Source organism: Arvicanthis niloticus, chromosome X (genome assembly GCF_011762505.2).
Source record: "Arvicanthis niloticus isolate mArvNil1 chromosome X, mArvNil1.pat.X, whole genome shotgun sequence".
Classification (NCBI taxonomy): Eukaryota; Metazoa; Chordata; class Mammalia; order Rodentia; family Muridae; genus Arvicanthis; species Arvicanthis niloticus.
In genome coordinates, this window is record NC_047679.1 from 88,322,886 (window position 1) to 88,394,974 (window position 72,089).

At 39.9% G+C, this 72,089-nt stretch overlaps 2 protein-coding genes and 2 pseudogenes across 3 annotated transcripts in view; 3 read left to right on the forward strand and 1 right to left on the reverse strand.

Moving 5' to 3' along the window:
• Window positions 1-14,044: 14,044 nt before the first annotated feature.
• Nxt2 (nuclear transport factor 2 like export factor 2) lies at window positions 14,045-21,483 on the forward strand. 2 transcript variants are annotated; one of them, XM_076918156.1, is made up of 5 exons: window positions 14,045-14,192; window positions 15,140-15,230; window positions 16,211-16,297; window positions 18,650-18,794; window positions 19,516-21,483. In XM_076918156.1, the coding sequence occupies exons 1-5, from the start codon at window positions 14,086-14,088 to the stop codon at window positions 19,695-19,697; spliced, it is 612 nt and encodes a 203-aa protein (XP_076774271.1). In that variant the 5' UTR covers window positions 14,045-14,085; the 3' UTR covers window positions 19,698-21,483. The 2 variants fall into 2 exon arrangements, with proteins under 2 accessions (XP_076774271.1, XP_034340596.1); XM_034484705.2 differs by lacking the exons at window positions 14,045-14,192; window positions 15,140-15,230 and adding an exon at window positions 15,415-15,668.
• A 3,424-nt stretch (window positions 21,484-24,907) lies between these two features.
• On the forward strand, window positions 24,908-26,155 carry LOC117695065 (pescadillo homolog; annotated as a pseudogene).
• A 17,516-nt stretch (window positions 26,156-43,671) lies between these two features.
• On the forward strand, window positions 43,672-44,614 carry LOC117695066 (serine/threonine-protein kinase 38 pseudogene; annotated as a pseudogene).
• A 25,883-nt stretch (window positions 44,615-70,497) lies between these two features.
• Window positions 70,498-72,089, reverse strand: part of Kcne5 (potassium voltage-gated channel subfamily E regulatory subunit 5) — a 2,170-nt gene continuing 578 nt past the window's right edge. The window contains exon 1 of the mRNA XM_034485577.2: window positions 70,498-72,089. This exon is cut by the window's right edge and continues 578 nt beyond it. Within this exon, the coding sequence (XP_034341468.1) occupies window positions 71,733-72,089 (357 nt within the window). The 3' untranslated portion in view covers window positions 70,498-71,732.

Here is a 72,089-nt window from a genome sequence, read left to right on the forward strand (position 1 = left end):
CTGGGACCTATTCCTCCCACTGTACTGACAGCTCATAGGCTCTGTCTTCCCTCCAACTCTGGCTGTAGTCACTGTCTATCTGCTGGCAATCAGCAATGTTCCTTAGGCTACTGTGTGCTCTTGTTATCATCCACCACCTGCCCTTGGCCCACATTCACTCTGTGGGCTGGGCTGCTGTGTGTGTGCTCTCCTGTGAGAGACAAGTCTCATGGCAGCACACCAGGGAGGACCAGCAGCTCTGAGAAGTTCCTCACTTGTAGGCAGTGCACTGACTCTTGTCTCTGCTCTTTCTTAAAGGGACATAGTCTTCTGCCAGTTCAGAGCAGCCTCTGGCTGCTAGGGAAATGTTTTCCCTGACCTCTACCTGGAACTTTTCTCAGGCTCTAGATTTTGAAATATGTGCTCTCATGTTGGACACCATTTATTGCCAGAATGTCTCAACATTCCAGCTTCCCAATAATTAATAACTTTTTATTAATTATAAAATTTTTATTAATTATAATAAAAACTTTTTATTAATTATAAAAGCTTAGGCCTTATTGCTCAGGCTTTTGCCCAGCCATCTATATTAACCAGTTTATACTAATCTATGTTCTGCCATGTGGCTCGTTAGCTCTCCTCAGTCCTGGCACCTGTTTCTTCCTCTGCATCTGGCTGGATCTCTCATGCCTGATTTTTTTCCAATCTTTACACAATGCACAAGAGATTATTTCAACATATATATCTACAAATCCAGACCTACAGAAGGACTGTAATGAAAACTCCAATCAACAAGAAACAGAAGGAATAATCTCAGACAAGCAAAATCAAAAAGAGAGACACACCCACACACATACACAAACACAAATACCACCACAACAGCAACAAAATAACAAGAACCAACAAATACTGCTCATTGTTACCTCTCAACACCAATGGTTTCAATTCCCCAATAGAAAAGACACAGACTAGTAGAATGGATTCAAAACAGGAACCATCCTTCTCTTGCACCCAAGGAACGCACCTTAATATCAAGAATAGATATCATCTCAAGGTAAAAAGGATGAAAAAGATAGTCCAAACAAATGGACCTAAGAAGCAAGCTGGTATAAATATTTTAATATCTGACAAAATGACTTCAAACCAAAACTAATCAGAAGAACTAGGGAAAGGCAATACATGCTCACTATGGGAAAAATCCTTCAGATGGCATTTCAATTCTTAACATGTATCCCCAAACATAAGAGCACCCAAGTTTGTAAAAGAAACACTACTACAACTTAAATCACATATTGAACCTTACACATAATATACCATTCTCCACAATTAACAGATCGCCAAGAAAAAAAAAAAAAAACTAAACAGAGATGGACCTAAAAGACATAAACCAAATAGACGTAACAGATACTTACTGAGCATTTCACCTAAACACAGAAGAATATACCTTTTCCTCAGCACTTTACGGAACTTTATATTTGCGTTGTTGGACAAAGGGTCCTTATGGGAACTGGCAAATATCCCAGGATGTGGACAAGGCCATAGATTGCTCTAAAAAAAACTGACAGGAAGGCCCCATTGCTGAACACAATACCTATACAAATCATTAAATAATGAAGAAGTAGAGCTTGTGCCTACATAGAGTTTTCACTCCTATATGCTAGCATCTTTGGTACAGGAAAGTACTCATTATACTACCAAAGGGGAAACATAAACACCATCCCAGCCACAACCCTTTTGGTCTACAATGGTGTCTTGCCTGTAAAGATAGGCTAGTGCAATGGTGGCAAAAAGTTTGCGGGAGTAACCAACCAATGTCTGATTTAACTTAAGGCCCACTCCACAAGACGGAATTCATATCCAATACTGCTTGGATGATCAAGAATCTAAGTCTAGATATCCCAGGGTCCTAGGATAAAACTAAATACTACTGTTTTTAAAAGTAGCACTGAAATGAGTCCTAATAACATTTTGTTATGCTTGTTCTTCAGTTATCATCAGAGAAGCTTCCTTGAGCAGATGAGAACAAATACAGAGACCCACAGCCAGACATTACAGAGAAAAAGAGATCTCCTAAACAAGATGTCTCCATGAAATCTGTTTCTGCAGTATCCAGAGAACTGCTCAGAAGAGGATGCAGAAAGATTCTAAGAGCCAGAGGGGATGGAGAACATGAAGAAAATGAAGTCCTTTAAATCAATATGGTCATTAACATATAAATTCACGGAGGCTGATGGAGCATGCAAAGTACCTGCATGGGTCGGTAACAGATGGGGACCTAGAGCTGAAACAAGTGGACACATGCTCCATCCCTAACTCAGAAGTAATCTCCAATTGATAACCATTTGCAAATGAAATTTTCATTTCTTCCAGTTTGGAGGAAGCTACGCTTAAGGGTAGGCTACATGTCCAGCAGTGGATGGCCAACAGAAAGTGAACTCAGTGGGATCTTTGGAGCTTCCTTGCCTCATAATGTCAGAGCTCTTCCTTTTTTAAGCTTTATTTTTTAAATTTTTTATTTTATTTAATTTGTATATTTTTCTATCATTTTAGCCTACAGGTCTTTTGCAGTTTAGTGTTTTTATGGAACCCCTGAGTGTGTGAACAAATGGGCTTCTTTCTTGATTGTTTGTTTTGCCCAATTCTGATGCATTAGTTTTTGTTTTGTCTTATAATAGTAAATAAAATTTTATGTTATTATCATCCTATAGAAGCCTGTTTGTTTTCTAATGAGAGATAGAAAGGCAATGAATCCAAATAGGAGGGGAGTTAAGGAGTAGCTAGGGGGAGTATAGGGATAGAAAATCATAATCATGATATATTCCGTGATTTAAAAAAATCTATGTTCAATAAAGGGGAAAAATTAAATGTTTCACCTGTCCCTCCCACCAAAAACAAAACAAAACCCAAGTCCTTTGAAAAAAGTAAGCAGTGCTATAGAAAAAAAGGTCCAATAGACCAGGGCCTCTTCCTCTCATTTAATGCTGTGTAGAATGTATAGACTGAAGATCAGAAAAAAGAAAGGAGTACAACATCATAACCCAAACAAATCAAATACAAATTCAACACTTGACAGCCTCAGTACAGAGACTCATCTCAAGCCCACACTGACCATTCTCTGTAATAGATCATATGTTAAGTCACCCCAAATACTCTTAATACATTGAGAAAGAATCCTCATACAATGGATTTCCTCTGAATACCACAGAGTAGAGCCAGAAAAATTTGCTAGAAAAAAAACCTGACAACCCATAAATGTGTGGAAATTAAACATTGTGGTTTTAAACAGTCAATAAATCAAAGTAATCACAAGGAAAATTAAAAATATTTTGGAAGATTCTGTTTTTTTTTAATAACTTAGCATACCAAGATACTTAGTATATGATTAAATCAGTGGTCAAAGGGCCATTTTGCAGTAACTGTTAATGTTTAAGAAAGAAGAAGCATCAGAAATCAATAACTTTACACAGAAGGAATTGGGGGTAGTAAAAGAAGCTACAGTCACCAAGCAGCAGGAAATAATGAAGATTATCATATCATGCATGGCAACAGGGAATAAAGGTAACTGAGAGCATTACCAGATCCAAACTTAATTTTGCAAAATGGTTAACAAACTGGCAAACATTGACTAATATTAACAAGGAAAACAGAGAAAAGGTGAATCGCTAAAATGAAAAATAAAGTGAAGACACAGCTTACAGATATAAAAATGCAGAATAGCGGAGCATAAAAAGGCACCTGACACCAAGCCTGGGGACCTAAGTTCAATCTGAGATCCACATAAAATAAAAGGAAAATAATGGAATCCACATGGTAGAAGGAGAGAAGTAATTCCTGCAAATTGTCCTCTGACATCCACACATGCTCTTTCGCACAATTTGTGTGCTTCTGTGTGTGTGTGTGTGTGTGTGTGTGAGAGAGAGAGAGAGAGAGAGAGAGAGAGAGAGAGAGAGAGAGAGAGAGAAGCAGAGAGAGAGAGAGAGAAGCTAAGAAGGGGAGAGGGAGAGAGGGAGATAATGCCACAAATAAATTAATTTTAATAAAAATTATATAAGAATACAATGAACAAGGATAAAGTAACAAATTATGTAGCCAAGTTAAAACATACTCATTTTTATCTTTTTGCCAAGATGGTGCCAAAAGCAAAAAAAGGATACTCTTTCCCCTCCCAAAGCTGAAGCCAAATCAAAGGCCTTGAAAGCTAAGAAGGCAGTGCTGGAAGATCAACACAGCTACAAAAAGAAGAACCATATGTCACCCACCTTTGTGTGGCTCAAGACCTTGAAGAACAGGAGATAGCACAAACACTCTCAAAACAGCACGTCCAGCAGATAGAAGCTTGAGCACTATGCCATCATCAAAGTCCCTGTCCACTGGGTCAGCCATGAAGAAGACAGAGGACAAACAACTCATTGTGGATGTCAAGGCCAGGAAGCACCAGATCAAAAAGACTGTGAAGAAACTCGGTGACACTGACACTGATGTGGCCAAAGTTGATACCCTGATGATGACAAATAGAAAGAAGAAGGTCTATGTTAGGATGGCTCCTGGTCATGATGTTCTAGATGTTGTAAACAAGATTGGGATGATCTAAACAAACTTCAGCCAGTTAATTCTAAGTATACATATTTTTCACCATAAAAATTATACTCATTCACACACACACACACACACACACACACACACACACACTTATACAACACACATATTACCAAAACTAACAAAAACAACCCAAAAAACCAGCTAAAATTAAATATAGGCCATTAAGATACCTCAGTGGGTAAAATGATTGTTAAACAAGTCCTATGACCTGAGTTCAATCCCTAGAACACACAAAGGTAGAAAGAGAAAAATCTCCACAAAATGCCCTACCTATGTAAGTTATGGCTCCCCCATATATTTCATACACAAAATAGCAATAAATAAGATTTTAAAGGATGTGCAAGAAAAACATTAAAAAGAAAATTTTAAACAGATATAGAAATGAAGTGATTGGATAAGTAATTAAATTTTTTTCTATTTAAGAATGCCTGGAGCAAATGACTTCAACTGGTGAAAGCCATTAAATATTGAAGGAAGAATTTTTTATTGGATATTTTATTTATTTACCTTTCAGATACCATCCCCTTTCCCCATTTCCCCTCCCTAAAAACCTCCTCCCCACCCCCCTCCTCCTTTGTGCTTTTATACCATTTTAATTACATACAAGTATTAAGGTCAGTTCTAGGTTGAGGAACTAGCAATACAATAGATGCAAATTGTTTAAATTCATAAGCTCCCTATGTTTCATTAAAACATCCAGAGATGTGTTAGAATTATGCCAAATACACTGCAAGTGTCTTTAAACTTTTTTCTAATTATAATGACTACCACTGTAAATTTTAGAACTAACATGAATCCAATGGTATTTGGCATGACACTTGAGATGGCTCCTTACTCTTGAACTATGAATCTCCTTCTAGTAATTTGAATAGGATAAAGAGCATCAGTCCATTGTTCCAAATGCCTACCTAAAATCTCTTGTATATTCAACACATTAGTGGGTAACTTGGTCAGGGAGGAAATAAAGAAAAAAATTAAAGACTTTATAGAATTTAATGAAAATGAGACAGATCATACCAAAACTTGTGGGACACAATGAAAGCCGTGCTAAGAGGAAAACTCATAGCTCTAAGTGCCCACAAAAAGAAACTGGAGAGAGCATACACTAGCAGCTTGATAACACACCTGAGAGCTCTAGAACAAAAAGAAGCAAATACACCCAAGAGGAGTAGACAGCAGGAAATAATCAAACTCAGGGATGAAATCAATGAAGTAGAAACAAAAAGAACTATACAAAGTATCAAAAAAATAAAAAAACCAGGAGATGGTTCTTTGAGAAAATCAACAAGATAGGTAAACCCTTAGCCAGACTAACCAGAGGGCACGGAGACAGTATTCAAATTAATAAAATCAGAACTGAAAATAGAGACATAACAACAGAAACTGAGGAAAGTAAAAAAATCATCAGATCCTACTACAAAAGGCTATACTCAACAAAACTGGAAAATCTGGATGAAATGGAAAGTTTCATAGACAAATACCAGGCTCCAAAGTTAAGTCAGTATCAGATAAACCATCTAAATAGTCCTATAACCCCTACAGATTATTTAAAATATTTAAGTGAACACGACAAACTGCTTCATAAAATTAAACAGACACAATCATTGTATGTGTATATACTCACTGTCAAACAACTAGGAATAATTTTTTAAAAATCTGTTTAAAATATAAAGTCTATTTCTACATGCCTGTAATCCCAGCACTTGGGAAGTTGAGGCGAAAGAATTACTGTTTAGTGGGGCAAAGGTTGATCCAAGCTTCAAATCACACCATGTAATAAAGAGCACAAACTTAAGTTTAGAAGAATACTTTAAAGACCTCCAAGGTAGTCAAACATTTCTAAACTGGAACACAATCAGAATAAATATTGAAAGAGAAAAGTAACAAATTCTACTTCATCAAAATTAAAATCATCTGCATATCAAAACGTCAGTAGTTTCATGTTAAATATATAAAATTATGTATTATAATTACATAATTCCTGAAACACTAAATCCACTAGAAAATATAAGTATATAAATTAAAAGGGAGGAATACTACAGTAGTATGTATTTCTATAGTCAACCCTAGGCCAGACAGTAAAACCTTCTCTCACAAAACAAAACAAAACACACTAAAAATTTTCAACTTTGCTAGGTGGTGTTGTACATGCTAATAATCCCAGCACTCTGGAGGCAGAGGCAAAAGGATGTCTGTGATTTGGAATCTGACCTACAGAGTGAGTTTCAGCACAGCCAAAGGTTATACAGAGAAACCCTGTCTTAAAGAACCAAAAACTAGTAATAAATAATAATAATAATAAATCATTATTATATTATTTATATTATATTTACATATAGTAATAATATATTAATATATATTAATAATAGTATATTATATTATACTATAATATAATATATAATATAATGTTATAATATATTAATAATAATATGCTCTGTATATAATATAACATATTGTTAATAATTTTTAATAATATAATATATAATAATATATTATTATGTATTATTACTAGTATTATTAGTATTATTCAACATCCCAAAGAGATATTCCTTGACCAAAGCCTTGAAATATGACTAGAGATATTTCTTTCAAAGTGTGTCACAATTTCAAATTTTACATACATGTAAAAGGTTCCAATAAATTCATCATAAGTTGAAAAAATATTTCATATTAAAATGCATTCACCATGCATCTTAAACAACATACTCTAGCAACACTCAGTCCCCTGTAGGGTATTGCTTGTTTACCCTTGGGATCCAGCAGCACAAGAGTATACTTATATTGTACATTGGCATCCCCAGATGTATGAGCAGGGGTGGAGGGGAGCAAAGCATATCAGGAAGAATGAAAAGTGTGGTGGCACATGCCTATAGCTCCAGAACTAAGGGGACTGGAGCAGGAGGATGGAAAGTTTCAGGTAAACATGGACTACATCATAGCAAGTTCCAGGCAGCTAGGGCAATGGTGAAACCCTGTTTCATAAAAAGAAAGAAAGAAAAAAAAAACCCCTCCAGTTTAGGAATGCCATTGAGGATAGTGATTAAAAAAAAATCAGGGTTCATCAGGCCAGATAACATCTGAGTACCATAGTTACAATAACATTTGCAAATTATAATGGCAAATTGCCACCCTTCACTTGACTGTAAAATATAAAAACAGAAACCATCTTGCCAATTCTTTTGCATTGAGAATTAAGTTTACTGCACATTCAGACCATAGTGTTCTCTCTCTCTCTCTCTCTCTCTCTCTCTCTCTCTCTCTCTCTCTCTCTCTCTCTCTCTCTCTGTCTTCCCCTCCTCTCACACATTCACACATACAGAATCACACATGGTGCCTGGCATATGATGGTTCATGTTACCATTTTTCACGTATTTCATGGTGCTTAAGTTATATTCAGTTAGCAGAAACCACTTCAAGACGGGGTCTCGCTGTATAGCTCTAGCTGCCCTGGAAGTTGCTTTCTAGACCAGGCTAATGTCAAACTCAGAGATCCTCCTGCCTATATTACAGGCTTGTACCACCAGGCCTGCCACCATTGCCCAGCTAGAATGCAGATTTTTTAAATGAGTAAAATATGTAAATAGGCTTTTCACTATAAAGAGCAAATACATAGCCAGTAAGAATAAAGATCTTAACTCATTACATACTATTGTGAAATACCAGCACAGAGCCTCCAAAATAGTTCAAAATGAAATTTATTGACAATACCAATCGGAAAAGAATGTAGAGTAAGCGGAATTAAAAAAAAAAAAAATCACTAAACTGAGTAGCAGTGACTCTTGCCTTTAATACCAGTACTCAGGAGGCAGAATCAGGCGGATCTCTGTGAGTTTGAGACTAGCCTGGCTTGTGTTCCACTACAGCTAGGGCTACACATCAATACTGCTATGTGTGTTCTCCTTGCCGGGTAATAAGGAGCAATATAGACACTGAGCTAAGACATACACAGTCTCCCAGCCACTCTTTACCCTAGATAATGATTATGGAAAACAAGTAAATCGTGTGCCCCTGTTCTTGTGCCCCCATTCAGCTACTGATACTGTTCATCTTTAAAAAACAAAAAAGGGGGGATTGTTCCCTTCCCAGCCTTCAGCAGACCAAACAGACCTTGTTTGCCACACAGGACCTTAATACCTAGATGAAGTCATCTACTTTGTTTACACTTGCAACTTCGTACAAGAACTTAGAAGAGACTGCCTGCTGAGCCTGCTTTGCAACATTATCCAGCTGAAACAAAGGATGGGTTCAGTGGGTTTCCTCTATATAAGCACAGTGCTGAATATTAAACTTTGAGCCCTGATCAGAACCTTGTCTTGGCTTCATGCTTCTCTCACACCCCAGTCTCTTTTTCATTTCCAGCCCCCCTTTCAGATAAACCGAGTTCTTCCATGGCCTCTGGATGGCTACACTACACAAAGAAACCATACCTTGTAAAATAAAGCAACAACAAAGATTATTGGTAATTGTATCAATTTGAATGATTTCTGCCATTATCTCACAAAGCCAATCATATTTAGACACTACAATCTAGCTATTCCAACTCTTTACAGAAAGTAAATGAGCTGTATTCACAATACAAGCATGTATATCCACATCAACTTTATTTCAAACATCTCCAAACTGAAAACAATGCAAAGATCAGTTGATAGGAGAGGGGATAGGTACATTGTTGTACATTCATATAAACACCGCAAATTAATGTGAAACAACAGATTACAACACAACAACAGGGATGAATCTCACAATGATGCCCAATTTGGGGAAAAAAAAAACAAGAAGAAGAGTGTCAAGATCTGTTGTATACCTAAGTGATAGTAGCTAATAAGCCATACTATATTTCAAAATTGTGAATTAAAAATTGATATTAAATAATTTCCTGACAAATGATAATTATGTCAAACATAGATATATTTATTTGTTTGATATACATATTACATGACGTGTACAAATGACATTTTAACCACTAAGCCATCTCTCCATCCCCATTAGTCAATTAAAAAGTTTGAATTAACATTTAAGAAGCAAAGTGTCAAAAAACTATGTTATGTCATTTATACAGAGACTAATAACTGTCAAGTTTTACCTATAACCAGACAAGTCATTCTAGACAAGTAGTACATACTTAAGTATGTACTAGGGGAGGACAGAAAGGAGCTTTCTGGATCAATGCAATCACTCCATTTTGTTACCATTTTTACATGAGCATATACATAAAAATCTAGCAAGCAACACACTTGAACATTATGAAAATTACTGTAACTGTGATGGCTATCCTTAGTTGTCAATTTGACTACATCTGGAATTAATTAACACCTCAAAATAGAAGGACACACTTGTGAGAGATTTTGAAGTGAAAAGATAGCATTCTAGTCCAGATCTTTGAGGTCAGAAGACACACCTTCAATCAAGAACTTTTGAGGTGGTAAGATTCACCTCTAATGTGAGCCACACATTTTATTGGATGCCTATATAAGGATGAGGAAGAAGAAAGCTTTTGCTCTTTGCCTGCTTGCTCTGGCCTCACTAATGAGCCCATTTCTTCACTGACATTAGAATCTACTTCTTTGAGATTCCAGCATATTCTGAAAACCAGCTGAGACATCTAGCCTCATGGACTGAAAACTTACTGTTTATCTAAATATCCACCATTCCTTGTTCTCTCTCAAATTCAAGACCTCTGGCCTCTTTTTCTTTACTTGTTACATATATGAAATTTTGAAAGGACAACATATCAATACTAGAACTCAGAAATATTGAAAATAAAATGATAAATTTATGCCAAACACATACTAAAAACTCTGATTAGAGACATAACTGAGTGATGCAGCGATTATCTAGCACAGGTGAAATGCTGTGTTCAATCTTTATTTTCATAAAATACTTTGTTACTGAAAACACTGATAGATTTATGTTAATATCAGAAAATATAATCAAAGGTAACAGAAAAACTGAATCATGACGTTAAGTTCATAAGTACATATTCTTTCTGTTTAGCAGAGAAAAGTCACATATTTTCCTCAGAATTTTTTTTTATTTTGACTTGAGCTTGTGGAGGGATGAAGGTTGGATGAAGGGGAGAATAGAAAATGAATAGTATGAAGGACACTTCACTGGTTAGCAAAATAAGATAAGGAAATGTTCAGATTTTAGTTTGTCATCTTGTTAATTAAATGCGCATTTAGGCAAGAATCTTTCATTGCAATATCTTGACAATCATAATCATATTTTTCTAAGAAATTTTCAAACTGGATGAACCAGAGTCTCAGCAGGACTTCCAGAAACCAGAAGGCTCAGCCAATACAAAGGGCTTATTATATGTTTTTACTCTGAAAATAATTAATTGAAGGCCAAGTTTCCAGCAGGGAGTTGAAAGAATTGTTCTCCCTTGAAGATAAGACTTGTGAATGCCCCATAGAGGAGGCAATTGGAATGTAATGAGGTGAAAATGGATTATGCTTTCACTTCTGTGTCACAGGAAAGAAAAAATCCCTTTGCAGGGAATTAATTCACACCTTTGTTTCTTCCAGAATGGATTCAGTATTGGGATGTAGAGAGGTTTACAAAAGGAAGAAATTGTATTTGGTCACTCAGTTTCAACCACATACTCTGTAAGATTGTTTTTTTAACTCCGTGTCAGTGGTCAGGGTAGAAAATACATGAAAATTACATAATGTTATTCCGAGAAATGCCAAATCTACTAGAAAAATAATAAGTATGCAAAAAATAAGTGTTTACTATAAAATATTTTAAATATAGATCTCATTGTGTCTATTTAAGTTAAAAAAGATACTAATTATCTCACATGGTTATACATTTTCCTTTTATGACAAACTCATATGCAATCTATATATTTACAGTTCCTGACTACAATGCACTACTATTAACTAGGACTCTTGTTGTATGTTAGCTCTGTAGACTGCTACTTTTTGTCCTTTGACCTGCATCTCCCTACTCTCTTCCCCAACTTGCTCCTAATAATCACTGTTTTATTCTATGCATATGACAATAGATTCTGCATATAAAAGAAATCACAATATTTTATTCCTATAACTGGCTTATTTTACTCATCATTCATATTTTATCAAATGGCATGATCTCTTTTTTTAAAAATATACTGTTTTAAATTACAGTATAAAGTATTAGATATTGCAGCAGTTTGAATAATAATGGCCCCACAGGCTCATATATTTGAATGCTTAGTCACCAGAAAGTAGCACTATTTGAAAGGATTCAAAGGACATGGAGATGTCAAAAATATTCTAAATTAAAGATGCCAAACACAAATGATCACATTTGTACAATTCCACTTACATGAAATGTCCAAAATAAGTAGATGTCTAGAGAGAGGCAGTATATTAGTGTTTGCCAGGAGCTGGAATTAAAGAGCAAATCATAATCAACTGATAAAGGAAAACCTGTTTGTAATAACACTTGAATAACTCTTTGACTATATAAAAACTCTCAGAGCAAATGCTCTAAATGAGTAGCTCATGTGGTATATAAAGTATTTCTAAATTAAAAGGTATTGAAGAGCATTGTTCAGTATCAACAAGATGCTTGCCAATTAGAGACCCAAGAGGAAGTTACTGACTACTCAGACCCGACCCTTGCCCCCAAGTTTCTAGATTGTTCCTGCTCAAATCTGATCCAATAGAAAGATTTATGTAAGATTGCAGTAACTATCAAGAACTTTAATCCTCCTAGGTCTCAACTTTAGAAGAGCTGGTTGCACAATACAGCTATAAGGAATCCTAACACAGACAGTTGCAAGCTGACTGATCTGGGTGGTAAGAACTAAACCCAAGCCCTCTGCAGGAGAAACTCTTTTTTTAAAAAAAAATACTTTTGATGTATTTATTTGATTTATTTATTTTATGTATGAGTACACTGTCACTGTCTTCAGACACACCAGAAGAGGGCATCTGATCCCATTACAGATGGTTGTGAGCCACAATGTGGTTGCTGGGAATTGAACTCAAAACCACTGGAAGAACAGTCAGTGCTCTTAACTGCTGAGCCATCTCATCAGCCCAAACTGTCATCTCAGCAAAGGTTTTGGGTTTTTTGTTTTGTTTTTTCTCGTTTGAGTTTCATCTCAAATTCTTTTTTAAAAAATATTTATTTATTTATTTATTTACTTATTTTATGTATGTGAGTACACTGACACTCTCTTCAGATATTACATATGGTTGGGAGGCACTATGTGGTCACTGGGAATTAAACTCAGGACCTCTAGAAGAACAGTCAGTGCTCTTAACTGCTGAGTCATCTGTCCAGTCTCTCAAAATCTTAAAAATATGGATAATATTAATATTTACCTCTCTGTGTTTTGTGAGGATTGAATGAAATTACATTAAATTCCTTTCTATATCGAAAAAAAAGCCAAAAAAATTATAACAATGGACAGTAGATAATTTGAGAGAAAACGTAATTTACTAAACTTTCTTAAATTTTGAAGAGAACTCTGTAAAAAGTAAATTTAAAAAAAAACACATCAATAAAGGTTTTAAATACTAACACTGTGGCAGTGGGGATAGAGTAATTACATGTAAAAAGAAGAGGTAAGAATGGGGAGAGGAGAAGGAGTACAGGAGGGAAGAAGGAAAAGGGAAGAGGTGTTAGAAAGGCAGAGAGAGAAGATTGGGTAGAAAATGTTTTAGAGATTGGCCAAAACAAGATATTCAGAATTCATTACATGGAATTCCTTTAAACCTTATTAATACATACTTGATTGCTTGCCATTTTTTTTTTAAAAAAAAATTGGACAGACAGTTCTTTTGGGGTTTTTTTTGGGGGGGGGGGGGAGTTCTGAGACAAGGTTTCTCTGTGTAGCCCTAGCTGTCCTGGAACGCACTCTGTAGACCTCGAACTCAGAAATCCACCTGCTTCTGCCTCCCAAGTTCTGGGATTAAAGGCGTGCGCCACCACTGCTCGCTTGCCGTTTTTGTTAGTCAGTAAGCTTTTCAATGGTATTATATCGACTATGTTCACTGCTTAGCAGCTAAAGCTTTGCACAATGCCTGGACCACAGTAAATGATTATAAATGCTTGTTGATAGAATAAATAGATGACTTACAAATACTGAATCTGACTAATAGTGAAAATGAAAATGTTCTGTATGTTTCTCAGGTTTCTCAGACACTCAAATTCAAAATTTAAACTAATTTTTTTTCAGTTTATTTTTATTCTATATTTTCTCAGTCATCTGTACATGGATCTTTGGATTTTTTATTAATGTTTGGTTCTCTTATTGTTATTTCTAACACACACACACACCATCTATTGATCTCCATAAAAAATGTCGAACTGAAGATACAGAACTGTGATTCATTAGCATATGAAGAATAGCGGAGCATCACGTGGGATCAGCTGCCCGGAAGTTGTAAGAATACAGGAAGTAAGCGTCATAATAGACAAAGCGGAAGTAACTGAAGCTGAGTCACGCGCAGTCATACTCAGTCACTCACAGTCGGAGAACTGAACGGTGACGGTTGGTCGAGAGAGCTCATGGAGAATACAGACATGAAAAAACTTGCTACTAACTGGTCCAATGCGGACAAATATTATGGAAAGGCTGGCAGTTCCTATGAGGATCCACAAACCAACTACAGATAGTAAGTTTATAGAAATACTTGTTTCAAAGTTTAGAAGTCTCGCGGTCGCGGCTTTGAAACCAACCGGTTTAACCTTGAACTTAAATCCTAGGTAGTCACTGGTTAATCACTTTTTTAATAGACTGATGACAAAACATTTAACTTATAGTTGTCATAAATAATTGAATATGAGTAAAAATGTTTAGAAACGTGCTTGTGATCCCTACTAAACTGTTTCTTGTCATGCTGTTCTTGAGTAATCTGTGGAAACATACACCATAGGGTTTGGGGGATGGTGGTCCTTGTTATTTAATCCCCCCAGAGTGGAGAGAATCAGTAAAATGCTTATGTTTTAAACAGTGGGAAATTGTAGGCATCCAACTGAAGCGTTAGTGTCTGAGGCTCAGAGTTGAGAACATTCTAGAACTTTAAACAGTTTTCAACCGCTTAAGTACTTTAAACTTTCAGCCCTCGTGCAGTTGGCAGTTGGTGTCCGGGCCATAAGTTCTGCCCCCTTTTCCTATTGGCTACTGGCACAGTCTTTTCCATTTCTCATTGGCCTTCAAATTTTGGGCCGTCTCCTGGTGTAAAGACGTCCCCACCAAAAATTGGACATTTAATTTTAACTTGTGCTAGAGCAGGTAGCTGGGCAACTGAGATGCATTTTTTTCCATATTAAGATTACAAAAGCAAGGTCCTCACTGTTTGTTTTGTTGGGGGTCTGGGGGGATGGGGTAAATTGGTTAGTTTTTTCATTTGTTTGTTTCTCTTATGATAAATAGTTTGCAAGTAATTTAAAAACAGATGGGAGGGATCAGTCGGAACTGAAGGGACATGCTCCTGAAAGTTGGAACATCGGGGTGATTTTAACACCGGACTGAGCTACTTCCGGGGGACAATGGGCGTGTTGAAAATTCTGTGGCTTTGGCGGGGTTCACTTTGTTGCTAAACATTTTCTCCTTCCACAGCCAAAGGACCCAAACGAGTGATAAGGTACCGACACCTCCGGTGCGGGCGCCGGAGCAGACAATTTCAAGCTCCCCGATGGCCATGGCTGTGGTGAGTGCGTGACACCTCGGCCCGAGCAGAGGAGCGAGGGCTCAGATGGCATAGGGGAGGGGAGGCGCGGCTCGGCGCGAGTGGGGCTTGGACACGTGAGCAAGTGGCGAATCAGGGTCTGGCCCGCCAGCCCCTGGGGCGGGGCTCGCGCCCTCCGCCCGCCCCCTGGTCCTTAGAAAGAGCTGCAGGTGTGAGGGTAGCAGCCCGTGGGAGGATGAGGGATTGGTGGCCTTCGGCCTTCAGTGGCGCTTTTTCTGTTGGCACTTAAAAACAAATAGCAAAAGCTCCGGATTCCTTAAAAAGACTGGCGATTGTTTTTAATTCAAAAAAATAGAACTGCCTTGGTAAAAGGGTTACTTCATCAGGGATCGTCTTGTGAGAAGGACTCTGAGGGGGTCATTTCCTTTCTTCATTTCTGCAATTCACTTCCAAACACCAGTAAGTAGTTATATAACATAAGAAAAATTTGTAAGTGAGGCTGCTTAGATTTTTCACGTTGATTTTGACAGGGTTTTTGGAGGTTTTTTGTTTTTAACGCAGTAGCTTTTGAGCTTGGTCATAAGTTGAAACGAAGCACTTTGCTAGCCTACTCAATGATTGCCCACACATCACACCTAGGGTCCTGTCTCCCCACATCCCTGAGTTACAGTTACTATGGTGCACTTTGGTAGGCGAATGCTTTATAATACTGAGCTTTTTCTTTACTTACATGCCAAACAAAAAGCCCAGATTTAATGTGAAGAGTGGAAAAAAATGGGAGCTGAATATGTTTTAAAGACATAACACCTAAAACTAGCAGCAGGCTTTTTAAGCTGAAATGTGTGCCTTAACCTTTAAAATACTCAAATTTATATGATAGGAGTGGATTTTAAATGCAGCCTTAGAATGCTAGGGCATAAATTGACAACTTCTTTTGTGTATTTTGTGCTTGAGGGGGATTGGTGGAATTATAATTTACCTTTGTGAAAATTTTCCTGTAGGATTTCAAAACCTATGTGGATCAGGCATGTAGAGCTGCCGAGGAATTTGTCAATATTTACTATGAGACAATGGACAAAAGACGACATGTGAGTTTTATAGTCTCTATTATTCTTTGTTTAAATATTATTTTTAAAATACCATTTATCTGACTTGCATATGTGATTATGGTGCACAATTTCTTTAAGAGTTGCTTTTATTGGATTACTGTTAGGTGTATTGTTTTTCGTTGTTGTTTTTGTTTTATGTTTTGGTGTTGTTTTATTTTGTTTTCTTGTTTTGGGGAGTGGTTCGTTGTATTAAGTTTTTGTTTGCATTTTTGAAACCCAACACGTTGAAAGGCTAGGGAGAGGATATAGTGGAACTTGGGGGAGAGAAAGAATATGGTCAAAATATGTTTAAGTTTAAAAATTGTTTTACATAAAAATATGAAAAGAAAAGAAAGTTAGTTGCTTATAGAAGGTATGGTAAGGTTTTAGTGGGGGTATCAGCTCTGGAATCATATCATAAGTTTGCCTTTACCTAGTACCATGCTCTTAGGCCAAGTCCCAACTTTTCTTAACCTCGTTTTATTTTTAAATAGGAAAAAAAATTGTGGTTCTGAAAATTGAACTTAACATATTATGCAAATACTTTACCACTGTCCTATTCACCAGCTCAGGAATTAATTTAAACACTTCATATAACTGGGTCCAGCATACCTGTACATAAATGATCTTTTTTAAGTCCTTCAAATTAGCATAGTTATGGAAATGATGGTGGTGTGGAATGGTGTACCATTGCAGCGTTGTCTCTCGGTTTGCTTCTTTTATTTTTTATACTAATAGAAAATGTCTGCTGAAGGTTCACATTTGTAACTGATGTTCACAGTAAGAATCCAAGTAATGGACGTGCTTTCAGTTTTTAATAGATCAGGGTCTCACATCATTTTTGTTTTCATTGTAATTTATTCCTCAGCTCTATTTTTATAGATTTTTACATGCATTTGTGTTTTGCCTGCATGTATGAACTGAAGTTAGATGGTTGTGAACTGACATGTGAGTCCTGGGAATTGAACTGAGGTTCTCTGAAAGAACAGTCAGTGCTCTTAACCACTGAGCCATCTCGCAACTCCACCTCAATTCTATTTTAAAGGAATTAATTATTCCAGTATGTGATGAAATGAGTCTTACTTGTTCTCCTTTCAGTAAAGGACTGTTTTGTTATTTTTAAAACTTTTTAAACTAAGATAAAACATGTTACAATTGCTTGCATGGAAGTCAGGGTGGGAAAAGCTATAACAATGGATGTTTATTGTCCCTCGTCAGGAATACTTGTCATTTTGTCCTGTCTTGGTACTTTCAGAACTAATATAAGCTGTTGAGTTTAATGGCACAGGCCTTTAATCCCTGCACTGGGGAGGCAGAAGCAGATGGATCTTTAAATTTAAGGCCAGCCTTGTATACATAGTGAGTTTCAGGACAGCCAGAGCTACAAAGTAAGATCCTGTTTCAGAAAAATACATAGATAGATAGATAGATAGATAGATAGATAGATAGATAGATAGATAGATAGATAGATAGATATTAGATAGATAGACAGGAAGAAGGGGTAGGGGACAGCATAGCCAAGCCCCTATTGGTATACACCTATAATTGTAGAATTCTAGAGGCTGAGAAAAGGTCCTGGGTTTGAGACCAGCCTTCGATACAAGACGAATGTTTTTTAAAAAAGGTAACATAGTTCATTATCAGTGCAGAGATATGTGTGATATTTTTAATCCAACCTTTGAGAATAAAACAAGTAATGTGTCACTTGACCCAAAAGAGTTAAAGCTGTTGGATTTTTGTCTCATTTGGATCTTACCACACACACTGTCAAAAGCACTACTTTAGGTGATTCTGGCTCTTTTGAGCTTACTATACCAATACAAAAAAAAAAAAAAAAAAAAAAAAAAAAAAAAAAAAAAAAAAAAAAAAAAAAAGAATTCTTCTTAACATAAAAGCATCAAATTATTCACAGGCGTTTAGTCACTTTAGAATTAAAGTATATTAGGGCTCAATTGACAACCTAATTCTCAGGATTGGAAAAAGAGGAACCACAACTGGATTGAAGCTGCATGTACTTGGGATTTGTGATCACTTAATTCATTTTTAAATATCAAAACTTTAAAACCCTTACTATTTAAGGGATGAGAGGTTTTTTTCTCATCAAAACTAAAATGGAAATATTAAAATACGACTTTCCAGCTTTACAGAGTTAGATAATACCTATCCAAGGCAAGGTAGATGTCATGGGCACATTATTTTGCAAAAGTAATGAGGCAAAAGAAGTGGAAATAAAGACAGTGGAGGTAGAGACTGTGCCATGAAAATGTTTATATATTGTCTAATCTTTTAATGCATTTGTAGAAGATGCTTATGGGTAAAAAATCCATTCTTAAAGTTTTCCTTTATTTTTAGGCGCTTGTCAGGCTGTATTTGGACAAGGCCACTCTGATATGGAATGGAAATGTTGTTACAGGGCTGGAAGCCCTTGCTAACTTTTTTGAGATGTTGCCTTCCAGCGAATTCCAGATCAATATGCTAGATTGCCAACCAGTTCATGGTAAGTATTGAAGTATCTCCTTTATGTTCTGTTAGTAAACAATGAGGTATACACTTCAAGCAGCAGTACCCTTCAATAGTGAGTGTGTTTATTTATTTGAGCAAGTTAAGTGTCATGAATAATAATTTATACAGTCAGGCTTTGGATCTTCTTTTAGCTGCTTTTCACTCCAGAAAACCACCATTAATTTTGGGAGATTGGGATTTTTTTGTTAATGAAAAGGAGAACGTCTATACAAAATTATTATGTCATGTCATAGATTAATGTGTTTGATTGTTAAAATTTCAGAGAACTGTATTGTGTGAAAGAATGACTTGTGACAGAACCTGATTCTCAGTGGATTGATGCAGCAGCGTACAATACTTACCTCTAGATGGGGTACTTACTGTCTTAAATAGTTGTTTATAATGATATTTCCCCTTATATTTTCTGAGGAATGGTTTCAGAAACAAACTATGAATGATGTTACATATATAATGAAATATTAACACATATAGGGAACATATGGTCATGTTAGCTTATAATCTCTGTTTTGAAACTTAAGAGTACCCTGAAAATCTTTCTGGACTGAAAAAATCATCTTAATATTTTTTTTAATATTCAACTATTGACTTTAGGTTGCCTGCTTAAAGTACAGAATATTCATTTTAAAAAACTTTAACATGACATCATAAACTTAGATATGGAAAGTGACATATTTCTCTTGTTTATGTTGCTAAAGAGCAAGCTACCCAGTGCCAGACTACAGTGCTTGTTGTGACCAGTGGAGTCGTGAAGTTTGATGGAAACAAGCAACATTTCTTCAACCAGAATTTCCTGCTGACTGCGCAGACCACTCCTAACAGCACTGTGTGGAAGATCGCAAGTGATTGCTTCCGTTTTCAAGATTGGGCTAGTATTTAAAGGAGCAAAAGCCCATTCTGTTGGTCCATTAGTTCCAGCAAGTGAAGTTTAGTGTAAATTATTATATTTTGTTGCAAAAGTACTATAAAGTTAAGTGTATGTGCTAAAACTAAATGTATGTGATATTTTTTTATTCCTAGCAGCATCTTTGCTTGATCAGCTGCCAGTTTGGATTATTGCCCTTAAGAGCTTTAAAGATAGTTTTTTTTACATGCCTTATACATACATTCCACTGCTGACACTCTCAAAGTAATATTAAACATGATCTAGATACTAAGATACTCACTGTGAACCCAATCTATTGCACAAATCGAATCCTTTTGTCTATGGGATAGCACAAGATAGCTTTGTAGGAGGAAGTAGTGGTTTTTCAGTTATTAGGGTAATTTCTCAACGAAGCACATGCCTGTTTACAAGTAATACTGGTTTTAATATATAAGTATAGATATTTGAAGTCAGTTCAACTTAGTTTTATGCTAGTGTTCTGATGTATTTGAATTGCACTTAAGTATATAATAGTCCACGCTGTTTTCTTACATTGACATGTTTTCTTTTGAAATGAGGTAATCAACTAGATGGGTGAAAAAACGTTCTTGACTGATACTTGCATATTGGGTGCATTTAGTGGTAATAACAACTCTGAAACATTTTTGTGGCAGCTTCAGGTCAATATATCTATGTGATAAATGGGAGTGAAAATAAAAGCTGTAATGGGAGAGTAAGGAGTGAGAAATATAGAAAACTAAGACTAGAGCCAAAAACGAGAGAGGTCCTAAAAGCTGCATTTTAAGATCATTTTACTCCCCCTTCATGCTTGTCTCCAGTATTCATCCCAGTTTGCTTATGAATTTAAACAATTAAGATATCAGCAGTAAACTTAACTTTGTCTCAGAATCTGAAATTTAGAAAGGAAGCTACTACATAGTCTCTGTGCACGCTGAACTCCAAAGTCTTTCATATCAACTACAAGCCCAGAGCTGCCTATGTATTACCTGCCACTCACAGGAATAATTTTCTTCTCTTGTTTTTGCACTGTCAACTGTATTGCCTACTTTTTATCATTAAGTCCAATTTTATGATTTATTTCTGTATGGCACTGGATAAAAATAATATTAAAGCATTTCTGCCTATGGTTAAAGAAACCAGAAATCAAAGAAAAGATCTTCATGATAAACTTCAAAGGAACAAACTCATTAACTGTATGTCTTAGCTTCTAAAGACAAAAAAACAAACCTTTTTAGCTTTTAATTGAACTTTACAATTCTTTGAAATTTTTTAATATTTTAAGTTAAGCATTCTAGCTTTGTTTTGTAGTATGATCAAAATTAAAATTTTTACCACTCAATTTTAAAACTAGTAATTTACTTTGGCTCAGAAATGCACTGTATTTGTAATTATTGTATTATTTAAATTAAGTAGAAGGGGATAGAACTGATTTTAAAACCATGGCTTATTTCAGTTCTTATCAAAACATACACATTCTAGTCTATTCGGAGTGAGCTTGCTCTTTTTTTTTTTTCATTTTTTCCATTAACTGTATCTTTAGCAGAAATAATTAAAATGCCCCATCACTGCCCTTTCTATTGATGGAGAACAATCTCAAAAGCTGTGTATAATTAGCAATAACAGAATTGAACCATTGTAAATTACTTTATCCATAGGCTGCATAGTTCTATAGTGTGTATGACTTTAAATGGCTGGAACTGCTCATATGCGTACTAAACTATTTTTGACATGTTCATATTTTTATAACTTAAAAAATAAAGTAAAATTTGCATTTTCATAAGTTTTCTCAAGTCTTTCTTAAGATGTTTTTGGTTTTGTATTTAAGGCCCAAAAATGGGAACAGGTTTGTTATAAGATTTCCTTTCAATTTTTATTGGTTATTTTATTTATTTATATTTAAAATGTTATCCTCCTTCCCCAGTTTCCACTTTGCAAACCCCCTACCCCATCTCACACCCCCCTGCTTCTATGAGGGAGCTCCCTATCCACCCAGCCACCCACTCCCGCCTCAGCCTCACTGCCCTGGCATTGCCCTACGCTGGGGCATCAAGCCTTCACAGGGCCAAGGGCCTTCCCTCCCATTGATGTCAAATAAGTCCATCCTCTGCTACATATGCAGCTGGAGCCATGGGTCCCTCCATGTGTACCCGTTGGCTGGTGGTTTAGTCCTGGGAACTCTGGGGGGGGGGGTCTGGTTGGTTGATATTGTTGTTCTTCCTATGGGGTTGCAAACCCCTTCAGCTCCTTCAGTCCTTCCCCTAACTCTTCCATTGGGGTCCCCTTGGTCAGTCCAATGGTGGACTATGAACATCCAAATCTGTATTTGTCAGACTCTGGCAGAGCTTCTCAGGGTACAGCTAAATCAGGCTCCTGTAAGCAAGCACTTGGCATCCACAAACTGGGTTTGGTGGCTGCATATGGGATGGATCCCTAGGTAGGGCAGTCTCTGGATGGCCTTTCCTTCAGTCTCTGCTCCACTCTTTGTCCCTGCACTTCCTTTAGACAGGAGCAATTCTGGGTTAATACTTTTGAGATGGGTGGGTGGCTCTATCCCTCAACTGGTGGCCTAACTTCTGGAAATGGTCTCTACAGGTTTTCTCTCCCCTCTGTTGGGTATTTCAGCTAATGTCATCCCTGTTGTGTCCTGGGAACCTCTTGCTTTCCTGGCATAGGTGACTTTCTAGTGGCTACCCCCAGTTCCCCATCCCCCACTGCTACACACCTCCATTCAATTTGCTGACCCTTTGTACTTCTCCCCTGTCTCTTCCCCCACCTGATCCTGGCCCCTCTTTCCCTCACCTTCCTCTTTCCCTCCCATGTCACTCCCTACCTCTACCTCCAGTGATTATTTTGTTCCCCCTTCTAAGTAGGACTGAAGCAACTACACTTTGGTCTTCCTTCTTCTTGAACTTCATATGGTCTATGAGTTGTATAGTATGTATTCCAAGATTTTTTCCAATATCCACTTACATACCATGTGTGTTCTCTTGTAACTGGGTTACCTCATTCAGGATAATATTTTCTAGTTCTATCCATATGCCTGAAAAATTCATGAATTCATTGTTTTTAATAGCTGAGTACTCCATTGTGTAAATGTACCACATTTTCTGTATCCATCCCTCTGTTGAAGGACATCTAGGATCTTTCCAGCTTCTGGCTATTATAAATAAGGCTGCTATGAACATAGTGGATCATGTGTCCTTGTTATATGTTGGAGCATTTTGGGGGGGGATGGGTATATGCTCAGAAGTGGTGTAGCTGGGTCCTCAGTTAGTACTATGCCAATTTTCTGAGGAACTGCCAGACTGATTTCCAAAGTTTGTCCCAACTTGCAATCCCACCAGCAATGGAGGAGTGTTCCTCTTTCTCCACATCCTTGTCAGCATCTGCAGTCACCTGAGTTTTTGATCTTAGCCATTCTGACTGGTGTGAGCTGAAATTTCAAGGTCATTTTGATTTGCATTTCCCTGATGACTAAGGATGTTGAATATTTCTTTAGGTGCTTCTCAGCCATTCCAGATTCCTCAGTTGAGAATTCTTTGTTTAGCTCTGGACCCCATTTTTAAATAGGGTTATTTGGTTTTCTGGAGTCTAACTTATTGAGTTCTTTGTATATTTTGGATATTAACCCTCTATTGGATGTTGGGTTGGAAAAGATCTTTCCCAATCTGTTGGTTGCTGTTTTTTCCTGTTGATAGTGTCCTTTGCATTACAAAAGCTTTTCAATTTTATGAAGTCCCATCTGTTAATACTCAGTCTTAGAGCCTGAGCCATTGGTGTTCTGTTCAGTAAATTTCCCCCTGTACACATGTGTTTAAAACTCTTCCCCACTTTCTCTTCTATTAGATTTGGTGTATTTGGTTTTATGTGGAGTTCCTTGATCCACTTGGACTTGAACTTTGTATAGGGAGATAAGAATGGATTAAGAATGGATCAATTTGCATTCATCTACATGCCAACTGCCACTTGAGCCAGCACTATTTGTTGAATATGCTGTCTTTTTTCCACTGGATGGTTTTGGCTCCTTTGTCAAAGATCAGGTGACCATGTGCAGAGCTGTAGCTCTCGAGTGGCCATGGGTCCTGTTGGGCTGTGTTGTGGTTCCCGAGTGTCTGTCGCCCCAGGCAGCTGGACTGAGAAGCTGTGGTGCTCTGCCCAGGAATGGAGAAGTGTCAGCCTGAACTCCAGATGCCACTGGGAGCCACAGAAGAACTGAGACAAAGTGGGCATATGGGCTGGACTGGCACGCTGCTGAGAGGGGCAAGAGGAAGAGCTCTGGTGGTGCCCCACGGGGTAGAAACTCTTGGTTACGGTACTGGCTTGGCTAGGTGGCTGGCTTGGCTAGCTTGCTTGAGTTGGTTGCCTCCATGGCAGTAACATAGAGGAGTCTTTTAGTGGAAGATTAAGCAGCAGCTCGGTAGCCAAAGGCCTTCTCCATGGTTCCTCATGTCAGGGCCCCAAAGACACAAGGAAGTCCATGGTTTTAAAAGGTTTATTGCCATGGCAGAAAGTGGATGTGGCTGTACACCCCCCCACACACACCTCAGGGTGGACCTGAGTTAAATAGGGAGGGAGGAGGGTCTGGGGAGGAATGCTTAATTGCCTATGCCCTTTGGCCTTTAGGTACCTCATTAATATGGAGATCTCTTGAGGTTCTGAAGCCTGTAGTCATACCCTCTACCTGTGCTAGGTGACACAAACCTCTCTTTGGAAAAGGCTGTAGGGGCATTGCCCTATGTGACTAAAAGGCGTGGATCATTGGAGGTCTTTGGCCAAGTGTCGGGAGCCTGGAGTCTGGGAGCAAGGCCAAACATCTACCGTCCCATTAGGGTCCAGGGTTTGAAGCCTGTGCTCAACCAGGAACCAAGCTATCCTTTCAAGGCCCCACAACCATGGGTGTGTGGGTTTAATTCTGGTTCTTTGTTGGGTTATAGTAGGGGTCCTGCCATGGGGCTAGGGCTGCTCAGGGAGGCAAGACACGGGAGTTTGACTGCACTTGCCTCACGCTGACACTCGGCAGGTGTCGGGCTGTGAAAAGCCACTGTGGGGACACTGCTCCAGTGGGTGGGGGTGGGGGGGGAGCACAGTCTGAGGTCCCGTGGGAAGCCAGAGCTAGCTTGTCTGGTTCTCAATCTCTTGGGCACCCAGGCACCACCAGAAGCCATGGAAGAGAACAAAGTGGGGGCCACAGGCTGGATTGGCCCATGGCTGAAGGGAAGAGGGGGAGAGCACTGCAGCTGCGCCACGCTGGGATGAGAGTCTTTGGTTTGTTACAGCTGTCAGCTTGCTTGGGTTGGTGGTCACCGTGGCTGAGAACACAGTCTTCTGCAGGAGATTAGATGCAGCTCTGTAGGCAAAGGCCTGTTCCATTTTTTTCCCCACAGCAAATTGTGATGAAAAGAAGCCGTCCATGGTTTTAAGATGTTTATTGTCATGGCGAAAAGTAGATGAGAACTGGCTGCCCTCAGTGCCAGCCTGGCCCGAGTGGTGGTGCCTGCTATAGAGGAAGCTGAGGCTGATGAGTTTCCTACCGATGGGGAGGTGACAGCACAGGAGGAAAGTCGAAGGAAAGAGCAAGAGGCACAGGAAAAGCACACGAAAATCTTTGAAGGCTTGAAGTTCTTCCTGAACCACAAGGTGCCCCGAGAAACATTGGCCTTCATCATCAGGTGTTTTGGTGGGGATGTATCCTGGGACAAGTCTTTGTGCATCAGAGCCTCCTATGACGTCACAGACTCCTGCATCACCCACCAGAATGTTGACCAGCCCGGGCAGCAAACCCCCATCATTGGCAGGTACTATGTGCCAGTACTATGTACCAGTGAGTGTTTGACTGTGTGAATGCCAGGCTCCTCCTCCCTGTGGCAGAGTACTTCCCTGGGGCGTATTTGCCTCAACACCTTTCGCGCTTCATATCTGAGAAGGAAGAAGATTATATCCCGCCCTGCCTCAGAAGCTGAAGCTCCTGGCTCTGCAGCGGGGAGAAGATCCAGGAAACTTGGAAAAGGAAGAGGGAGATGAGGATGATGATGACAAGGTGATGGTGATGTTGCAGCGGAAAATGAGGAAGAAGATGCGGAAGCTGAATCAGAGGATGAGAAGGAGGAGGACGAGGACAAAGAAGAGGACAAGGACGAGGACAAGGACGAGGAGGATGAGGAGGAGGCGCACCTGTTGGCCTTGGAGCAGCAAAGGCTGGAAGGAAAGAAACCCCAGGTTATGGGCGGCACTGTGAACTGGAAGACAAGCAGCGGCTGGCCCAGGAGGAAGAAAGTGAGGCTAAGTGCCTGGCCATCATGATGATGAAAAAGTGAGAGAAGTACCTTTACCAAAAGGTCATGTTTGGCAAGCGGCGCAAAATCCGAGAGGCCAACAAGCTCACAGAGAAGAGGAAAGCCTGTGACGAAGCTGTGAAGTCTGAGAAAAAGGCCAAGAGGACAAGGCCTATGTGAGCTCCAGTCGTCCCTCACTGAGATCTGAACTTGGCAGAAGCAAGCTAGTGAGGCACACATCCACACCAGTCAGCACTCTCATACTTTTAGTGGTGTGTGGCCAGCCCCGTCCTCCCGTGAGGTTCAAGCCAGTGTCCGGGCAAAGAGGCCTCTACCCAATGCAGTTCTAAATCCAGGAGTCTGTCTGAAATCCTCATCTTTCCTTGGTTTTTCACAGCCTCCTAATAGCCGTGCCCATCCTGTGCTCAGGATGATATCGTGGAGTAAGGGTGGGGAGCTTTTGTTATTAAATGGCTGGATCTTCGAAAAAATAAAAAATAAAAAAAATAATAAAAAAAAAAGAACATGTTACAATGTGGAAAGCAATGATAACTTGGATTTTTTTTCTTTGTCAATTATACAGTCCACCTTACTTTCCCTCTTTTCCTACCAAGCATTCACATTGCAAAGAATCAACTGTTTGAAGTACCAGTGAAGATGTGGGTGAGAGATTGGAACTCTTAACCTGGAGAAAATGGCCAAAGCATTATATCCGTTGAAAATTGAAACAAATATAATGGCATTCCAGAAACATTTATTCCTTCAGTTTAGGCACAGTGATTAAGAGCTGGTGCAATACAAAAGAAACTAACACTTGGTGTTATTTTTAACTATTTTATTTATTTACATTCCAAATATTGCTCCCCCCCCCCCCCGTCCCTCATCCAAGACTTCTTCACCTCATCCCTCATCCCCTTCTGCTCTGAGAGGGTGCCCCCCCCCACCAGGCATCCACCTTCTTTGGGGCATCAAGACACTACAGGATTAGGTGCATCCTCTCCCACTGAGGCCACACAAAGCAGCCTCTGCTACATATGTGTCTCAGTCCCACCTGTGTATGCTCTTTGGTTGGTGGCTTAGTCACTGAGAGCTCCCGGGGTCCAAGTTAGTTGACACTGTTAGTCTTCCTGTGGGGTTACCGTCCCCTTCAGCTCCTTCAGTCCTTCCCCTAACTCCTCATAGAGGTCCCTGACCTCAGTCCAATTCTTGCCTGTGAGCAGAGACTGAAGAAATGGCCAACCAGTGACCAGACCATCGTGGGATCCATCCCATGGGCAGGCACCAAACCCTGACACAATTATAACACTATGTTATGCTTGCAGACAGGAGCCTAGCGTGGCTGTCCTCTGAGAGGCTCTACCAGCAGCTGACTGAGACAGATGCTGATACTCAGCCAACCACTGGACTGAGGTCAGAGACCCCACAGTGGTTTTTTTAAAGAATTTATTTATTTATTTACTTATTTATTCAATGTATGAGTGCTCTGCTGCATGTATATTCACATATCAGAAGAAGCCATAAGATGCCCTCATAGATGGTTGTGAGCCACCATGTGGTTTGTAGGAATTGAACTCAGGACCTCTGGAAGAGCCATCTCACCAGTGCACTCTTGGCTTTATTTACACAAGAGTTAGTGTGACTTGTGCAGAAGAGTTCTAATCTCTTCCCTGATCTTCTTGATCTCTCAAGCACAGGTGTCCTCTGTTTATTGAACAGCACAGCAAATATAATTTCAAAAAGGAATAATGAACTTTTTGTCTTAATCCTTTACAGAAGGCTTGCAAGCGGGGATATTGACCTTTGGCCCCATTGACTCAGAACATTATGCAAAACCACAATGAGATAGATAATCTAAATAACCCTATGTGGTTTTCTACACTTTCTGCAGGTAAAGTGGGCATAGCTTTCAGTGCCTCACTGTTTCCAGTAAATGATCTTAGGTCTGACCTACAACATTTTATGCACATACACTGTTCTGTGTCAGGAGCATGGACCTGTCACAAAGAAAAAATAGAGAACATGGTACATCGGAATGTTCAAAGCATAATAAGATTGCAGTGTTTCTTCTTAGACGTCAGTTAATTCTGAACAAGTTGAAAATACAGTACATAAGCAGAAGGAGTTCATCGCTATAAAAGAACTCAAAGCACTTCACTAAGTTGGTTACAGGTTCAGAGAGAGTGTGATTTGTAAAGGCAAGTTTTAAACAGCATTTTTCAGAAGAAGTCATTCCCACAAGGAACATGTGCTTCTCTTACAGAAGACTGAGGTTTAGTTCCCAGCATCCACACTCTGGCTCACAACTGTCTGTGACTCCAGTTCCAAGAGATCTGAATCCCCACTTCTGACCTCTGTGGGTACCAGCCACCCATATGATTCACATATATACATAAAGGCACTCATACTCCACAAAATACATCTTTTAAAAAACATGTCATCAACTAGTTAGAGTGACATACGACTGCAATCCCAGTACTCAGTCATGTGAGAAAACATTGTGCATTTGTGGCACCAGTTTGAGCTATATAGCAGAATTATGCCCCCCCCCAAAGCCAACAGACACTTTGGAAAAAGGGAAGTCATAGCCCTTAAAATCAAATGCCATTTTCAACTTCTCAAAGACACATGGAGTTTTCACGTGTTTACATCTCAGAACTTTGGATGACTCTTACATTGATGCTGCATCAGAAGTTGAGCCACTGTGCTCCATTTATCATTGGTACACAAATCAATGATGAATGTTGTAATTAACTATCTTAGATGAAATATTAACGATGAGTTTAGCCTAGCCAAAAATAAGTAAGGGGGCTGGAGAAATATGTCACTAGTTAAAAGCACTGGCTACTCTTCCGGAGAACAGGAATTTGATTCCCAGCACCTACATGGTGACACACAGCCATCTATAGCACCAATTTCAAGAGATCCATTTCTCACAGAAACTCAGTGTACACAAGTGGTGCCTATATACAAGCAGGCAACATACCCATACACATAAGTTAATAATTTTACTTGTAAAAATTGGCCAGGAATCCATTTAGGTCTAAGTTTATAGGCATTAGTAAAAATTAAGACTAAGAGCTTTTCCACTGTGTGCTGTTTGGTGTTTTGATAAGTTGATACAAACTAGAGTTTCCTGGGGAAAAAGAAACTCAGTTGCGGACTTGCCTCCTTCAGACTTGCCTGTAAACAGCTCCACAGGGCATTTTCTTCATTAACAATTGATGTGGGAGGACTCAGATCACTGAGTAGCTTATTTCTGACCCAGCACCCTGGGTTGTATATGAAAGCAAGATGAACAAGTCATGAACAGCAAAAGCAGCTTTCCACTATGGTGTCTCGCTACATTCTAACTTATAGGCTCCTCTTCGAGTTTCTACTGTGGCTTCCCACAGTGATGGCCTATGACCTATAAGCCAAAATAAACCCTTTTCTCCCCCAAGATGGTTTTGGCCAGTGTTTAACACAGCAACAGGGAAGTTAACCGGGACAGGCTAATAGTCACATGGTATTCAAAGTCTTACTATGTCATTTGCACTTCATAATTAGCTCGTATTGCTAGAAATGCTTCAGAGTATTAAATACATCTGTGCCTCAATATATTTCTCACAATAACATTTTCTAATTTTTACCTTAAAATTACTTAGTAGTGGGGTTGGGGATTTAGCTCAGTGGTAGAGCACTTGCCTAACAAGTGCAAGGCCCTGGGTTCGGTCCTCAGCTCTGAAAAACAATTACTTAGTTTTAGGAGTGTATGGTTTATATAAAAGTATAATCAGACATTAAGACCCCCAAGGACTTGTTGGGCAGCTAGTCTAGGCAGTGTGTGAGCTCCATTTACTGTAAAAGAGCCTGCCTCAAAATGGGGAGTTATATTCATCAGCAGTGTTCAGTGGTAAGTCACCCTTGTTCAAGTAAATAAACTCCCACCTATGCTCACACAAGCAACCCTAATTAAATGCAGTGAGTTATAAATAAGAGAGACATGTAAATAGGAGGGAGGGGTTCAGTAGGAAGGTCGAGTGGATGAGAGAATAATAGGGAAAAGCATGATCAACATCACTTGTGTGTGTGTGTGTGTGTGTGTGTGTGTGTGCAATATAATTGTGAAAGAACAGAAAAAGCTAGAGAAAGGATCTGGGGAAATAGCTAAGCAGTTAATAACATTGGCTGCTCTTTCAGAGGACCTGGGTTCAATTCCCAGTGTATTTCTTATTGGGCTATATAGTTAAATCTAGCTATAAAAGGTAGAGACATGTACAGCTTATTGTTGCAGTAATGTGCATCTGTCAGATGAGGACTTTTAGGATACAGCATGTATCTGTGATTAAATTGCAACAGACCTCCAGATAGTCTGTAACTCTAGTCCCAAGGGATCTGACTCCCACTTTTGGCCACCATGGACACTACACACTCATGATACACAAATATACATGCATGCAAAAACAAATACACGAAAAATAATAATAAATGTATGTATCAGTTACTTGTTTTTAAAAGGGGGACACATAGGAAGGAAACCAGTGTCAATCACTGGCCTCCACATAGGCAGACATGGGCATGGACACATGCAAATACATACTACAAACAACACACACAGACACACAAACACAATATTTCCAAGGTATTGGGAAAGAAACAAAAAATCAACTAAGCAAATGAAAGCCAAATGTTGATCCCTCTATTCTGAAATTTTGCTGGATTAACCATTGCCAAAAATTAGATGGGAAATTTGGTAGAAAATGTTTTCAGTTGTTGTCAGGAGATTTAATGTGAGATAGGAAGAATAAACATGCTTTATTCTGGCTTACATGCCAGGATAGCCAGAAACACACACACACACATTTGCACATACATGCAAAGTGCAAGTGCTCCATGTGTGTTATCATAGCCATACATTTATCAGGGAAATGGTATGCTTTTTGGATTTGAGGGTATTTTATCAAAACATTACCAAATGTTCTAGCTAATATTTTTCTCTTGCCAAGTCCTCCTGCACAAAGGATTTCTTATTATCTTTTATCTAGCGATAAAAGGCAGAGAAATGTACAGATTATTGTTGCAGTAATGTGTATTTTTCAGATGAAGGCTTTTAGGATACAGTATATATCTGTGATTAAATAAATGTGCAACAAACCTCCGGATAGTGAGGGCTGAGGAGATAGCTTATCTGGTAAGAGCACTAGCTTCTCTCCAGCACTCACATGGTGGCACACAACCGTGTGTAACTGCCTTCCAGGAGGATCTGATGCCTTCTACTGGCCTCCACAGGCATTGCATGAATTTGGTACATAAAAGATAGATACAGGCAAAGATAGATATGTTAAATAAATACAAATCTTAAAAAAAAAACTACAAATAGGTGGATTGTACAAAGTTTACTCTCACTCACAAGCTGTATATTTCACTTCACAACCCATAATGAGAATGCATAAATAAGTAAAATCTAAAATATAACTCGTACATTAGATTATATTGTAATTTCACACTAATATGTTTTGTTAATTCCAGTTATAATCTGCTCCGCTGACTTTTACAACTTCTTAAAGGACTGAATCAACAGTCTGAAGAAGACAAAAATTGAACTCCACATCCTGTTTCACTATCCCTTGGGGGGGTTGGGAATGTAGGGTCAGTTTCCAAAATATGGCACTGTATGTCAGTGATGACACAAATTATCAAAAACTTTTTCCTCTCATACTTGTCTCTTTAGTGACGGCAGTTGTGTTGGTAACTTTTCTATTGTTGCAGTAAAACACCATGAAGAGGGGATTACAGTGCTGGATGTATGTATGCATGATGGCAGAGGGCAGGTGGCAGATATGGTGTCAGGAACAGCAAGCTGAGGGCCTAAATCTTCAACTGCAAGCAGGATACAGAGAGAGAGAGAGAGAGAGAGAGAGAGAGAGAGAGAGAGAGAGAACTGGGAAGGGTCTTTATATTCTCAAATTTCACCTCCAGTGACATATTTTCTCCAATAAGGAAAAATCTATACCTCCTTAAACAGCACCACTGTGACTGAGTCACAAAACTGACCCATGGAAGCCATTCTCATTATCCTTCAAGCCAATGCATACCATGTCTTTTTTCTCTTGAAACCAGACATTTTTCTTTTATTTCCTTTGCCTCAGCTGCTTTTTTTTTTTTTCATTGCAGATCCACACAGAGTGTGGTGGTTGGAATGAGAATAGTCCTCATAAGCTCATAAATTTAAATACTTGGTCCTGGGTTGTTGGAACTGTTTTGAGAAGGATTAGGAGGTGTGGTACAAACATGAGATAAAGTGAATGATGCCCTCAAAAATAGCCACCAAGCTATTTCTGCAACATGTGAAATGAAAAGGCCTAAAGAATTTTATGATAATAAAAACAAAGCAACAAATCAAAAGCTTATGCAAATGTAATTCGAGAAGTGAGCCATGTTCCATCCATAAAGGGCAGCTGAACTTGGCAGTATCAGACACATGGCTCTGGCTGTAGAGTCATAAAAGATACACTAGTAAAGGGATTGTAGACTCTTCCTCCATGGTTAAGAAGAGTTACAGTGGCCAGGCATGTAGCAAGGGAGTCTCTACTTGGAGGCTCTGAGAAGCCATTATAAAGTGAAGCCTGGAGTGTTTTCAGAACCCCACGACATCAGAGGTGCCAGAGCTGTAGGATGCCTACCAGGGAGAGCTGCAGGACAGGGAGTGGAAGCAGCCCAAAAGAGATACAGGGTTGAGGATGGAGTCATCTAAACCCTTTGACAAGGTGATACTGGATTTGAAATTTACCCTGCTGGGTTTTTATCTTGTTTTAGTCCAGTATTTCATCACTGTGACTTCATTCTTTCCTTTTGGAATGGTAATATGTGTGTTGTGCCATTGTATGCAGGAAATATGTAATTTACTTTGTGATTTTATAGGGGTAATAGAGTTTGTTATATACACATACATGGAACAAGTGCAGATAAGAATGTCAGATGTCTTGCTCTGTCATTATCTCCCATATTCCCTTGCAACTGGAGTACTTAAAGACTCTGAAGCTTTGACTGGAGGCCACGAAGCCCTGGAAATCCTCCTCTCTCCACTCCTTAAACACTGTTATAGGCACACTTGGACACACACACACACACACACACACACACACACACACGGGCTTTGCATGTGCACACACAAAACCTTCTCTAGCTTTTTTTTTCCCACAGAAGAGCTATATATTCAAACTTAGATTCTCATACTTGTAGTACAGATTTTTTTACCCACTGAGCCAACTCCACAGCTCCTGGATGTTTTTGTACAAATGTGTGCGTGTACGTGCGTGTGCATGTACGTGTGTGTGTGTGTGTGTGTGTGTGTGTGTGTGTGTGTGTGTGTGTTGGTTTGAAAGAAAATGGTCCCCATAGGCAAATAGGGAGTGGCACTATTAGGACTCATGGCCTTGTTGGAGTAGGTGTGACATTATCAGAGGAAACATGTCTCAGTCTCTTCTTCTGCCTTTGAATCTAGATGTAGAACTCTCAGCTCCTTCTCTAGCACCATGTCTGCCTGCATTTTGCCTTGCTTCCTGCCATGACCAAAAATGAACTAAACCTCTGAGCTGCAAGCCAACCCCAATTAAACGTTTTATAAGAATTACAGTGATTACAGTTTTTTTTCACACCAATAAAACCTTAACTATTAAGAGTCCCTTTTGGAAGAGGGAAACCTCAATTGAAAAATAGTCCCACCAGATTGGCCTGTAGTCAAGTCTGTGGTGTATTTTCTTGATTGATGATTGATAATAGATGGGGGTGGAGTATGCTCACAGTGGGCAGTGCCACCCCTGGGACTGTATTCCTGGCTGCTATAAGAAAGCAGACTGAGCAAACCATAGGGAGCAAGCCTGTAAACAGCACTCCTCCATGGTCTCTTTATTAGCTCCTGCCTCCAAGTTCTTGCCATGCTTGAGTTTCTATTGTAGCTTTCCTCAGTGATGGACTGTGATGGAGAACTGTAAACCGAAATAAACCCTTTCCTCTCTAAGTTTCTTTTGGTTATGTTTTATCACAAAAATAGAAACCCTAAATAAGACAGAGGAAAAGGCTTCTTTCTTAGCCTACACTTCTAGTTCACAACCTATCACAAAACATTTGGGACAAGAAATCAAACAGGGGGACTGGAGAGATGGCTCAGAGATTAAGAGCACTTGTGCCTCTTGCACAGGACTCAGTTTTGAGTCCCAGCCCCACAGGTAACCCCAGTTCCAGGGGGTTTAATGTCCTCCTTACCTCTGTGGGTACTAACCACACACAAGGTGTGTGCATGCAAGAAAACATTTATACGTGTAAACTAAATCCATTTTAAAAAGACGAAGAAATCAAGAAGGGAAGGAACTTGAAACAGAAATCACAGAGGAACATCAAAATGCTCTCTGGCACATTTGCTCACTCCATGTACAACTAAATTTTTATCTTTGTTTTCATTAGTATTTTTTAAACTCTCATACAATGTGTGTTTTGATCATACTCATGGCCCTTTTCCAACCTCTTCCAGATCCAATTTTTTCCCGTGCCACCCAACAGTGTCCTCTTTGTATTAACATTTTATTGGGCAAATTATATTTATTTTTATTTATAATATTTGTAAATCTAATTACATCTATTTCCCTTCCCTTTTCTCCCTCCAATCCCTCCCATGTGCTCCTCCATACTGTCTCACAGATTTATGGACTTTTTCTTTAATTGTTGCTACATATATACAGATAAATAGACAGATAGTTGTATATTTCTAATTATATAAATATATCCTGATCAACTGACACATCTACAACAAAAGTTCTGCATCTAAGTTTCAGGGATCATGCAGAAGAGGGGGCAGAAAAAATTTAAGAGCCAGAGGAATGGGAAGATAGTGTCTCCTAGAAATGTAAGAACAGCTACACTAAAGTCCTCTTAAAAAGAAACAAAAAGCTTCAAATCCAATTTATGTTGCCCATATATTCTTTTGTTGTTGCTGGGGGGGGTTGTTTGTTTTGTTGAGACATTGTTTTGTTATATGCCCTTGACTGTACTGGAACTCAGCAGAGGTCCACCTGTGTCTGCTTTCCAAGTGCTGGGTTTATTGTTTTATCACTTATTTGTATGGGCATTTTGCCTGAACGTGTATACGCGCACCATGTGTGTGCCTGGTTTTCCCTGGAACTGGAGGTACAGATGGTTGTGAGTGCTGAGAATGGAACTGAAGTCCACTGGAGGAGCAACAAGTGCTCTTATTCACTGAGCCACCTCTCCAGCCCCTGCATATATATATATATATATATATATATATATATATATATATATATATATATATTCTTGGATGTGTGTTCTTAGATCAAAGCATGATCAGTTTACAAAAGATTGTACTCTTAAAATCAACTTCCTCTCTCCTTTCAGCAGCTATCAGTGGCAGCCAATGGCTCCTCATCTAAGGGTTGAACTTCCTGCCTTCCTCCCCTCTCCCTGTTGGAGTTTTTGTCTGGCTTGAGATTGCACAGGTTTTGTACATGCTGTCAAATCTGTTGTGGGTCCATATGTACATCTGACCTGTTGTGTCTGGAAAACACTGTATCTTTGTAGTCATCTACTACCTCCAGCTGTTATAGACTATCAGCTCCTCTTCCACAATGATCCCTGAGCCTTGGGAGGAAGAGTTGTGATATAGACGTCACATTTAGGGCTGAGAACGCCAAAGTCTCTTATTCTCTGCAACTTGCCAAGCTATGGCTATGTTCCTTACCATCTACAGCAAATAGAAGCTTCTCAGATGAGGACTGAGAGTTTTATTTATAAATGGGTATAATAAGTTACTGGGTGTTTGTTGGGGGCCGACTTTTAGCAGAAAGCGGCTATCAGCTTTGCAGCCATCATGAGCCATATACCCTGACATGTGACTTGGATTACAATAGCCTACAACAGCTGAGCACACTCCGATAATCTTGGTTTAGATACCTTGAGATTAAAGGTGTGTGAGATTAAAGGTGTGTGAGATTAAAGGTGCGTGAGATTAAAGGTGTGTGAGATTAAAGGTGTGTGACTTAAGAGTGTAATTTAGAGATAAGATTTAGAGACAAGACCTAAGGGCATGATTAAAGGTGTGACCAAAAGGCATGGCTTAGAAGTAAGACATATAAAAGGCAGAGACAGAACAGAACAGAGAACCAGACACAGCAGAGAGAAGACAGGTAGCAGGCACTTGGAAGAGAACTTGGAAGAAGTAACTTGGAATTTGGAGGGACTAGGAGCTAGGGACTAGGCACTAGGAACTGAAGACTTAGGACTTAGACTGAAGAATAAACTAGATTGAATTACACTCTGTCTGGTCTGCATTCTTCGAGTCCGTCCTCACTCTCGCTCTTGCTGAACCCCGACCCGTGGACCGGAGCAGCAGCTTGGGCCGGGATACAGTGGGCGCCCAAACGTGGGTCGGCCCGGGCCTCAACATTTTGCTTGGGCCGCGACATTTTTTGGCCGCCCCAACGTGGGGCTAGTGTGGACCCCAACAGGTGTTGATTTAATACTGTGTCCATTTATCAGAATAATAGTAGTAAGTTCTCCCCCTAGGGCCCAGGAATGATCTCTTTAGCCACAAATTTTTCCCTGAGGATAATTTCATCTTGTGGGGTGGAGCTTAAGTCCAATCAGAAAGTGATTGGGTTAAAGCCATGATGACTGTGCGACCATTGCACCAGTGGTAGTCTCTTCCCATGCTACTTATTATTGCATTGTCCACAGGTCACAGCTGGGTAAGATTGATGTTTCCCCTGACTCCGCCCCTATCTGGTAACATAAATAACACTTTCTTCTTTTCTTTTTTTTTCTTTATTTGTTTGTCTGTTGATTCTTTAAAAACTATTTTTAATTTACTGTTTGTGTAGATATGTGTACACTCGTGGGAGTTTTTGTATACCACATGCATGCCAGTGCCCACAGATGCCAGACTTTAGTTCAGAATATTATACCCTCTTAGCTGCTGAGCCATCTCACCAACCCTCTAGCTATTGAGTCTTCAAAGTTACAGTGTTTCCTCAGCTTTTTGCATTTAAATTTTTCCTTCACAGACATTCCACAAATGAGGTGGAAGTGTACCAATCCTTTGCTTAGCATGATCAAGATCCGGAGGCAGCTTCCTAACATCAAAAAAAGAAAAAAGAAAAAAAAAGAAAAGAAAAAAAGAAAATTGTAAAAAAAAAAAAAAACACGGAGATGGGGATAAAAAAAAAATTTATGAAATTGTACCCTGCTCTTATCCCTGTCTTAGGAGCCAGAGTACCCTTGGTGCCCAGCCCTGAGCGAACTGCACCTGATTCAACATTCCACCCAGGTTCCCTTGAGCTCTGGGTAGCTTAGCACTACCACGGAAGTGCAGGCCACGACACAATCCCCTTTCACAAAGGACACCCCCAACCCTCTATAGGCCCAAGAAGGTGGGGTCCTGCTCTCCAGAGCCAAGCCTCCGTGTCAGATCAACCAGTGCACCTTGCATGTTCCCTAGCAGGACAGGAACATCAAGGGGACTCAGGGTCCACTGGGAGAGTGTGGACCCTCTCTCCCAGCTAACCCTATCTCCCAGCTAACCCCTCCCAGCTAACCCTATCTTGCCTGTCAAGCCACAATGGGAAGGAAAAACTCTCTGTGATGGGATCTGCAATCAGCATAATACTTTCTAGCACTATGAAAGCTAGACAGTAGAAAATAAAGGTCATATCTGACCTTTTATTTCTTGGCTCCACCCACTAAAATATAAGTTTCAAGAGGAAAAGGCCTTTGTATATTTTGTTTGTTGCAGAATCCCAAGAGCTACTGCAGTGCTTGGCAGGCAGTAACTGCTCACTAAGTATTTGTTGAATAATTGAATGGTTAAGTCCTACCATTAATGAGTCATTTCCAGTGCTCTGTGAATTGCCTCATCATGTTCTTCACGTGTATTTCCACTGAGGTATTTTTCTTATGATTTTTGTAGGTATCTTTAGAGCAGTAATTTTTAACCTCTGAGTCATGCCTCCATTGGGGATCAAACAACCTTTTCACAGGGGACTCCTGAGAACATTAAAAATATTTCCCATTTATAATTCATAACAGTAGCAAAATTACAGTTATGAAGTAACAATAAAAATAATTTTATGGTTGGAGCCATCACAACCTGAGGAACTGTATTAAAAGGTCACAGCATTAGGAAAGGTGAGAAACACTGCTTTAGAGAATGTGAGTATTAATACTTTTTAATAAATGCAGCATTTTCCCTTGCTGTTATATGCATTTCTATTATGTTTATACTCATACCCATTGTGATGTTTAATCATATGTAGTGCTTTGACTGAATTAGGTGATACCTGTTAGGTCTCAAACCTGGGACAAATGGCTGAGGTGTCTATTTAATGTATCAAAGGGGATCTGACCACCAGGTTTCCCAGCATTATTTAGTCCTAACCTTTTACAGGGTATGAATGACATACCCCTTCCTCTACTGAACTCTCCAGTTCAGGGGCTGGCTGCTGTTCCCCAACTGTCCCTCCCTATATAATCCAGCCATTTTGATTACCCACCCTTTTATTCTACACTTTACCCTCCTGGCCTCTTGATCTGGTTCTCCCCTCTCCTCCCCTCTCCCCTCTCCCTTTTCCCCACATTGCCCAGCTGAGGGTCCCAGTCACTCTAGACTTTCCTAGATGCTTCTGCCTCTGGCTTATGCTCTCCCACATACCTAAAATAAATTTTCTCCTCCACCATACCTAGTAATAGTCATGTCCTTCTTTTCTTTCTTCATTCAATAATCACTTGAACCAAGTTTCAGAATAAATTCTCTCTCATTTATCTATTAATCAATCTCTATCTAACTATCATCCATTCATCCCTCTATCCACCCACCCATCCATCCATCCACATAATTTTCTACCTTTGTTTTTTCTGGAGAAAATTTTATATATATATACATATATATAATATATATATATACATATATATACATATATATATAAAGTATCTTAGTGGTGATAATATATATTATATAGTATATATATTATATATAATATATTATATATTATATATATTATATAATATATATATATTATATATATTAATTAGTCTACAAAATTATATGTTTCATTATGACATCTTCTCAAATGGAGATATTTTGTAACTGTGGTGCATAATGTCACTCATTCAGAAACCCTGGAGTTTCCATTACCATGCCGTGTGCAACATTAACTCATATCAATTTCCAACATTCAAATACATCTCAAAAAAAAAAGAAACCACCCTACAGTTGACATTCGATATTCAAATGTGCTGGATATAAGAATTCACCTAGTAAAAATTATTCATAACCCTCCATGAATACTAGCAATATGCTCATGGTTATTTCCAGGCATGTTATAGGCATGAAAATGTATGTGTTAATTGATGTACACATTTTAGTATGAAGTCAAATGTATGGAAAATAGTCCATGTCTGAAGCTGTGTGAGGAGATTTCTGAGAGCTTGTGAGAAAACTCCAAGTCAACAACACAAGAGTCCTACAACCCCCATTCCTCCATAACATGAGTTTGTTCTTGGAATGTATTTTTATGCCTATTCCACGTGTAGTAAATAGGAGTGCATTTTACTTTAGATTACCCATCATCTTACCCATTTCTATTCAGAACAATGTTTCCATGGTTGAATTGCCCTCATGACTGTATACAGCTTAAATTCATATGACCTTGCCCTTGTGACTTCATACAACTTGAACCCAAGTGATCTTTGCTCACATGCCCTTGCTAAAACCACAGAATATGCTCAGAATATAAATTGTCTTATGTACTGAATAAAGTTGGCTATTGCCTCATTTTTGGATCCACTCTCTCAGGTTCACACTGTCAAATGGAATGGTAAAAAATGATGTGGTGCTTTACTTTTTTATTTCAGCTCCCATATTCCAAACAAGTATACTTTTGAGGGCCTACTTAGTACATTATCACATCTTTTGTTAGGGTCCCCATTAGTCATGGTCCTCAAGAACAGTGCTAAAGAGTACTATAAGTGTTAAGTATACACGGGGCAATGATGTGCTATTCAAAGAAAATACATGTGTTAGACACGATTCTTCATTAATGAATCATCAGGCGTATGGCCAAATGGTTCAATGTAAGTGAATCAGAATATATTAAATATGTTGCCTAATTCGAACAGAAAACCACATAAAATGAGGTTATATTTTTGACAAGTTACTAAAAATTTTTATTGTATGTACCAAACTGTATTTTATAGCTATAATGATTTAATACTCACTAATGTGATATTTATAATGGCTTTATGTGACATAACTATCGCAAATAATGACACTCTAATGTACTTCTCTCCATTTCCACAGCTTTCACTTTTAACCAAGCCACCATGCTAATACCTCTTACCTAGGTTGCTCCAATATCTTCTAGAATGGTCTCCTTCAGCCTCTTCCTCTGCCTTTGTATTTGCCACAGCAGCCACAGAAGAGTTTTTTTCTGTTTAAAGCTTTGTTGCATTTTACTTATTTTATGTGTGGAGCAATGGTGCACACCACAGTGAGTGTGTCATGGTCTCTATGTGGATGGAGGAGGACAACTTGTAAGAGTTGGTCCTCTCCTTCTACTTCTTGGATCCTAAGGATAAAATTCAGGTCAGTTGTCAGGTTTGGATCCAAGTGCCTTTACCCAGTGAGCTATCTGAAAGCCCCCAGAGTGATTTTCTGGCATAGAAAGTCAGATTATGTTACCTTCTTCACAAAACCATTGGGGAAAAACATCCTGTTATACTTAGAATAAAATGCGAATTTTCAACTTGATTACAATTATGCAGAGAAACAGAACCAATAGTGTGTGTGTGTGTGTGTGTGTGTGTTGGAGGAGGGGCAATATTCAGAGTGGAAAGGTAGACAGTGGGGCTTATTATGGGAATTGGCTCATGATTATGGAGGCCAGGGAATCCTGTGATCTACCTTTAAAAAGAGAATCGAGGCAGCCACTAGTACACTTTGGCCCAAGGCTCTAGCTGGTTGGTGTATGCTTTGGTATTCAAAGGCACCCAAAAAGCCATACTTCTGATGGCTGGGGGCGGGGGGAAGATAAGTGGCCTACTTTATGAAGAAGGAATAAATTTGTCCCTCTTTCTATCTGTTCTGTCTGGACTCTCAAAGCAGATGACATGTATTTACAGTGGGGAACATTTATCATCTTTACTCAAGAGCTAATGTCCTTCAAAAAACAACCCTCACAGAAATTCCAAAGAATGACTGTCTTGGTGTTCTCTCTTAACTCAGACAACCTGACACACAAAATTAATTCTCATACTTAACTGTGATCCGAATCCTGCCTATCTTTTCATCAGCAGTCTCCCACTCTTCTTCATGGGTCTCTTTCTATTCTGTTTTTTACCTAGACTGGGCTTTTTCCTCTAATATGCCAAACACATTCTCTCCTCAAGGCTTTTGTGATTGTGTAATTATAGAAAATTGAATGGCTAATTTCTCAGCTTTCAAAGCTTAGGTAAAATTGCCCATTATGTGAGAGTTGGTAAAGGCACTTGCTGCCATTAGAGGCCAGCAGAGCTCAGTCCTCAGTAATCACACAGTGGAGAGAAAGAAAGAACACATTCTTGTGGATTGTCCTTTGACCTGTGCACCCATACACGTGCACACACACACACACACACACACACACACAATAAGTAAACATATACATACAAAAACCATCTTTAAAAATAATAAAATAAAATCATCATCCTGAGAGAGGTCTTTGCTGAGCATACTGGCTGAAGTAAGCCATTAGATATTCGAAGCATCCTGTTCTACTCTTCAGAAGAAATTTCACACTCAGTGATGCTTATTTATTCACACAGTCTTCTTGCTGCTGTGACAACACTCCTTGCACAGTATACAGCCTCAATTCATGACTGAAGGTTCTGCTCTTAATCAGGCTTTTGAATAAGATTGAGAGGATGATAGGAATATTGACCACTTCCAAAAAACTTGCCCTTTGGTTTATACAGTCTTCACAGAATATGAGTTTTACCTACCATCCTGTATCTGTTCCTTTTATCCGCAGTGTATCTTGCAGACATCTCTCAAGCTTAAAGTGGTCTGTAAATCTTACCTTTACTCCCTCTTTTTTTAAAGGTTCTTTTGAGAGATGATGTGGTTTTAAATTTTTCTTCTCATTTCTTCCTTTTCTTTCTTTTCACTTAAGATGTATCTAGGCCTATTCCCCAATGTCTCACAATAGGTATGGGTGAGATTGCTTTTTCTGGTTCCCAGCATTATGTCAAGAAGGAAGACTACAAGGCAATCTGCAACATACAACTTCTTTTTCAATTTAGCTGCTTACAAGTGAGGCCTAAATCCCACATCTAGCTCCTTCTAAAATCAAAGCAGCTCACACATCCATATGAATGTCTACAAATAGTGAATGAAACTAGAATCACCCCTCCTATTCATAGGAAGTGTGGAAATTCCTGTAGTGTGTTGTCTAGTAGTCTCTAGATCATTCACAAATAGTGGCCTGTGAAGGGACATTTTTCTACTAAAAATGTCTGGTCCATTTATCATTTTTTCTCTAGGGTATGTTTCATCATTTTGAGTTAGACATATAGTAATCCTTAACCTCTTTTTGGCATTTGTTCCATCCTTCAAAGCACTTTAAAGCATTCAGAGTCCTGATTTTCCAGACTACAATATCAGTCTGTATAGTCCATCTGAGATATGTCATATAGGGAAAAATTTCAAGCCAATAGTGAAAGTTTACAACATCTTCCTAACCAATTAGGTCCCTTCTATCTCTCCCGCTACTAACTAGGGCTTCAATTCTAACCAATGGCCTCTAAACTGATCTTACATTTTCACTCAGTGAGATAATTGACATAATCCTTTCATATACTGCTGATGCTCTTAGTATAACCTTTCCAATATATTACCTGTAACATAAAGGACATAATAGAAGAACTCAATGATCTAAAATGTGTATTTGGTAACTGGTGCACTGGTATTATGCACACTTGCTTATCATCAGACCACACCAAAATCTTTACATCCCTACAAATCATTTGTTTACAAGCCCTGGCACATTGTGGAAGAAACTTATAATTACTCCATGCTCCACTTTTTTTTCTTTCTTGGTTTCTTGAGACAAGGGTTTCTCTGTGTAGCCCTGGATGTCTTGGAACTCACTCTGTAGATGAGGCTGGACTTGAACACAAAGATGCACCTGCCTCTGCCTCCCTAGAGCTAAGACAAGGGCAGGTGCCACCATGCTAGACTGATGAGCCACTCTTCACATATTTCTTTAAAAATAATACTTCCCCAATCACCAATGTTTTATTTTATTTTAATTAATATTTTAATTAGCATATAATCATATCACCCCCCCCCTTGTTTGTGATAGCCAGAAGCTGGAAACAACCCAGATGTCCCACGACAGAAGAATGGATACAGAAAATGTGGTTCATTTACACAATGGAATACTACACAGCTATTAAGAAGGAGGACATCACAGTCCGAGGGGGCACAGGGGAGCCTTGGCCCCTCCGCACTGCCGTCTTTTCCAGGCAGTTGGGGTTCTTCCTGTTGTCCTCTTCCATCGCACCTCGGCAGCCTAGCTCCCTTGGAGTCTCCAGGCATATCTTGGTTGCTCTTAAGCCTCCCGCATGTCACGTCTGCACCATCTCTGTTCCCTTCCCTCCCCGCTGGGTCTGCCATGGCAATGACAGGATCAACACCTTGCTCATCCATGAGTAATCATACCAAGGAGAGGGTTGACAATGACCAAAGTGACACTGGAGAATTTTTATAGCAACCTTATCTCTCAACATGAAGAATGAGAGATGAGACAAAAGAAGTTAGAAAAAGTGATGGAAGAAGGCCTGAAAGATGAAGAGAAACGACTTAGAAGATCCGCCCATGCTCGGAAGGAAATGGAGTTTCTTCGGTTAAAGAGAACAAGGTTTGGACTGGAAGATTTTGAGTCTTTAAAAGTCATAGGCCGATGAGCATTTGGTGAGGTGCGGCTTGTTCAGAAGAAAGACATGGGGCATGTGTACGCAATGAAAATCCTGCGCAAAGTAGACATGCTCTAGAAGGAGCAGGTTGGCCACATCCTTACAGAGCATGACATTCTAGTGGAGGCAGACAGTTTTGGGGTTGTGAAAATGTTCCATAGTTTTCAGGATAAGCTAAACCTCTACCTAATCATGGAGTTCCTGCCTGGAGGGGACATGATGACTTTACTGGTGAAAAAAGATACTCTGACAGAAGAGGGCTCCATTCACCAGCTGGGATTCATCCACGGAGATATCAAGCCAGACAACCTTCTCTTGGACAAGGGCCATGTGAAACTTTCTGACTTTGGGCTTTGCACAGGCCTGAAAAATAAAAGCACACAGGCTAGAAATCTATAGGAACCTGAACCACAGCCTGCCCAGTGATTTCACTTTTCAGAACATGAATTCCAAAAGGAAAAAAGAGAGCTGGGGGAAAAAAAAAAAAAAAACAGACGCCAGCTAGGCTTCTCTACAGTGGGCACTCCTGACTGCATTGCTCTGGAGGTGTTCATGCAGACAGGGTACAACAAGCTCTGCGATTGGTGGTTGTTGAGGCCCGAGCTACCCCACGTTTGGGGGCCAAAATGTCCTAGCTCTTAATGTCCCAAGCTGCTCCAGTCCATGGGTTAGGGTTCAGCAAGAGAGAGAGAGAGTGAGGACGAACACGAGGAATGGAGACCAGACAGAGTGTGATTCAATCCTGTTTATTCTTCAGTCTCTCTTCTTCTCTTCAAGTCCCAAGTCTTGAGTTCCTAGTCCCTAGGTCCTCGTCCCTAGTGCCTCCAAGTTCCAAGTTCTTTCTCCAAGTGTGATCTTTTTGATCTTAGAAAGCCCATAAAGCCACTGGGTACTGCCAAGGAGTCCTGGACCATATGGACAACCTGTACTTTCTCTTCACAGCTCTGTGAGTTCGTCTTGAGGCACATGCTGCCTACCAGCAAGCAGTACCTACAAGTGCTGCCAGCACAGTTTGTTCCTGAGAAAACAGAAAAGCTGCAGGAGGCTTAGGTGCTCCCACAGCCTTTGTGGGAGTAATGGCAGAACCAGTCCGCTGAGTCCTTGAGCTAATTAATTCCTCAGTCTGTGGTGCAACCGTGTTTGTCTTGGCATTTCCCTATCCCAACTTTAGTCATTTTGCCTTTGAATCATGATTACAAATTTTTCCTTCCTGGGGCATTTTGTCCCTCCACCCAAAAGGGTTGCCTGAAGCTTGGGCTGAACTACCTCTCTTCTGTAGTGTTCTCTCATGAGCAACACTGAATTTAGCACGAAGTGCCTTCTCTGTCACAGCTGCTGCCACCTTTAGAAGGCTTCTGCTCTGTCAGAAAAATGTGGAGGTTCCATAGTAATGCATTACTAGAGTTTGGTTTTAAGTGTTGATAACTGTCAAAGCATTATTTGCACCTGTGTGGTAACTTGCAGTGTCATTGACCAAGCTCCCTGGGATAGGCTCTCTGCTGGTCCTGAAGTTGTGAAGGGTCAGCTCGGTCCTAGCTCAGCCATTCAGAGATTAGAACATAAGACTTAAAATTGTAAGCAAAACTGCTTTGGGTTTTCATGTCTTACATGAAGAAAAAGGAATGTTAGGGAAGTCTTAACTCTGGGTTAAGGGTGATTGATGTTAGCTCCTTAATCCGCCATTCAGAGCCTGCTAATGTGTGTGGCTTTGTGAGCTCTGTATTGATGAACAGTTGAGGTCCTGATCCCTGTGTATTTGCAGGAGTGTGTGGTGAACATGGGAGAAGTAATAAGAATAGTGTTAGAGTCTCTGTGGTGGAGGATGGTTTGTTTTGAGGGGAAATGTCCACATTTTAACTATTCAACTTTTGAATAAACTGTGAAAATGATTTTTTAAAAAGGAGGACATCCTGAGTTTTGCAGGCAAATGGATGGAACTAAAAAAGATCATCCTGAGTGAGGTAACCCAGACCCAAAAAGACATGCATGGTATGTACTCACTGATAAGTGGATATTAGCCAAAAAGTACAGAATACCTAAGATACAACCTACAGATCTTAAGAAGTGTAACAAGCAGAAATGCCCAAGTGAGAAGGCTTCAGTCCCATTTAGAAGGGGGAAGGAAATAATCACAAGAGGCAGAGGGAGGGAGGAACCTGGGTGGGAGAGGGAAGGAGGAAGGGAAAGGGGGAAACAAGATCAGATATGGGGGTAGAGAACAGGAGAGAAGCCCAGAGGGCAAAGATGAATGGAAATATGCAGCTAAAGGGAGTGGAGGTGGAGGAAACCTCTAGACAGTCCCAGAGACCTGGGATGGGAGAAGCTCCCTGGACTCAGTGGGGATGACCTTAGCCGAAATGCCAACAATGAGGAGACGGAACTTGAAGAGACCACCTCCAGTAGTTACAAAGGGCGCCCAGTGACTGGATGGGGTCACCCAACTACCTTCAAATTTTTTGACCCAGAATTGTTCCAGTCTAAAGGAAATGCAGGGATAAAAATGGAGCAGAGACTGAAGGAAAGGCCATCCAGAGACCTGCCCAACCTTGGGATCCATCCCATGTGCAGGCACCAAAACCTGACACTATTACTCATGCCATGTTGTGCTTGCAGACAGGAGCCTAGCATGTCTATCCTCTGAGAGGCTCTACCAGCACCTGACTGAGACAGATGCAGATACTTACAGCCGACCATCGGACTGAGCCAGGGGACCCCAATGGAAGAGCTAGAGGAAGGACTAATGGAGCTGAAGGGGATTGCAACCCCATAGGAAGAATTACAGCATCAATTAACGTGGATCCCTGGGAGCTCTCAAAGACTGAGCCACCAACCAAAGAGCATACATGGGCTGTCCCGTAGCCCCCAGCACATAAGTAGCAGAGGACTGCCTTGTCTGGCCTCAGAGGAAAATGAGGTACCAAAATCTATAGAGACTTGATACCCATAGAAGGATGCTGGGAATGAGGTGGGGGGTTGGGAGAGGCGAGGGTGGGGGAAGGTGGAGGGGTAGGGAGTGGGGGAGCATCTTCTCAGAGGCAAAGGGGAGGAGAATGGGGTGAAAATTCTGAGAGGGGGGACTGGGAAGGGGGTAACATTTGGAATATACATAAAATAATTTAACAAAAAATATTCCCCCGATCACCAATGTTTTATTTTATTTTAATAAAAATATAATTGCTTCTTCTTCGGGAAAACACCAAATGGCACAGCCCCAGATATTTGATGAGGTTTCCTCTTGTTGAGTAGATATTAAGTCCAATTAGACAGCTATTGGCTACCATCAAGTTGTAAGGGACACTATTGCACTCTTAATGAAAGCTTACCTTCATCAATGAACCAAACTGCAGGAAAAGAAACAGCTCCTCACATATATACAACTGTGGCATATGATAGAGATAGCTGGAAACTTGAAGAGACAAACACTTAAAACTTAGAAAAAAATGTATAGAATGTCTTTCTGACTTCAATGTAACAAAGCATTTCCTGAACAAGACACTGAAAGTACTAGTAGTAAAAATAAAGACCCATAAAATAATGGCCAATAGATTTACACTGAGAATTTGTGTGTTTCAAAACTACCATAAAGAAGATAGAAAGACAAGCTACAAAATGAAAGTTTTATATAGAAAGATTAAGAATGGCAATTTTAAAATAGCAAGCTAAAATAAGTAAAGACCATAAACATATTTTTTGACAATCAGTACAGAAAATTATGGTGACTTTCATTAGCAATCCAGGAAACACAAATTAAGTTTATAGGTGTTACAAATTATGATCATCAGCAGTATTTTAAGTTCATGGCAAAAAGTAAAATGTCTGATAATAGTAAGTCATAAAGATTTGTATTAAGAATTTTATATATTCAAGACCTGTTTACCTATGGGTATAAGTCCTTTGAGAAACTACTTGGCAATATCTTGTCTATGCATACTCTATAACCAAGCAGTTCTAGGTCTTGATCTGTTCTCTTTCAGATGTTCATCAGGAAACATAAAAAGGAATGATAGAAATATATTTCATAATAGCAAACATTCAATGGCAGCCCACATGTTCACCAACAAAATGCATAAATACATTGTAGAGTGTTACGTAAAAATGAAATGCCATCACACAAAACAACACAACTGGAACTTAGTAATAAATTTATGCATAAAAAGAAGTCAGAGAATAAGGATAGTTACAAGATAGGTCCATTTTTAAACCTTAAAATAATTCCTTAGGGATACATACTTATACAACAAACCTATTCTTTTTTTAAATCAATGAACAAAGAAACGGATTCAGTTATGTCATTACATACAACAAAACTTTTTCTTAAAGTAAAAGTAAAATTAAAAACAATATTCAGGAAGCTAGAGAGATGCTTCAGTGGTTAAGGACGCTGGCTTCTCTTTCAGAGGATCTAGGTTTGATTCCCAGCACCCACGTGGTAGCTCACAACTGCCTGTAAATCCAGTTCTAGGTGATCTGACATCCTGTTCTGACCTCTGCAGGCACCAAGTACTTACATAGTGCGCAGACACACATGCATGCAAAACACCCATACACACAAAAAAATTAGAAAAACAAAAACAAACAAACAAAAACCTTCCAGGTTAGGGTATTTGGGGTTTAGGGAGAAAGGAAGATGGAGTGGTTAGTGCTTTATTTCTTATGTTCTGCTTATTTGGCAATTATTATGCTCTTTGTATTTTAATCATACATGTTACATATGCTTCATGTGTAAAATAAAGTGTCTAAAGAACAAAGAATTACGAATATGGAGAATGCAATTATTCACACTTCAGTATGTGCATAGGTGGTTGCACAAAAGAAATATTGATGGACTCAATTGTTTATGCCATTATGGCAAGAAAACTCTGAGTGCAAAGCCACAGTGGCTATTATTAAAGATTCACGGTATTGACCCACGTTATGGTTTTCAAAGTGTTCAAAATTCATGGTAGTTTCAATTTTTAAAAGGGCACAATTTTCTCTCATTTTACACAATAGTTCTATTCTAGGAAATTTCAGTACTTTTAAACGTGTTTCAAAGGTGCTTTGGTTGTATATATAGAGACTTAGGTTCTGAATTCATATGATCAAGGTTTATACCCACTTGAGCAGCCAACCGGGTCTTTCGAATTTTTATGGGACAGTCGTTTATTTTGTGAGAATGTTCCAAACACTGCTGGAAAATATCGTCAGTCTCTACACACTTATTAATAACACTGTCCCTGACTCACTGTGACAAGCAGAAAACATCCCTATGGGTTGCTCTGCTTTCTCTTAGAAAGAAGAATGAATGTTGCTTAGCAGTTTCCTCAAAATTGAAACATTCCGTGGGGGAAGGAGGGGACGAGCTAGTGAGACTCAATAGATTATCTGAATAAGTCTGGGGAAACTGAAACTTGCTAAACAGCCCCTCCTCTTCTTTTAGAAGCACTCAATAACTGGTGGAAGAGGAAGCTGGCCAGTCAGTTTGCCAAGCTGCCAAGAGATTTCTTAGCTATGTGGAGCTGCCTACAAGCTATGTAGTGAGCTCCAGGGTTCCCGATTTTGTGAGTCATTTCTCTTATTGGGTTGGGCTCTTCAGTGATGCAGCTGTTTTTCTAAGCTTCTTTGCTTCTATATGTAACCTCCCCCCTATACTCCTATTAGTAATCCTTATACAAACTCATTTATTCACCAAGTTGGACTTTAGCATAACTGTTACTTTAATTTGTTCATGCCTTCTCTTTTTGGAGTGAGTAGGTGTGTGTGTTTGTGTGTGTGTGTGTGTGTGTGTGTGTGTGTGTGTGTGTGTGGTGTTTCCCCAGGAAAAAAAAAAGTCTGTCACAAAACAAAGAGTACCAACAGATTCACCCTAGTGGAAGAAACTCACTAACTTCTCTATAATTTGGTTTATTATTTAAATAAACCAAGGTACTCATCAGAAAACCTTCCAGATATATCATCAAGAATGGATGTGAGGCAATGGACCATACTGCACAAAATCAGAACGGATTACTTTGAAGGAGAAAAGGGACCATTAAGGGGAAGAAGGGTTAAGGAAAAAATGTTAGAGGATGAGTAAGAACAGAGGATACTGAAATATATTTGAAGATGTTAAAAGGAAACTCAATTTTTAATGTTTGTAATGTTATTCACAATTTTACTTTTAAAAAGTCAAAGTAAATGCAGTTAAAATCACACTGAGAATATAACGGTGGAGGCATAGGCCTTGGAGTTAGTAGGAGTTCCCATTCTGACCTTGTTGTTAACTAGTTAAATCAACTTGGCCAAGTTACAAAAAAACGATGTGAGCAGAAGAGGGTGTGTGCACACATGTATGTGTTTGTGTGTTTGTGTTGTGTGTGTGCACGCACACGTGGGCCTCTGCATCTGTATCTGTGTATAAAGAGAAAGGGAGGATTAAAAGTGTGTCGAGATAAGGTGGACAGAGCACAAGACAGTAGAAGGTAGAGACAAGGAAGATAACAATGAATGGCAGGTAGTCCTCAAACTAGAAAATTGATTTTCCTTTTATTAAAATCATTTTATTTGTCTACATTTCAAATGTTATCCTCCTTCCCAGACTCCCCTCCATGAACCCTCCACCCCATCCCCATGCCCTTTGCCTCTAAATGGGTGCTCCCCCACCCATCCACCCACACAAACTAGGAAATTTATTCAAGACAGTATGTCTTCTATGGGTCTACAGTTTAAAATTATGTGGCCCCTCCCTAACTGTGCACTTACCACAACCACTGCAAGATCTAAGAGAACCTTGAGGCACTTTAGTGGAATGGAAGGAAATAATCCACACTTGTGCTTCCAGTTGAGAGGAACTGAACTCAAACCAAAACAGTACTATAATCTAGGTCAGTAAAAAGTGGACTTCATAATTGCATAGCCTTATTAAACATATGGAAATGCTGAGCCCTGGATAAAATAGACAATAAATCCAGCACATGACTTTCCTGGCAGTGTTCACAAAATATCACCAGGAATAATTCCACCAGCCTTCTTTTCCTTTTATTGATATTTGCAGAGGATCCCCAGCTGTCCACTGACCTCAGCCTTGGGGTTGGGCACGGGGAGGTGCGGGGGGGGGGGAGAGAATGAAGAAGGAAACAGGCTTAACAGATACGCAATTGAGCTGAAGGATAAGGTGGCTCAGAATAATCTAGCAAGACCAAAAAAGCACTTGATACCCAGGTGTGGTGCCAGGAGTCAAGGACCGGAGATTGGGTCCAGTTTCGGAAACTGGGCATCCTGAGTGTAAGATAGCTGAGTGTTTGGAAGGTCACACTGTATGTGGTAGAGAGCAATAAGGATCACTGCTCACATAGAAAGCCTAACCTTAGGCCAGCCAGGAATAGAGAGAAGCAGCTGACAAGGTGATGTGCTGCAATAATCAGCTGCCCATTAGGCAATTAGAAGGGAGAGGTCAGGTGAAACCCTCTTAGAACATGAAATAAATGATCACTTGCATTAAAATAGACAAGAAAAGAACCATGTATCTCTCTTGGAAACCAGATGAAGGGAGACAGGCCCAGCACTTCTCTCTTGCCCATAAATTACTTACTCTCACTATTTAAGATAATTATGTTAAAGAAAACGTTGTTTGCAGGAATAAGCTGCCAACCGATGCAGAAGATCTTGCTTAATATGAATATTTTACCTTCCACGGGGGGAAAAGGAAATCACACATATTCATACGAGTTCAGATACAGGTAGCGAAGGATGCATACAGAACTGTTAACCGCGATCATTCTGGAGCTGCAATGCTTATGGGGGTGAATAAGCAGATCTGTGTTTTTCTTTATGACCTCGATAACATTTGCCTTGGTTAACTAACATGTGACAGAGATCTAAAAATTAAATGTGATAGAATGACTGGAGCTCATCCCTCCCTTCTGCAGATTCAGCAGAAATTGGGCAGAGGAGAGAAGTTCTTGACATTCAGTAGACACAGGAAATAGCAGAGACATGGGCCATGATCACTTTTTTTTTTTTTTTTTTTTTTTTTTTTTTTTGGGTGTTCAGCAGATTTCAAAAGACTAGCCTGTTGGGAGGGGTGGGGCATAGTCCTAAGACAGAGGAAACAGGGACATGGAGGAAATGAAACTGTGAAGGGGGAGGACTTAAGGAAGGGATAAAGAAGGAGGCCTATCAAAGGATAGCCAACTTCCTCAAGTCTGTCTAGTCCTCAGCCACCAAAGCAATGAAGCAATGTCTCCCTGTGAGGGAATAAGGTAATGAAGCTAGCACCACAATGACTATCCTCCCTCTCTCTCACTCCCAACTTGCTGTGGGTTTAGACGAATTAGCTCATCTCTGAGAACTGCTTACACCTCTTGAAGGATGAAGATGTGTGGTGTACTTACAGAGAGACCTGTACTAGCAACACGGGAAAGGCAAAAAAAAAAAAAAAAAAAAAAAAAAAAAAAAAAGACTAATTGCCTTTTTTCTTCCAGGACACCAAGCAGCTTGGCTCTGTGGACTATGAGGTGTCAAAGAATGCCTACCTGCGAACAACTATGAGTGACAAGGTTACAAGGATTTTCTACCTGTGGATTTCAATTCAACTGGAAAGACAGTAAGGCTCTTCCCCCCCCCCTTCTTCCACTGTTGTAGCTCTAGACTCACCAAAAGAGTTAAAACAGAAGGGAACATACGTACAAGAAACTGAATAATAAAGCAAACTCAATCTCCAGGGGCCTGCTGTGTCATCAGAAAAAGAATGAGCTCTTTTGCTATGGTTCTGTTATTTGGTCGAATTTATTGTATCAAAGTGACTGATGCCATGTGTCAGCTCAGTAATTCTTCCTAAGGACAAGTAGTCTGGATCATCTGAATGGGAAAGAAGTCCTTTTAAAAACCAAATACACTTATCCTCAGCCCGAGGTAAGGATGCCTGCATTAGCAATTGCTATGAGTAGAGGGATGTCACAGAACTCACACATATTAGCATAGACATCATCAACAATGAAAGTGGGAAGGGTAATTCTTCTATGCTAGTAGCTGTAAGTGTGGTCTGTGGGCCAGTATCTTAAATGTCCTCTGGGAACCTAATAGAGATCCAATCATAAGGTCCCAGCCCACATTTTACTGAATCTGACACTCTGGTGGTACAACCCAGAAACCTGTTTTAACAAACTCTTCAGGGGATTTTGATGTGTAGGCCCATGATGGAAACACATACCTTGGGCCAAACCAAAGCCTTAAAATGGTCACCCTGTTTGGTAGAGCAGCACATCAACCTGTTATAAATATAGAGAAATTTAAAAAAAAAACTAAACTAAAACAAAAATGTAACAAAATACAGTGGAAAGGACAAGACCAAATACACTTGTTACCATAATAAATAAGAATGGATTATATTGTCAAAAATATTTTCCAAAAACATATGTCAATAAAAAGGACTTTCAGTTTTTAGAAGTCCTGCAATACAGTAATTATAATGAATACTTCCTGGGGAAATAAAGAAAAGAATGTCAGAAAATACAACTACAGAAAGATTGTGTCAGACTAGTACAAAAAAGGGAAGAAGAGACTCTTAAAGAATAAAATGAATAAAATGAAAAACCAAAAGAATGAAATGAAAGGAGGAAAAATTCTCATAATGAGAATGGGCACATTGTACAGACGAGTTGCTATAAATCTTGAATAATGTAGGAATTACACTAGAAACACAATAAAATTTAATAGAAAGCTATAATTGCATCAAGAAAATCTATATACTTTGTGAAATGTATACCAAAAAGAAGATAGCAGGATATGAAAAATCCAAATTGTACACTCAATATATTCTGCATTGTATATCCTTAGAATATTAATTTATTTGCATTCTTTTTCTTATATTATTTTTTTGTTTACAATTTCCCATATGTATTCTTTATCTGGTCATCTTTTACTTCCATACCATCCATTTGTACCCATCTTCCCTTCCCACAAACCTCTAATGGTTCCTTCTTATCTGTTCCTTTTGTTCCATGACCCACCAACTTTAACCAGGGCTCTGTTTGGAGCTATCCAATGTAAAATGGTGGGATTGGGTGGTATATAATTAACCATAGTGATTCTATTTCTCCAAGAATAGAATATATCAACAGCCAGTAATTCAAAGGTAAAGAGGAGGGCTCTGTGAACCCTCCCTGTCCTTCCTTGACTGCTGATAAAGCTGGTCTTTTATGGATTCAATGCAGTTTACTACAGTTGATATGAGGTAGTGATTAAAGTAGTTGTACTGAGTCTAGGGACTAGACTTGCTTAGCCCTTCACTCTATATATTCAGGTTCCTCTGTCTCTCTGTCTCTGTCTCTGTCTCTGTCTCTGTCTGTCTCTCTCTCTCTCTTTCTCTCTCTCTCTTTCTCTGTATGAGTGAGTTGTATAGGTTTAGGAATGGGCCTTTCTCTATGTCATGGACAGTTTGTGTCTCTGTATTCAACACTGTGAGTTGGTATTTTTGTCTTAGAGAAGTCTGTCCTTACAACTAGGCAGTACACAAGCTCAAGCATGAGCAAATCTCAGCATGGAGAAGGAAGTTCGGTGTGAAATCGTCTTCCTAGCTGAGGAGCTATTGATAATTGATAGGTGTCTAGGGAGGGAGACTTGATTTTCTCTCAAAGTATAGCCCCTGGTAAATCTACAATGTTATTCTGAAAGGCCACATTCCCAAGAATATTTGGGCAACATAACTCAGACTTGATGAGTTTTTAAAAAGAAAATTAAAAAGACACAAAATTGGGAGGGGAAGGAAGTGGGGATGGATCTAGTAGGAGCTGAGAGACAGGGTGAAAATGACCAACATACACACAAAGTTCTTCAAAAACTGTATATATATATATCCATTAAAATTTAAATTTATTTTTTTAAAAGCAACTTGGGGAGGAAAGGGTTTATTTCATCTTTTTTAATTTATTTATTTTGTTTATATGAGTACACTGTAGCTATCTTCAGACACACCAGAAGAGAGCATCAGATCCCATTACAGATGGGTGTGAGCCACCATGTGGTTGCTGGGAATTGAACTCAGGACCTCTGGAAGAACAGTCAGTGCTCTTAACCACTGAGCCATCTCTCCAGCCCTTAAATTTATTTTTTAAAATCAACTGCAGAGTCACTATGATGGCTTCCCCAAGTGCACCATGACACATGAACACACACACAAGTGCACATACACGCATATACAAGCAGGTACATGTGTAAACAAAATAGTCAATCATATAGCTGGCTACAACAGTGCATAACCTTTAAAAGCTGAGAAGACTAGAACAAAGATAAACCCATAGACCACTTTTACTTATGAATACTAATGTAAAATGTTTTAATAAAAATGTTAGCAAACACATTCTAGTACCACCATAAAAAGTAATTAGGCCAAGTTTACTTGAGTAATGTAAATATACTTGAACAACTTTACTTATATACTTCATTGCACCCATAAATTAAAGAAAACAACTTCAAAGTTTTAGTTAAAAGGTAGAGAAGTATTTGCTATAACTCAGCAGGTGTAGCTAATAATAAAAGACTTGCAAGACAAATACAGACGGCATCTATGTCAATCTGTTAGGTGACCAAAATCCAATGAAAAGTACAAGAAATATTGCTGGACGTGACCATAGCTTCTCAAGGTGCTGAAACAGAAAAGCTAAGGGAAATGAGCCTAAGGGATATTCTCCTTGGTGAAATAAGGCTGGCACAGAAATGCAAACAACAGCTGATACGAGCACTGTGTACAATCTCAAAATGCTGACATCAGAGAAGCAGCAAGTAAAATGGTAGTGGGAGTGGACTATGGATGAAGAAGATCTCGAAGCTTCACCGGGATAGCTGAGATGTGCTTTAATGATCTATTGCAAAATGTGGCCAATGCAGTCATTGTAAATATATTGTATATTTTAACATAGCTAGAAGAGTAGGTTTGAAATGGTCTCACCACAGGAAAAATCACAATTTGGTGAGGTAATGAGTACATTAACTTAATTTGATTTTTGTGCAGTGTATACATAACTACTATGTCACAATATACACTATAAATATATGTTGTTATTATTATTATTATTATTATTATTATTATTATTATTATTATTATTTGTCTGCTTTTCTTTGTTTTGTTTTTGTGAGACAGGATTCTTCTGTCCTGGAACTTGTTCTATAAATAAATAAGGCTGGCCTTAAACTCATAAGAGATCTGCCTGCCTCTGCCTCCTAAGTGCCTTGGTTAAAGGGACGAACCACCACACCTGATTTAATTATTTGTCAATGAGTTTTGTAACACACCCCTTTTAAAAAGACGAATCTTGGTGATTAAATGAAACAGTCTCTAAAACAAGCTCTCTATAAGCGTTCTTGAGGACCTTAGTTTGCAGGGCTGGAATTAAAAACACAATCAAAGACATAGGCCTCCTCTCATGGTGCAGGCCTGTAATCTCAGGTACTCAGTAGGTTGATGCAGGAGGATGACCACTTCAAGGTTTGCCTGGCTTACAAAGTGAGTTTAAGTCCAGCCTGGGCAACATAGCAAGACAAACAGTAAACAAAAAGTAAAAATGGGCCTAGGAATACAACTCAGTGTCTACCTACTGTGTGCAGTGTTCTAGATGTCATCTCTAGTATTGCAATCAATTCTCACAATTTGCTTCATTAAGAAGGAATGTACTTTGGCAACATAATGAAAATAGAATTTTAGACCTTGTAAAATCCACATAGTTTAGAGATATAGCATTTCACATGAAAATTCAAGGCGAGCATAAAGAAGGATATTTTTGTAACCTTTGCAATCACAAGGCCTTCATTACCATGATAGGGAAATTAAAGACCACAAAATAGATAAAGGTAAGTCAATTTGACAACAAATTTTTAAAGCTTTCTGTGGAGCAAAATATTCCATAAAAGTCTCACTGAGATGTTTGGAAGATGGTTCAGTGGGAAAAGTGCTTGCCACCCAAGCATGAAGCCCTGAATTTAGATTGACAGTACCTCTGTAATAACCTGGTGGTGTGGTGTGCTTCTGTAACCATAGCTGGGGATGGAGGTCAGATACAAGCTGCCCTTATGGATCTGGGAGTGAGTGGGTCTCATTAGTCAGCCAGACTAGCCAAAAATGTGTTAGATTTAGAGAAAAAGATGGAATATGACTGAAACAGAAATCTTCCACATACACATATGTGAGCGAAAACACTCAAACACACACATGCGCATATGCACCTGTTCTCTGTCTCTCTCTCTGTCTCTCTCTGTCTCTCTCTGTCTCTCTGTCTCTCTCTGTCTCTCTGTCTCTCTCTCTCTGTCTCTCTGTCTCTCTCTCTCTCACACACACACACACACACTCACACACACACTAAAATTGTTTCATTGAGGGAAAATTTCAATGTTTCAAATGAAAGAAAACAGAATAGCCCTGTAAAATTTTTTTTTAATTTAATTTTTCTGTGAAAAATTCAACAACCTTAAAATATGGCAAACGTTGTAAGCAGTCTGTCAGATGTGGAAATCCAGATCTCAGTAAATACATGAGGTCGCTGGAGACACAGTCTCCTGGTTATACAGCGCCAGCTGCTCTTGCAGAAGATTTGATTCCTTGCACTGAAATGGTGGCATAAAACCATCTCTAACTCCAGTCTCTGAGGACCTGACATCCTCTCTGGCCTCCTCAGATACACACATACATAGCACACAGACATAGATGCAGGCAAAACACCATATACATGAAACAATTCTAATAAAATTCTTCTAAGTAAATGAGACATTTTCGAATTTAAAGGTTGTCATGGATACACCGTACTATAGATAGATTTCTTCCTCTTTGCTCTGTCATCTCCTTTCCCCTCTAGCTCCCTCTCCCTCCCCTTCCTGTGATTTCTTAAGACATCAGATAGCCAACTTCAGCAAAGGTGACATAATCTTGGTTTGGATTGTTCAGCCTCGTTCAAATGCTCAGGTGCAAGCTAATGTATTTCTATGAGTTCCGTTTAGCCTTAGTCACGAGAACAGTCAACAAACCCCAAACCGTGACCATTGGCTGTATCTGAGAGATCATGTAGGAAGGGAACACTTTTTTTCCTGTAGATATTGTTGTATTGATTGAAAGGAAGCAAGAAGCAGTTTTAAGATTACCCTAGCAGTAAATTTCAGAGACAAGAGAACAAGCCTGAAAGACTACAAAAAGATAGACAGGCAAAGGAGAGAGGGAGGGGGTCACACAGGAGAAACAGCAGCAGGCAAAGGATAGGTGTGAGCAGCTCCTGGAACCTGGTGCTGGAGGCCAGCTGCAGCCTTGCAGTATGGCAGCTGCTAATCCCTGAATGGCTGAAACCAGCTGTCAGCAGCAGCCTGGCCCTGTGGCTGCTCCGGTAACGTGGGAAAAAAGCAGAACCTCACGGAACAATTCCTGAGACAAATCTTTCTATTTACATTTCTAAATTGATTTATATGTCAACGACAGCAGCTGAGGCATGATCAGAAAAGAAAGAAAAGGGAGGCAGCCAGTCCAGAGTTACTGAGGAGGTCCATCTGATGGTAGATGACCCTGCAGAAGCATTAAATGCACTACCCATCACTTGAACCATTAAAGGCAGATATAGTAAGTGCCCCTTGTTACAAGAGGGTGAGAATCCGGAGCAGTGGGTAAAGCTATACAATCGCTTGAAAGGGAAAGGGGAGCAGGGAACAAGACATGGACCAGTCATCTTGTACTGGTTCCACCTCTCACAGTTCTTTTGCCCTTAAAGCCTAGTGGTGGAAGCATCTCTTGGCCACACCCCATTCCTCACACTCTGGAGATGTGGGTGAGGTATTATTATTAATAGCCAAAGCTATAGGCTTGACCCTGAGAAAGCAGAGCTTGTATGGAGCTTGTGATTTAAGTTATGAAACTGGGCCCCTTTCTCTGTCATGCCTGACTCACTATATTGAGAAGAGGAATACACAAGCTGTAGATTCAGGTCGTTGTCTGCCATTTGTTCACTGAGACCCAGGACCAAGGCCTTGACCTTGGTAGAATTCAATATCTTATTTGTAAAATGAAGACAATAATAATGATTCCTCCCACAGAGTGTTGAGCTATTAAAGACGATGACATGAAAGAGTGTTGCTCAGGGAAACTTGATATGTCCAAAAAATCCTATTTATCACTAGGACATTAATTAATGTGTCAGTTTTGTGCCGAGCTCTAGACCAGGTGTGTCTCTTTAATATCCCCAGAGGCTCCCACATTCCTTCACTTTCCACCATCTCTGGCCCTCCCCATCTCTTTTTCCTGCCCCCACCAACTCCGGATCTAAAATTCTATCCTGCCTGGGAGTGTTTCCGGCTGTTTGCTCATTTTCCACCAGCCAGCTGTGGGTCAGCCTTCCTGCCCCTATATACAACCCCTCCCCCTCATGCCCTGGGGCAACACCTTCCCTTGGAGAGCAAAGCCTCTTCTTCCAGTCCCAATTCATGTAGAATCTGAGGTGGGAAGAAATGCCTAAAGCACAGAGAGGGAACAGCAAAGAGATAGCAAGACCAGGGACCTGCTCGTGAGGCCCTATGGCGCGCACAAGGCAGCCAGCAGTTTTCCAATGCTTAAGGTTGTTTTTTGCTTTGTTTTGGCCATTGTCTGCTCCCTATCTCTGCTCAGAATAGGCCGGTCTCTTGTTGAAAATGCAGGGTGCAAGGGAGAAAGCCAGGAATTATTTCTTTAAACCTTCGCTTGTTTTCGTTTTCGCCAAAGTATAAATATAATGCTTGCAGAATATGCGGAAATGCCCCCCCCCCCCAAAAAAAAGGCTTGCCCACAAACTAGTCTGCTGGTGGCATTTTCTCAATGGAACTTCTTTCACCCCAAATAAACCTAGCTAGTGTCAAAGTGACAAAAAAACCCAAAACAACAACAAAAAAAAACCACTAACCACCACATGGGGATAGAGAAAGAAGAAGAAGGAAATGGGAAATTTCTGTCTTGCCAGTGAGCATTGTACTCCAACATCAAAGGCTCCAAAACTAAGCATTTGTTGTTGTTGTTGTTGCTGCTGCTGCTGCTGCTGCTGCTGTTTCCTTAGATGTGCAAAAAGAAGTGCCCATGATAGGCTATTTCTCCTTCAAAGGGAACCACTGATACACTACTTAGTCACCCACAGGTAGAGTTTATGCAGATTCACGATATGGAGGAGTAACATGTTGAACTTCGTCTCTTTTAAGCTGCTTTAATTGAAGCTTACATGACTCCACTTAGGTAATCCCAAGAGTACTACTCATCACTGAGAGAAGTTGGTAACTCCAATTTGTCATGACTGATCTCAAAGATTACATAGAGTGAGTTCAAGAATTTATTGACTCTCAAGGGCATCTTCCTTGCCATTTATTAAGCAACTACTAACAGTGGCTCATCATGTACCAGCTTTCTCAGGGTATTATACATATAATTTCACTGTAAAACTGTGGAAATTGAAACTTCAAGAAGTTAAATCACAGGCCAGGAATGGTGACACATGCCTGTAATCTTAGTACTTGGGAGGCTGAGGCAGGAGGGTTAGAACTTCAAGGTCTATTTGGATTACACAGTGAAAAGTGAACCAAAGCCAGATTTGTTGGCTTGTGCCTGTAATCCAAGTAGTTAGGGTTTCATGAGAATTTCTCTGAGTTTGATACCAACCTAGCTTGTTTGAGGCCAGTATGGGCTACATTGTGAGCTCCAGGGTAGCCTGGCCTACTGAATGAGTCTCCCCCTCCCCCATCTAAAAAACAAAACAGCAAACAACAAGAAAACATAACAAAACATTGAGTCATCCAAAGTTACAGAACAAGTAAGAGGAGGAGGTCTGACCTGTCTGCATGAGTCAAAAGGCTTTGGCTAATTGCTATCAAAGACAGGTCAATCAATAATCAATTGCCTTCATCTTGTTTGCAACACGCAATACTGTCTTACTTTTGTTTTTTACCTGTTATTTTTGTATCAGGCACTTTGACCACAATGTCTGACAGAAACAACATAATAAAGGAAACTCTTATTTTGGCTCGGGTTTTCAGAGATATTCACTTTGCCATAGGAGGGAGCAGCTCAGTCCGTGGTGAGAAAAGCATGAAGTAGAGACGATTCTTATGGTGGTAGACCAAGAAACAGTGAAAAGAAAGCAGAGGGGCTGGGTATAATTTTAAAAGTCTCACATCCTTGGCCCCACCCCTTAAAGATTTCACAGCCTCCCGAAAATAATGCCAACTTGCTGAAGAGCAAGGATTCAAAGCATGGGCGTGTGGGAGAACATTTCAGAGTTAAATCATAATCAGCTTCTTCTACCAGCTTTCTCATTAACTCATTCCCTCTGGCTTACTCTCTTCTCCACAAACCACAAATTTTCCACTGACAATGACCAGCATTCTGTTGCAACACATTCCCGGGTGCAGATGCTCTCTATTTCTTGAAACTCACCTTTGGCCTCAGCAAATTTTCATGTTTCTTGGTCCAGACATGCTGCCTCCCAGCCTCCCCTCTTTCCATCAATGGATTCCGCTGGTACCTTTCTCCCTCTAGCAGATTTAGATGCTCCCTGAAGCTCTCTGCCTTCCACCTTATTTCCACTGTCCAAGATAGATAACAAATTGGTTATCCAAGGCATTGTAAATGATAGCTATGATCTCTGTATATACAGCTAGTCTGCCTGAATTCCAGCCTCCCAGCCCTGTCACGTGCTAGTGCATTTGATGAGTTTTTCTGTACCCCAGTTTACTTATGAATACTATGAAAACTCATTGAGACTATGTCTGTAGAGCACTTGAGCTAGTGTCTAAGAAATGGTTTTATACAAGGTTTAACTATCATATAGTCCAGGTCACAATCCCTGAGTTTCTCCTGTATTCCAGTTGTGCTCCAACAGGTCATCTCATACCTCTTTGAGGTCTCAAAAATTTCTATATAGGACTGCTGATGTATCTCCTTAATACAGGGCTTGTCTGAGTTCCATTGCCTACAAGCACACACACATGTTCACACACACACACACACACACACACACACAAAGGTCTGAGGGAATTTAGGCTTGAGAGTTTGTCCTTTTAACAAACATTCCATGGTGTGCTTATTAAAGTTTGGGACTCAAACTCTTTAGTCTGGGAAAATCCTTTATGGCTTCCTCTAGTTTGTCTCCTTTCCCTCTTACTTTACTTTAAAAAAAACAAACAAACAAACATCCTTCACATTTTATTCAAGGATGACAATTTGCCACAGAGTGGAGAGTGAGATTATGATAAGCCCCCGAGTTACAAGGAAGAAGCATGGAGAGAGGATACCCTAGATTATACCTCACCTCAAGTCTTATTTCCACACTACTTACAATTTTGTTGACCTGAAGTTATAAGGCCTCTCTGATCCTCAGCCTCCTTATCTATTAAAAGACATATATGACTATTCAACTTATTGGCAGGTTAAATAACTGATGAGAAGTGCCTAATGCTCTCTCAGGAGGTGGCAGCTTAACAGACACACGGACAAAGAAAGGAAGTGATCAATACAGCTTGAGCCTGCAGCTTGAGCCTACACCAATGTCTGCATCCTTAACATAAAAGTTTCAGGAGCCTGAAGTACCAAAATATGCAGTTGCTGACATATCTTACATAAACAAAATGGCAGGAGTCAAGTATAGTGTTCTGTACCTACAGTCCCAGCTACTCAGGACCTTGAGATAAGAGAATTGCATGAGCCCAAAGGTTTAAGTCCAGTCCAGGCGGTATAGTGAGATCCTATGTTTAAAAAAAAAGAAAAGAAAAAGAAAGAAAAGGAGAGAGAGGAAAGAAAGAGAGAGAGAGAAAGAAAGAAAGAAAAAAATCCCCATATATTCAATAAAGATGTGTTTTCTGAGTTACATTTGACCCTTGATTTGTTGAATCTACAAAATAATCACCAAATATCCAAAACTATAAAATTAGCCATCATCCTCACAGGTTTCCTTTCTTCCTCCCATGTACCTCTCTCTCTAGTTATGATTTGGAGCCAACAGATATGGAAGACCAACTTTATTTATGCATTTGCAACATTGTTGAAAAACAGTAAGTCTTAGACCGAGTATGGTGGTGTATGGTTTTAGTCCCAGCATTCTGGGAGCAGGGGCAAAAGACTATCAGTTTGAAGCCAGCCTGTGTTACATATCGAGTTCCATGACAGCCAGCCTACATAGACATTATCTCAAGAAAGCAAGCAAACAAGCAAAAAAAGAGTCTTTTAGCATATGCAATTAATAATAATAATGTGTTTTGGCAAAGTTTTCAATACAGGTCAGAGTTGTTTTCTCCACACTTAGTTTAGTGCACAGTGCTTAGCAAAGAGGTTTTTTTATATTTTCCTTTTTGTTATTGTTTTTTTTATATCATTAGAGTATACCAATGGAAAAATTTGACCTTGAGAAGGTGAAGAGGCACTTCTTCTAGCAAGCAGGAAGCATTAGAGAGAGCTGTATAGAGACAGCTCAGATGCAAGCCAAAGGAGCGCCTGTCAGTTGGCCTCAACCTTCCCAATGATGAAGGAGATGAAGTCACCTCCTGAGAATGAGGGGGAGGACTGGGGTTGGGGGCTTGAGGAGAGGGCAGGAAGTTAGGAGCAGCTGCTGTAGGGAATGTGATAGGGAGTCAGCAAGCGAGGAATGAACGGATTGCTGAACAGCCAGAGGGGCCAGCTTAGGGTAAAGAGCAGCATTGGCAGAGAACCCAGTGAGGAGTATTTCTCTGATGAGCCAACAGTGGAAAGAGGCACCTCCAAGGATTCACTCGGGGCTGCAGATTAGACAGTAGGGGTGGCTGGGAGAAAAGGTAGGATCCTGCAGGGTCCTCGGGTGGGCACATTACTAATGAAACTTTCCATAGACCTGGGCTGGAAAAGCTGATTTATTCCTTAAGACATTTAGTTACTACACATTTATGTTTTTGAGTGCAGGGCTTGAGGGATGACACAAAGAAGCAGACACACAAAATGTCTGCAGTCTGCATGGGTCTCCACACACAGCTCTCACACAAATATCCATCACATAAAAACCTAGTTATGATTGTGAAAAACTGGAAATAATTCAGAAATCCCTTAACAAGTGATTGGATAAGCATGCTGTGTCACATCCCTGCAATTATTCAGCAATAAGAAAAAAATGAACTGCTGAGACATGCAACATGTAGATGAATCCCCAAATCAGCATACTGAGAGAAAGAAATATGTGCAGAATGATTATACTTGTTGGAGGAAATGCGAGTTAACCCATAGCAACAGAAAGTGGATTATGGCTGTCTGGCTAGAAGGAGAGTGGTACACAGGAGGAAGAAAGAAAACCAGTGAGGATAATGGATACTTTTATAGTTTTGGATTTTTGGTGATTATTCCACACATAGGTAAGAATGGGTCGCATCAGAGGATTTGAAACTGTGTGTGCACTTTCTAGCATCAATTTTATACCAAAGAGTTATACAAAAGCAAAAAATTACCTTACATATTCCTCATGAAGATTGCAGCTTGCCTCGGTGGCACTATCAACAGAGTAATAAGTAAATAAACAGTGATTTAAGACAGCGATGTCTGCTGTAAAGTGAATATATAGGGACACAGGATGATGAATGACATGGGGACAGAAGGGACAGCATAGATAAGCTGGTCAAAGAAGAGATATCTGAGCTGAGACTCGAATGACAACAGGGGAGCAGCCATGGAAAGGTGTACTGGAAGGATGTTCTCGGCAGAGGAAGCCAAACATGCAAAGGCTTTGAGGCAGAAAGAATGCTTTATATCTTCAGAGCCCAGCAACAAGATGAATGTGAGGCAGAAAGACAAGAGTAGAGTGGCCATTTGCTGTGAGAAATACGTTCTAATACACTCAGTGGTTTCCAGAAACCAAAACAGAATCTAGTCCTTATCCTCTAGCTATACAGGCACACACACACACACACACACACACACACACACACACACACACTTAGTGCCCTTTACAACACACACACAGACACATTTAGTGCCCTTTACAACACACACACACACACACACACTTAGTACCCTTTACACCTTCACGCTTTCCTTTGGAGAAAGGTTTCACTATACTGCTCACAGGCTGGGATGAAGTTGATGCTTCTGCCTCAGCTTGCTAACTGGCTAGAACTACAGGCATATAACATGCCAGATCTCCTTTTCCATCTTTTATTTTACATTTTTTATTAATTGCATTTGCTCGTTAACAATCCCATGCGTGTATATAATGCTTTCTGATTACTCTCCCCCAACGTCTCTCATCCACCTCCCCCCTCCCTCCACAAGTCCCTTTCTCATATCCATGTTTTGTGACCCACTGAGTTTAAGCACGGTCATCTGTGTGTCCATGTTGTGTTTACCAGTGGGTATACAGCTAAAGACAATGACTCCTCCTCCCCCAGAACGCATCAATATCCTATAGTACTACAAAGAGGATTATGGCCATGAACCGCTCCTGAATCCGTATCTATTACAAGCCATACTGCAGATAACCATTGCTACAGTGGGGTTGTGACTGCAATGGCTTTGTTGTATCTAGAAGGCAGCATTCCACAACTCGTATATTCATTGAGATTATCGTTACTTCATTTACCCCCTTCCTCCCACCTTTCCAAACTCTTCCGTATACCCCTCATTGCTCACTTTGAAATTCATAGCTTCTGTTTTTCATAATTTGTTGTTAGATTCTTTCTGTACTGTCTTCCACCATGTCCTTTATGCCTTAGAAGGGAGTGGTATAAATGCCCTGTTTAGGGCATGAGCACTCACGCTTCTGCCATTCTCAGTTCCTCCAGCCACAGGCCTCTGCTTTCTTCACCTTTTACTGCAGAAAGAAGCTTCTCTGACTAAAGCCGACAGTAACCTTTGTCTATGAGTATAGGTATACAGGACTTACCATAGACAGTGGCTGTAACTTTTGCTGTCTGAGGCATGGCAATAAAACCAGCATGTATTTCTACTTCCTTATACACAACTTCATAATTGAAGATCTATTTTTAACATAGATCTTACTAACCCCTAGTATTTCTTTATTTAAAAGAAAGGAAGAAAGGGAAAAAATTAATAAGTCGAAAATTTTCACTTTTGGCTTACAATTTATCTTTAGCATATTCAAATGGCCAGCATCACTACTATTCTTGTGCCCTGGGTCCTTATTGCATAGAGAGGAAGCTGGTGGTCCACCCTCAGCCAGCAAGGCCTAGCCATTCTCCAGATCCACATTGTGATAAATACAGGATCTTATAACCAATCTGACAACTGAGCTAACTGCTAAGCAGTGTATGGACAGATAACATATGAAGTGTGATCAAAGGAATGAATAACATCCTGATGGGTCTGTGTGCAACTGCACAAAATTTCATTATACTACTCAGAATGACCGACTAAGTATTTTGCACTTACAAGTTGTTTCTTTGTAAAAATTTCCCATTGAAAAATTTCAGAGCACAGGTATCTGAAACCACGGAAAGTAAAACTGTGTAGAAGAAGTGTTGTGTCTGAAGATGATGTTTGGAGAAGATGGAATGGGTTAAATCAAGCAGGGCTTTGCAATCACCCCCAAGGGGCAATTATAACTTATATTCTAATTGTGTGGATAATACAAAAAAGGCCTTGAGTAGAGACAGGGGATAGTATGTTTTTAGGTTTCCTATTCTGGTACCAGGTAGGTAGTGTTTTAGTAGTTGAAGAAAAATGATGGAAGTAAAAACTGAGCTCCTCGAAGTAGAGCTCATTAGAAGTGGTCATGTGTAGAAACCCTGTAGAGGTAAAATTCAATGGGTCTGCCTGTTAGGTTGAATGTGGGAAGGTAAAGGACAGAACAGATTCAGTATGACTCCTGCTGTGATAGAAGCAACTAGAGAGAGGATGGCAGGATCTTTTACAAAACTGTATACTATCAGAAAGTGAGAGTGATTCTAATTAGAGATCCTATTTAAAACTGGGAAGCTAGAGAAACTGTCGCTTTTAGAGAAGTAGCAATCATTCTGATAAACTGGAAGAGCAAGTATTTCTTAGTTTCACAGCACCCATGGTTTTGAATATGCTTATCTAACATTACAAAGCCATCTTGGTTGGTTTTGCTTCATCAAGGTCACAGCAATGTGTGTTACTCCTAGACTGCCTAATATCAGTGTTCTATGAAATTATGCCTTACAGAAGAATAATAACATGGACTGTTAGTGAACACCAGTCTAACTTTTAGCTAGTGTGAGACTTAAATGTAAATATCAGAGCAGGTCCCAGGTGTTATTAGTTGCTTTTATTTTCTCAAATGCAATAGGATATTATGGAAGGAATTTAAAAAAAAAATAAATTGAGGGCTGGAGAGATGGCTCAGCAGTTAAGAGCACTGACTGCTCTTCCAGAGGTCCTGAGTTCAATTCTCAGAAACCACATGGTGGCTCACAATCATCTGTAATGGGATCCGATACCTTCTTCTGGTGTGTCTGAAGACAGCTACAGTATACTCATATACATTAAATAAAAAACTTAATAAATAATTCTTTTAAAAGTAAATAAATTGGATGTGTTAAGGTTGAGATAGGCTACAACAGCCACAGAAAGTTGTCAAGTAGATAGATGTTAATATGGAATTCAGAGTAAGAATTTCAGGGATAAATTTTGAATTAGGGAGTCATCATTGGAAACATGGTATTCCTAGGTGACGGCACTATTGTGTTGAGATTTACAAAATGAAGCCACTGAGCAGTCAATGAATCAAGAAAAGAGACTTAGAAGAAAAGAGGTGATGAACAAAGAGACCTACCAGAGAACTGGGGGTATTGTGGAAATCAGGAGGGCAACGCCAGGAAGAACCAAACAATTCCTTTAAATGCTACTAAGTAGTCACACACACACACACACAAAAAAAAAAAAAAAAAAAAAAAAAAAAAACAAAGACCAGCAGGCAATAGCCTAGGCAACAAATGAGTTGTTAATGGTGTGATACACCAGTTTCTTTAGTGTGGTGGAGATTTTTTTAAAAAGCCCTATTGCAATGAACTGAGCTAAGACTGGCAGGGAATAAGCCGAGGATAGACCATTCACTTGAAGAGTTTTACTCAAAGGGTTGATAGAAGAAGGGGCCAATGCATGCAGAGGGAAAGGGGGAAGATAGTTATCACTGAGGTGTGTAGAACTAACATTTTATACAGACAGGAATGAGGCTACTGGAGCCAGGAGATGGCTTGTGGCTTGTGGCTCTAAAGTCATGAGAGAGCTATGGCAAGTCAGTTGAAAGGGATGTGTGCAACATAGTTACTATTATTCAACTCCTACCAAGAGCTAGGTATTCTACAGAGTGGAGAATCTTTCCTTCCCTTTGTCTTCCTTCCCTGTTTATCTTCCTAGAGAAGTATGAATATGAAGAAAGCATAAAGTGAACACTTACACATGATTGGCTGCTGTATTTCTCCTAACTATTCCCCATCCATGACTTCACTACTTCCTCAAATTTGCCAAAGCATGGGGACATAAGCCCAGGGAGGCTAAGCAACTCACTCTGATAAAGAATACTGGGTAATTGGCAAGACCATGGCTAGACTCCAGTTCTTGGGGCTCCTGGTCCTCTGCCTCTCTCCAGGATATCACAGTACATTTGCTTCATCCACCAGGCAAGACCGTTTGGAAAGCAGCCCAAGCCCTTCCCTCTTTGTGGATTCTAATAGTGTGCAGATCACAAGTTTTAAAAGCAACTGCAAATCAAAAAGAAGATGGTAACTAGAAACAAATGAAAGGCTCCATTTATATCCCTGTTTAAAAAAAAAAAAACTCAAATGTACTACACGGAAGTTTGCTTCTAATGGAAGAAAAGCTTCTGCTCATTTCTTTCCTGGTCATGAGCAGTTTGGCATACTGTAACTCAAAACATTGCCTAAGACTCCTCTGTTGAGAGCCTTGAGAACATAAAAAAAAAAAAAAAAAAAAAAAAAAAAAAAAAAAAAAAGCCTTTTCTGCTTCTTTATTGTTATAGAGCAAAGATCTGAACCTGAGTAGAAAGGGGAGCTGTGTGATTATGTGGGGTGAAAATTGGTCACTTGGGTTTTGGTTTGGTTTTTGTTTGTTTGTTTTTGTGAGGTTTTTTTTTTTTTTTTTTAAAGTTTACCACCTTTGAAATCACTTATGGGCAAGTCTAAACCTTCCAAACTTAAAGACTCCCCTCCTGCTAGTTGAGGCTGTTACCAAGACTGGAGGTCCACGCCTGCCTGCCGTCTAGCTTTTCCCTGGTCTGTGTTTTGTTGACTGTGACATGATCACTTCAATGCAATGGCCACTCTGTTGGTTAGTAGATCTCTGGGCATCCAAACTTGTGGGAAACTTCATTAACTGAGTCAAACTCTCAATTATAAAAGCATTTGACAAAACCCACTGGACAGTAAAGCCTGTTACTCACCCTCCAGCCAGTTCACTTTTCTAGAAAGGAGCCTTCTGTATAGCTATTGTGTGTAGGAATTCTTGAAGGGCACCTAAGTTGTAAAAAAGGTTTTAAAAAATTATCTAAAACCAGGACTGACCTGATATGATTCTGTTTTCCACTACTAGCATTATAACGCTTGTTGGTGGCTATTGTTCCAACCCTGTCTTGTTTATTTCTTTTACTTTTAGCAATATGTATTTACAGATATTGCTAATGGCTACAAATACACTTCCCAAGTTTCAGTACCTAAAGAATCCATTACATTTCATTATCAAAACAACCCCTTTTGCCCAGTTATGCCAGAGAAATAAATGAAACGACTGCAGTTAACACATAGCGCTGGGGACTATATCCCATGTCCTTCAGTATGGCTGTGTATCTCTACCGTTTTTCTATAGCCTTCTCAGTACTCCCTACACGGCCCGAGTGACTCTCCCAGCATCCTCTATCTTCCCATCGTTGTCCTGGACGCCTGCCCAGTTCTCAGCCCCCACCTTCAAGAGGAGGAGGTAACCTTAGGCCTGGAACTGGAGAGGAGCCAATGAGGCAATGCCAGCACAGCTTCAAGGAATGAAGCCTGGGAATGAAAGTAAGTTCGTTTAACTTATTAATAGAGCCCATAAAACACCAGATGAGCTGGAAGGTCAAGGGCAGTGGCTTGAATGAGTCTTCTGGACTATCAATGCATGTTACTGACCCATGTTTTCACCATGCTATTACTGAGAAATCAGCTGTACTGAAGCAAATTGGCTGACTTTAACGAAGCAAATTCCTGTATAATTGATGAAGTTCAAACCATCATTATAAGTATTTCAGCCCTAAGCAAGTTTCTGATAACCTGGAAGGAAGGAAAATGAGTCAGGATGTACTCACTTCTAGAGCCAGGGGTAATGGTACAGGAGGAGGAGATGTTCAAAGCCAGTCTGAGCTACATAGTAAGTTCAGGGGATGCTTCAACTGTACAATGAAACCCGGTCTTCGACTTCTGTGTTACAATTTTACATTGTGTAAATCTCATCTCATTATAAAGACAGCTCTAGAAATTCACTTTGATTACAGCTAGTATTTATGGGACTCAGAGACCTTTATTTTTTTAAATTACATTAATGTTATATATATATATACCATACCTGCAGAACCCCCTCCCTCCAACTTCTTCCATGTCTTGAAGGCTTTTTTAAAATTAGCATTGTCATTTTTAAAAGTGATGAAGAATTAAGAAAAAAGGAAGAGGTGATAAAGCAGTTATAACTTCGGAGACACATTTACAAAAAATAAAGTCAGACACAGAAACATCTTCACTGTGTTGCCCAGGCAGACCTTGAACTCATGGGTTCAAATGATCTCCCTGCCTCAACACCCTCAGTAGCTGGGATCCTGGATATGTCCTTTCCTTGCCCCCACCACACCCTCACAGCTATCATATTTGGCCTATAATCAATATAGAAATCACAACCACCCAATTCCTAAACATCATCTCCAAACAAAAAAATCAACAGTTCCCTGTCTATCCAGTAGTGGGTTTCAAGGCTGGGCTTGAGAAAAGAGTCTTGAGTTACTGTTTAACAAACTTTATTACCTGCCTGTAAGATTCCCCAGGGTTACAGAACTGGGGATGACTGAGCCTCATGGTAGATGAAGCATACATTGCAGTAATAAAATGAACCAATATAAGAGAAGCATTTGGGATCATTAAGGCTAAGCAACTAGTAATGATTATCCAAGCCAGATGTCCAAATCACTAATACTCAGACCTTTGGGATAACAAATAGGGGGACGAGGAAACAAGAACACCATACCCCTGGAAACATAGATCTTCCTTTCCCATTGAGCCTTCCCTCTCCTTCAGTCCATTCTATGCCACAATAGCGTCTCCCTAATAGCCTGCTGAAGGAAAGAGGAGGAAAAGATGTCTGAGGTCTCTTCATGCTCTTTGTCTCTGTCCCCAAGGCAACAGAAAGCCGGAGCTGCTGCAGCCGGCCTGGCAGTGATGGCTAACCCCATTAGCGCAGAGTGAGCAGTCCTTGGCAGCCCCTGGAGCAGCTGCCAGTTAAACGGCCCCGGAGTTCTGATAGACTTCGTTGCTTCAATTCGATGCCAAGTGTTGGACGTGCTGGATTCTGTTCCCAGAAGGCCGGAGCATGGTATTGGGGCTGGCTGAAGACAAGAGAGCAGAGGCAATTTCATTCAGTTGGATGTGCGGGGTAGGGGTGCCGGCGTGGAAGAAAGGGAGAGAGAAAGTGATTGGGTGTGATAAGGCGCTGCTTCTCTTTCCAGGGCCTTGCCTTGAAAGATTCGGACCTCTTATCATCTTCTGGGCCTCGGGTAAAGCAAGCTCTAGAAGGGCAGTAAAAGCGCGGGAGCCAGGCCCAGAGACAAGCAAAATGAGGAGGGCAGCTGATCTAGACCCGCTCAGCGCCCTGGGCCAGCGCAGGCAGCGCCCCTGATGCAAGCTGGTGGCCGCCCTCAGCCAGCAAGCCCTGGCCATTCTCCGGGTCAGCAGATGCGACGGCGGCGGGGACCCATTCCTGCTCGGCGACACGGGCCAGGGGTGGTTCGTCCTTGGCCTCGACGAGCTTGCGGGAGCGGGTGTAGGCCAGGATGAGGCCTCCTGCTAGGCAGGCATAGAAGATCATGATGAGTAGGATGTAGAGATAAGCATCGTTACCCTTGGCGCTGGTCGCCTCGCGGCCCACGAAAGGGTCAGGGACGATCCCCATGCCCATGCTCGGGCCGGGTCCGACGCCTAGGCCGCTGGC

What these genes read in the sequence shown, in the direction of transcription:
- Nxt2 (XM_076918156.1), top strand. Translation starts at nt 14,086, where the DNA reads ATGGAGAATACAGACATGAAAAAACTTGCTACTAACTGGTCCAATGCG. An exon ending in CCCCGATGGCCATGGCTGTG is followed by an intron (nt 15,231 to 16,210) that starts GTGAGTGCGTGA and finishes ATTTTCCTGTAG; the next exon opens with GATTTCAAAACCTATGTGGA. An exon ending in AGATTGCCAACCAGTTCATG is followed by an intron (nt 18,795 to 19,515) that starts GTAAGTATTGAA and finishes ATGTTGCTAAAG; the next exon opens with AGCAAGCTACCCAGTGCCAG.